Source organism: Erinaceus europaeus, chromosome 17 (genome assembly GCF_950295315.1).
Source record: "Erinaceus europaeus chromosome 17, mEriEur2.1, whole genome shotgun sequence".
In the NCBI taxonomy this organism is placed as follows: Eukaryota; Metazoa; Chordata; class Mammalia; order Eulipotyphla; family Erinaceidae; genus Erinaceus; species Erinaceus europaeus.
Window position 1 is genome coordinate 74433949 of NC_080178.1, and position 71502 is coordinate 74505450.

General features: G+C 43.0%; 2 protein-coding genes and 1 long non-coding RNA gene across 9 annotated transcripts; 1 reads left to right on the plus strand and 2 right to left on the minus strand.

Annotated features, from left to right (window-relative positions):
• Positions 1-1077: 1077 nt before the first annotated feature.
• NCR3LG1 (natural killer cell cytotoxicity receptor 3 ligand 1) lies at positions 1078-11399 on the minus strand. The gene is given in 4 exon segments (XM_060177521.1): positions 1078-1237; positions 1851-2177; positions 6641-6985; positions 11193-11399. Coding segments are annotated over 4 exon segments (837 nt in total). The 5' UTR covers positions 11263-11399; the 3' UTR covers positions 1078-1142.
• Positions 11400-17985: 6586 nt separating this feature from the next.
• On the minus strand, positions 17986-60495 carry NUCB2 (nucleobindin 2). 7 transcript variants are annotated; one of them, XM_060177080.1, is made up of 15 exons: positions 60470-60487; positions 59729-59797; positions 49300-49452; positions 37733-37861; positions 37076-37183; positions 35790-35916; positions 34753-34856; positions 30188-30373; positions 28206-28296; positions 26529-26587; positions 25681-25773; positions 23854-23943; positions 21042-21212; positions 18995-19073; positions 17986-18317 (listed from the first exon to the last, which is right to left on the minus strand). In XM_060177080.1, exons 4-15 carry the CDS (start codon positions 37859-37861, stop codon positions 18310-18312), a joined length of 1245 nt encoding a protein of 414 aa, XP_060033063.1. In that variant the 5' UTR covers positions 49300-49452; positions 59729-59797; positions 60470-60487; the 3' UTR covers positions 17986-18309. The 7 variants fall into 7 exon arrangements, with proteins under 7 accessions (XP_060033063.1, XP_060033062.1, XP_060033064.1 ...); XM_060177079.1 differs by lacking the exon at positions 60470-60487 and adding an exon at positions 60388-60467 and having other exon boundaries at positions 59729-59793; XM_060177081.1 differs by lacking the exon at positions 59729-59797 and having other exon boundaries at positions 60388-60495.
• Positions 60496-63673: 3178 nt separating this feature from the next.
• Positions 63674-69597, plus strand: LOC132533905 (uncharacterized). Its single transcript, XR_009545665.1, has 2 exons — positions 63674-63722; positions 69031-69597. It is a non-coding gene; the product is annotated as an uncharacterized LOC132533905 (long non-coding RNA).
• The last annotated feature ends 1905 nt before the right edge of the window (positions 69598-71502 follow it).

A 71502-nucleotide genomic window follows, 5' to 3' on the forward strand; every position in this document is an offset into this window, starting at 1 on the left:
GCTTCCTCTGAATTTCCTCTTTCATTTTGTTTCTTTCTTCTAGACAGAAAGGAAGAGAGATACTATAGCATAGTTGTGAAGATTTCCTTCTGCAGACACTCCTGTGTGACCCAGAGCTGCAGCCTGGCTCCTCACACCCGGGAACAGGTACACTCTGCCAGGTGAGTCGCCCAGCAGCCCCTCCATCTAGAACCATTCTTATCAACCTTTATACTGGCCCATAACATTTTTACCTGCTATTTCAGCCATAGTCATGGGAGACATATTTGCAAATCCATTTCCCTTTGGAAACATCCAGTACAGGCTAACACTGTTGCTTAACCCAGCAAATTCTGGTTAGTTACCCAACTGAGCTATTAATGACATAAGAACAAGAGAGGAAGGAACTGGCCTCTCTCAGCAACGATTTTCCTTTTCTTTATTTTTTTACTTTATTTTTATTTTTTTTTATATTTTATTTATGTATTCCTTATTTGATAGATCAGAGAGAAATCAGGAGGGAACTGGGGAGAGAGAGATAGACAGTGAGACATCTGCAGCCCTACTTCACCACTTGTGAGGTGCCCCTCCCCCCCGTGTGCAGGTGGGGATCCAGGGGCTTGAACCTGGGTCCTTGTGCATTATAACATGTGCTCCCAATCAGGTGTGCCACCACCTGGACCCCTATTTTTAATAATTTTTAAATTTTTTTCTTATATTTGATAAGACAGAGAGAAATTGAGAGGAAGGGGGAAATATGGAGAGAGAGAGAAAGCTAGACACCTGCAGCACTACTTCACCACTTGTGAAGCTTGCCCCCTCTAGGTGGGAATGGAGCTGGCTTGAGCCAAGGTCCTGGAGCCCTGTAACATGTGCACTCAACCAGGTGTACCACCACCTGGCCAGACAGTGATCTGTTTCTACATGTGAGACAATGCAGCCTATATATGATTCTATGGCTTGGTCTGAACTAAAGGTCGAGTCCATTCACAGTACGCCTGTCATAAAGAGACAGACAGCATCTCCCTACACATCATCAGGAAAAGTGACACCCCACAAAGGCACAGTATACTGAGAACTCCCCAACATCATCCACTGCCTTTGACCCCTGAGCTTCTGAAGTCAACTTCATAGCACAAGGCTGAACTTTGCTGTGAGACCCCTTACCTGTTCCATAAAAAGCAGCATAACAGAAGTAAAAACAGCACAATTACACTGACAGCTCCGACAGTGTAATGTGAAGTTGTCTTCTCATGTTCTGCAGAGAGAAAGAAGAGAATATTCAAAGAGAACTTACTGGCTAGAAGCCAAAGAAAGAATGCCACCACTATTAGGACTCTGTGGTTGTGTGGCACTTTTTCTCTGTCAGAAACAGAACTGGGGGCCAGGTGCTGGTGCAACCTGGTTACGTGTGCACATTACAACGCACAAGATCCCGGATTCAAGGCCCTGGTCCCCACCCGCAGGAGGAAAGTTTCACAAGTGGTGAAGCAGGGCTGCAGGTGACTTTCTGTCTTTCCCTCTCTACCTCCCCATCCCCTCTCAATTTCTCTCTAATTCTATGCAATAATAAATATTTTTTTTTTGAAGAAGCAGAACCACCGACTCTGCCACACTTCTCGGCTTTCTCCTTTACGATCATACAACGGTGTTTTCAGCCTGCCACGAAAATGCTACAATATTAGACAATACATGCCTCACATCCTCTATGTCACTTCAGACTGCCACAATTAAATGTAGGCATCTCCCCCCAAACTTCCTCTATTGAGAAGCTAAGCTCCATCTCTCCTTGCGGCACCCAGAAGCCGTAGTTTTATGTTTCGCCCCGTCAGTCAGCTAAGAACAGAGTAAGAGCCCTGGAGGAAGCTTACCCAGCACAATCAGGGTGAAGTTGAACTTCTGGGAGGAGTGCAAAGAGGTGTGACCAATGACACACTGGTAGACAGTCATGTTGTCTTCCAGTGAAGGCTGCAGCTTCAGGCTGCTGGTGACGTTGAATGTGCCGTCCTTGTTCTCCACAGTGGGGCCAGAGATGACGTGGTCAGAAAACTCTAGGTGCTGGGATCCTTTCTGGGTCCACTTGTTCCATGTTATGTTAATGTCCTCTGGGTAGAAGCAACTCACTGTACACAAAATATATGTGTCCTTACGTTCTGTCACCACAGTTTGCACTGGAAACAGGCTGCTAAGCGGGGAAGCTGGCAGGACAGAGAAGTCACACCTTGAGTGCAGGTGAGAACTAGCTGACTGTTGTCACAAGTCTGACCCATGACAGACCTTCAGGAAAGGCAAATGCGGGTGATGAGGCTGAGCCTTTTGGATGTGCTGCTGTCAGCGCCAGAGGGGAGGGGGATTGTGGGAAGCTGCATATGCTGGGGCTCAGCACTCAGCAAGTTCAGGAAGCTACTTGTGTCATAAAAATATTTATTTTTCATAGAGGCAGAGAGAAGTGGGCAGGGCGGTGGCACACCTAGTTGAGTGCACATAGTATGAAGCACAAGGACCTGTGCAAAGATCCGGGTTCAAGCACCAGGTCCGAGTCCCCAGTCCCCACCTGCAGGGGGAAAGCTTCACGAGTAGTGAAGCAGTGCTACAGGTGTCTCTGTTTCTCTTCCTCTCTGTCCCCCTCATTCCCTTTTGATATCTGGTTGTCTCTATCAAATAAATAAAAACAATTAAAAAATTATTTATTTATGTATTTTAATTTTTTTTGTTTTACCAGAGCACTGCTCAGCTCTGGTTTATGGTGGGACGGGGGACTGAACCTGGGACTTCAGAGCCTCAGGCATGAGCTATTTACCCCCGCCCCCCAAAAATTGTTTTTTAACTATAAGTTCCAGGAGAACTGCATCCCACAATATAGCTGATCATTACTCCTTGGAACTGTCCAGGGTATCAAAAATGAAGAAAGTCTGCGAAGTGGTCCGTCTGGAGGAGCCTAAGGACAGCTGACCACAAAGTAAAGCAGGATGATGTCCCAGGCAAGTTCTTGGGACAGAAAAAGGACATGAGTAACATCTAAGGACTTCTGAATGAACTCTGAACCTTAATAAGAATGTATCAATCCTAGTTCATTAACTGTAACTATTATTCATGCCAGCTTAAGCTTCTACTCACAAGGAGAACAATGGATGGAGGGGCTGGGATAGAGTTCATCTGGTGCATCTTTTATCATCACAGGGAACTGACTGGAACCCCAGGCCACCCCAAGAAAGCATCACAGAAATAGGCGGTTTCATGAGAAGTGGAGTGGTGCTATGGTCTTGAAGTCTCTCTCTCTCTCTCTCTCTCTCTCTCTCCCTCTCTCTCTCTCTCTCTCTCTCTCTCTGAATGGTGAAGCAGGGCTGCAGGTGTCTCTCTCTCCCTTTTGTCTCTAACACTCTATCTTGAATAAGGAAGGAGAATGAGGAAGAGGAGAACAGTCTGCCTAGGGCTGTGCTGTCATACAGACATGACGCCCCAGCAAAAATTAATTATTTTAATTAATCAAGGAAAACATGAGAAGAAGCCAGGCATTGTTTCTCTTATATGAGAGAGAAGTGGAAAAAAGGAAAGACACCCGGATGTAGTGGTATGTATATGGGTATCTTAAAAAGGAAGTGAAGGCAGGACTGTTGAAAAACATGGGCAAGGGTGGAGGTAAACAGCATAATGGTTTTGCAAAGAGACACTTGCTGAGGCTCCAGAGTCCCAAATTCAGTCCCCCATACCACCATAAACCAGAGCTGAACAGTGCTCTGATTAAAGAGAGAGAGAGAGGAATGAGGGGGAAAAAAGTGTGTGTGCGTTGGTAGATAGTTATAGAATCAGCCCATATCTGTGACCTTGGTAGAAACACTGCCATTTCCAGTGGAGGGAATGGGGACACAGAACTCTGGTGGTGGGGACAGTGTGGACTTGTTCCCCTGTTACAATTTTGTAAATCCAAAGATTAAGTTAAATTAAGAAACACAGTGATACATAGTTATACAGAGAGATCGTTATAATCAGAAAGTCAACCCATATCTGTGACCTTGGGAGAACTGCTGCAGTTTCCAGAGGAGGGGGTGGGGACACAGACTCTGGTGGTGGGGACATATGCAATTATACCCTTATTGTCTTATAATTTTGTAAATCAATATTAAATCACTAATAAAAAATAAGTCAGTGCATGGAGATGAGAATAATATGGAAACTCTACTCAATATTTGCGATTTGTCTGTGAATGTATAAATGTTCTTTAAAAAATTAACGTATCAAGGGAGCAGGTGGTGGCTCACCTGGTTGAGTGCACATGTTGCAATGCTCAAGGACCCAGGTTCGAACCCCCAGCCCCCACCTGCAGGGGGAAAACTTTGCGAATGGCAAAGCAGGGCAGCAGGTGTCTCTGTCTCTCTCCCTCTCTATCTCCCCTACCTTCTTGATTCTGGCTGTCTCTATCCAATAAAGATAATAATAATAATAATAAATTTTTGGGAGTCGGGTGGTAGTGCAATAGGTTAAGTGCACGTGGCACAAAGCACAAGGACCGGCAGAAGGATCCCAGTTCGAGCCCCCGGCTCCCCACCTGCAGGGAAGTCACTTCACAGGTGGTGAAGCAGGTCTGCAGGTGTCTATCTTTCTCTCCCCCTCTGTCTTCCCCTCCTCTCTCCATTTCTCTCTGTCCTATCCAAGAACAACAACAATAATAACTATAGCAACAATGAAAAACAAGGGCAACAAAAGGGAAAATAAATAAATAAATAAGTATAAAAAATTAAAAAATAATAATAAATTTTTAATCAACTCATCAATTCTAAAAAAAAACATTTGGGGGGGCTTCCAAACAGCTATAGAAGAAATAAATCCTAACTAATATACGTCCCCACCCCACCTCCAAATCAACACGTGCAGCCTTGTCCATATCCAAAGCCTGAAAGACAGTGCCGAGGGCTCAGGGATGCTGCCCTTGTACATGCTAGGTTAGAGTTCTGCAAATGTGTGTGTTCAAGTCTCTATTCTCAGTCTGTTAGACTAGAGATGTAATCTGGACGCAGATCTTTGTTGAGATAATTAGGTTGGGCCAGGGAGATAGCACAGTGGTTTATACAGCAGATTTCCAGGCTTGAGGTACCAAAGGCCCATGTTTAACCCCTGGCACCAATTTAAGCTAGAACTGAGCCATGCTCTGGCAATAATAAATAATAATAATAACAGTGTTAAAATTACTCATTAGTGGGCCCTGATCAACATCATTGGCATATTTATAAGAGATCAGTACAACACACACACACACACACACACACATGCACGGGGAAGACCAGATGGAGACACATAGGTAAGATCTGTAAGTCACACAAGGTCACACAAAGAAAAAACAGTCCCACTGACACTGTGCTCTCTGACCTGCAGACTCTAGAACTGTGAAAATCAAACATTTGCTGTCACTTAGGCTACCTGGTCAGCGCTAGTCTGTCACGGCAATCCTAGTCTGTAGGGCAGTTCACATCAGCCCTCAGCAACCACTCATGTACTGCCAATGTCCTTTACAATGGAGGAAAGAGGTGTTTGGAGCACACTGCTGCTGTCACAGTGGCAGCACTCAGCCAAGCTTTGCCACACACTATGTGGTGCCGCACTGAGAACACTGAGGCAGGGATGATCTTGTCCCCACCCCCACCCCCATTTTGCTTGTTTTTAACATTTTTATTGCCTTTATTTATTGGATAAAGACAGCCAGAAATTGAGAGGAAGGGGGAGGTAGAGAGGGTGAAAGACAGAGAGACACCTGCAGCCCTGCTTCACCACTTGTGAAGCTTTCCCCCTGCAGGTAGTGACTGAGGGCTTTGTAATATATGCACTCAAGCAGCTGCGCCACCACCAGTCCCACCCCACTCCCATTTTATAAAAGGGAAAATTCAGGTCTAAAGATGGGAGATGAAAGGCCCCTTCACTCCCTTCAGAAGCAGCAAGGCTTCACTGGAATAGGTCAATGATGTCACCATCACTATGTCTAGATTTTACTGAGCCCCTCAGTGAGCAAAAGACTATGCTAAGGATCTCACTGACATTTCTCATAGACTCTCCCACAATTAAGTCTCTTGGGTAGATACTATTTAGAGAAAAGGGAATGGTCCCACCTGCAGGAGGAAAGCTTCAGGAGTGGTGAAGCTGGGCTGCAGAAGTCTGTCTCTCTCCCTCCCTATCTCCTTCTCCCCTCTTAATTTCTCTCTGCCTCTATCCAATAATAAGTAAATAAAAATATTTTTAAAAGGGTTAAGCGCACGTGGCGCAAAGCACAAGGGCCGGCAAAAGGATCCCGGTTCGAGCCCCCGGCTCCCCACCTGCAGGGGAGTCGCTTCACAAGCGGTGAAGCAGGTCTGCAGGTGTCTGTCTTTCTCTCTCCTTCTCTGTCTTCCCCTCCTCTCTGTCCTATCCAACAACGATGACATCAACAACAATAATAATTACAACAACAATAAAACAAGGGCAACAAGAAGGAAATATATATATAAATAAATAAATAAGAGAGGGAGAAAGAGAGAAGGGAATGAGATTCAGCGTGGCTGATAACTTAGTTTTCAGCTGTTCGCAGAAGCCTAAGACACAAACCCATGACTGACCTATGACCGTGCTCTAGACCTTGGCTCCACACTAAGCCCCAGCACCAGGGGAACCACAGGAACTACCCCATGGCACTTACCTATAACCTCTAGCAAGACCCAGCCCTTTGCCTTCTGAGGAGTGACCACCAGCTCACACCAGTATTCTCCTGCTTCCATCAGCTGAACCCTGGGCAGCTGCAGTGACGCATCCCCTCTCTCCAGCCTCCTTGGGGAAACAATGGCTCCAGGTCAGAACGCCTGTTGGTGGTTTCCAAAATACTCAAACAATTTTATCTCTTCTTTATCACTCTTCCGGAACCAGGTTATACCCACAGTAGTGATGTCCAAGTGTGGAGAACCAGGGACTTTGCAGAAAATGGTCACATTGTGATTCAGATAGACCAGCTGAGTTCTCCCTGCCATCTGAAGTTTCAGAAAACAACCTGTGGTATAGGAGAAATCCGTTATGGGAGACTCTTACAAAAAGCAAACCAGGGAGTCGGGCGGTAGCGCAGCGGGTTAAGCGCACGTGGCGCCAAGCACAAGGATCGGAATAAGGGTCCCAGTTGGAACCCCCGGCTCCCCACCTGCAGGGGAGTCGCTTCACAGGTGGTGAAGCAGGTCTGCAGGTGTCTGTCTTTCTCTCCCCCTCTCTGTCTTCCCCTCCCCTCTCCATTTCTCTCTGTCCAACAACAATGACATTAATAATTACAACAGCAAAACAACAAGGGCAACAAAAAGGGAATAAATAAATATTTAAATTTTTTTTTAATTTTTTAATTAAAAAAAAAGCAAACCAGCTGGTGTATTGCACCAAAGTAAAAGACTCTGGGGTTGGGGGGAAGGACTCAGGTCCTGGAACATGATGGCAGAGGACCTAGTGGGGGTGGAATTGTTATGCGGAAAACTGAAAAATGTTACACATGTATCAACTATTGTATTTTATTGTTGATTGTAAACCATTAATTTAAGTAAAAATAAATAAATAAAGCAGACCAGGCCAGGGGCTGGGCTAAGTAGCACTTAAGCAGGTTTTAGCCCCCCGCCACTGCCACCCCCACTCCCCACCTGCAGGGGTTTCACTTCACAAGTGGTGAAGCAGGTCTGAAGGTGCCTGTTTCTCTCCCCCTCTCTAGTCTCCCCTCCTCTCTCAATTTTTCTGTCCTATCCAATAAAAGTGAAAAATGGCCACCAGGAGCAGTGCCGGCACCAAGTCTCAATGATAACCATAGCTGAAGAGACAGCATTATGGTTCTGCAAAAGACTTTTTTATGTCTGAGGCTCTGAGTTCCCAGGTTCAATCCCCAGCACCACCACAAGCCAGAGCTGAGCAATGTAACCCTTTGTGGAAAAGGAAAGAGTCTGGATGACCTCCTTGGTGAACCCAGAGTCTATTTCCTCCCAAAGACATAACTTTACTGTCAAAAACTCTCACTTTAACTTTCAATCTGTCTTGAGATTTTGGTTTCAACTCTCCTTTAAGACACTGTTGAGGCGGCCGGGCGGTAGCAGCGGGTTAAGCGCACATGGCCTGAAGCACAAAGACTGACGCAAGGATCAGGATCCTGGTGGAGCCTCTGGCTCCCCACCTGCAGGGGAGTCGCTTCACAGGCGGTGAAGCAGGTCTGCAGGTGTCTATCTTTCTCTCCCCTCTCTCTCTGTCTTCCCCTCCTCTCTCCATTTCTCTCTGTCCTATCCAACAACGACATCAATGACAATAATAATAACCATAACTACGATTAAGGGGGGGGGCAACAAAAAGGGAAAAATAGCCTCCAGGAGCAGTGGATTCATGGTGCAGGCACTGAGCTCCAGCAATAACCCTGGAGGAAAAAAAAAAAAAAGATATTATTGACAAGTGAGACTTGGTAACAGTTGTCTTTCTATGTTCTCTCGTGTGGTCTGTGTTGTATAGATGATAGTAAGATACTTGTTTTCAGGCCATGAATAATGTGTATCAATATATTGGCCAAGTGTGACTGGCAGACAGCAAAAAGCTACACTGGACCTCATGCTACCAAATGTATTTTCCTTTAAATATTTCTATTATCTTTACTTATTGGATAGAGAGAGCCAGAAACTGAGAGAAAGGGGGAGATAGGGAGAGAGGCAGAGAAACACCTGCAGCATGCTTCACCACTTGTGAAGCTTTCCACTTGCAGGTGGGGACTGAGGGCTTGAACCCAGGACCTTGCAGATTGTAACATGTGCAATCAAATAGGTGTGCAACCACCCAGCCCCTCAAATTTATTTTCTATTACTCTTTCTTTGGAAACATTTGGATTATTTTTTGTTACTTCTAAGTCTAGGTGTAGACAGACACCATAACTTTGTAAAAATTAATTTTAATTATTCCATCCACAATATATATATATATATATATATATATATATATATATATATATATATAAGGAATCTCTTATTTTTATTTGCCCCACTCTGGTTTACGGTGGTGCTGAGAATTGAACCTGGGACCTCAGAACCTCGGGCATGAAAGACTTTATTAAATTTTTTTTAATTTGTTTAATAAGAGACAGAGAAATTGAGAGGGAAGAGCTGAAGACAAGGAGAAAGACACCTCAACACTGCTTTACCACCTGCAAAGCTATTCCCTACAGGCGGGAACTAGGGACTCAAACCTGGCTCCTCTGTATTGTAACATGAGAAAAAGAGGGGGGAGTTAGTATTTTAAAAGTAAATAGGGGGCAATGTAATAGCTCACCGGGTAGAGTGGCTGCCTTGTCATGACCCCAGCCCAGGTTTGAGTTCTGTCAGTACATGGGAGTGTCAAAGTGGGGGGAGTGGGAGTGGGAGCAGGGGTACAGCTCTTGAGCTCTGGTGACATCTCTCCCTTCTATCTCTGAATCAAAACTCTGGAGAGGCCGGCAGGTGGTTCACCTGGCAAGAGGCAGAGTGCATGTTACCCAGCAACCGTAGGTACCAGCCCTGGATCACCACATGGGTACGCCTGCAGGGGGCAGGCTCCACCAGCGGTGGACCCGTGTTTAGGTGTCTAGTCTTTCTCTGTCTATAGGACAAGGAGGAAAAAAATGGCCACAGGGAACAGTAGCCGTGTAGGTAGTGATCCCTACCAATAAACCTAGTGTGTGGGGGGGAGAGGGGTGTGGAGGAGAAACCCATCTGAGAATAGTAGAATTCAGCACTCCTGAGGACCTGGCTGAACAAAAAAATAATACATTAAATACTTAGCGCCCGGTGGCGACACACCTCGTTAAGTGCACGTATTACCACGCACAAGGACTCAGGTTCAAGTCCCCAGTCCCCGCCTGCAGGGGAAAACTTCACAAATGGTGAAGCAGGACTACAGGTCTGTCTCTCTCCCTATCTCCTCCTCCCTCTCAACTTCTTTCTGTTCTATCACATAAAGTTAATAAATCTTATTAAAAAGTAAAGACAAATACTTAAAAATAAAACCCAAGCACACAGTAGGACGTTAAGATCAAAGGCAAACAGCACCAGGGAGTTCTCAGATGTGCCAACCAGCTGATGGATGGACATGGTTTTTCCTCTTGGCACACTAAGCTTTCAAAGATCCTGCCAAAGAAGAATTCCTCCTGTTGTAAATGACGTCCAATTAAAATTACGTATCAAGGCAAAAAATAAGGAGTTGAAGCAAGGCATTTATTCTTTTGCAAAAGGGCCTGCTGCCAACAGTGGCCTTCAGGCAGCAGCGCGCCCCCTTCACCCTCCTTCCATCTTTTATACCTGATGCAAAACTGTCTCCTCCACCCCTGGGCTGGGCTTCGGAGCCCACAATCTCCCCCCTGCCTAAAGAAGTAATGGAGGAAGAGACTCTGAGGGTCTCTGCTGGAAGATTAGCAAGCACTGCAAGGAGCTGACCTAAAGAATACAAAACTACTGCCCACAGGTGGTCATAGATAACAACTGATAAAAAGAATTTTTGTGGGAATCGGGTGGTAGCGCAGTGGGTTAAGAAGGACCAGCATAAGGATCCCGGTTCCAGCCCCCGGCTCCCCACCTGCAGGGGAGTCACATCACAGGCGGTGAAGCAGGTCTGCAGGTGTCTGTCTTTCTCTCCCCCTCTCTGTCTTCCCCTCCTCTCTCCATTTCTCTCTGTCCTATCCCACAATGACGACATCAATAACAACAATAACTACAACAATAGAACAACAAAAGGGAATAACTATTTTTTTAAAAGACATTTAAAAGAAAAAAGAATTTTCATACTAAACAATTGTATTCATGTTCTTTTGAAGAGAAGACCTAACCATCTCTCACACTCCCAACGTGAAAACGAGCACACCAAGGTCCCCACTAGGGCAGAATCATCCCGAAACTCTGCCAGCTGGGCCGGCCCACCACGTGGGGAATCGCCAGGCCCCGGCTCCTCCCCCTGCGCAGGCGTCCTCCCCGGGGAGCGCCCACCTCCGGTGCACACACCTCTCCACGCTGATGCAAGGAGCTTGCAAAAGGCTCTCGCCCTCTAATTTAAAGGAGGACCCCTGTCTCGGACCCCACAAAGGTGCCAGCTCTACAAAAAGTGCATCCGATTGCACACCGGAGAATAAGCAGTCCCTGTGGACTGGGTGCCGCAGGAAGGCCGCGGGCGCGACAGAACCAAACAGGGCGAGGCTGGAGTCCTCTTCTCATCCCCCAACCCGCTCCTACCTTGGTGGGGCAGCCAGATCCAAAGCACCCAGGCCAGGCCTGCAAGTGCCCCCGGCGCGACCCCGGCCATGCGGGTCAGCTCCGCGGTCCAGCTCCACACTCCGGGCGTCTGCAGAGGACGAGCTCCCGGAGGACTGGCAAAGCTTGGGTCATTGCCAACTCATCGGAACTCCGTTCTGCAAAGTGGTTTTACTTTCTCCCTTTCACACTGGACGAGCTCTGATGCCGCTATCAGGACCACCGCAGCAGCTCTCTGCGTCTGCGCCCGCCCCCATACGAAAATGCAGTCCCCGCCCCTGGCCCGCTCTCGTGATCTCTGCACAGCCAGTCTTACTGTTAGAAAAAGAAAGGGAGCCCTCATAGGGCACAGGTTGCCAGGCACCACGCCGGGTTTAAGGGCACAGGCTAGGGTGGGTGGGGTCCAGGAGTAATGCAGCTCTCTCACCGGGTGAGCCCCGGGAATGACTATGTGACTTTTTTTTTTACATTTTTCTGGATAGAACAGAGAAAAATTGAGAGGGGAGGGTAAGATAGGGAGAGAAAAAGAGCTTCAGACCTGCTTCACCGCTTAGGAAGCGCCCCTTGCAAGGTGGGGGGACGGGGGCTGGTACTCGGACCCTTGCGCCGCTTATGAAGGCTTTTTCAATTTTAGGTCTGGAAACGGAACTACAAGGTGCCAAGGGCTAACAAAATAGCTCTCCTGGACAGCTGGCCTGAACTGGACCAGAAGTGCTGCCTGTGCGCAAAGTTTTGAGTCAACTTTGAGTGTCAGGATGCCAAGAAGGCGTTCTGATACTTTTATGGAGGCAAGAAGCAGCCGCCAGGGGGCCAGAGCTGTGATCTGGGGGAGCTCCATGAGGGGTGCTGAATCACTTGGGAGAGAGATCCTGGTGCCCACGGAAAGAGGTGTAGCCCTCCATGACTCCCATGGCTGGCCTCCCCGCCTACCAGCACCTCTTTTCAGAGGACTCCTGGAAAGGGAGAGAGTGATTTACTGCCAACTGGGATGATAAACTGAGAGTGCTCCAAGAGGCACGGTTCTGATTGCTTTTGGAACATGTTAAATCCTAAGAAACAGACTTCACATGTTACAGAGGGAAAATAAAAACACTTTAGAAAAAGGAGAGGGGGGTTGAGACTGGGCTGTGGTGCAGTAGAATGCATACATTGTCATGCTCAAGGATGGGGTTCAAGCCTCACTCACTGCTGCAAAAGCATTCTCTTACTGCAGAGGTTCAAAAGTTAAGTATTATTCCTGAACCTCCCCTGCAGCCAAGGTTTCTGATAATTGGCCCAGTGCTCTTCCTTGAGACTCTTATACAGAAGCAAGTCACATGGGAAGAAAGAACATGAGGTATCTACTTCTTCTAGCGTTTGCCCTTCTTCCATAGCCAGTCAACAGCGTCAGGTTGAGCCTGATGTCAAGTTTCGAGACCTCCTTTGAATCTGGAGAGGTGGCAGTCGTTGACTATGTGGGTCATAGTCTGTCTGGAGCCGCAGGGGCAGTTCGGGTCGTCTCTGGCTCCCCAGCGATGGAACATAGCGGCGCACCAGCCATGGCCTGTTCGATAGCGATTGAGGAGGGCCCAATCATAACGTGCTAGGTCAAAGCCGGGTTGACGCTTGCAGGGGTCTGTGATGAGGTGTTTGTTCTTTACCTCAGCTGACTGCCAACTCTGTTTCCAAGAGTCTGGAACAGAGAAGTTCAGTGTAGGTGTAGGGGACCAGATTGGGTGACGAGACGTCAAGTGTTGGACAGGGTGGGCAAAGATATCCGCGTATATTGGCAGGTCCGATCGAGCGTAGACGTGGGAAATGAACTTAGATGATGCCGCATCCCGACGAATATCTGGCGGGGTGATGTTGCTAAGAACTGGCAGCCATGGAACCGGGGTGGAACGGATGGTTCCAGAAATTATCCTCATGGAGGAATATAATTTGGAATCGACCAAGTGGACATGGGGGCTACGGAACCATACTGGGGCACAGTATTCTGCAGTGGAATAGCATAATGCCAGAGATGATGATCGTAGTGTGGAAGCGCTCGCGCCCCATGAGGAGCTGGCCAGTCTTGCAATGATGTGATTCCTCGCGCCCACCTTTGCTGCAGTTTTTATGAGATGTTCGTGAAATGACAGAGTGCGATCAAGAGTAACGCCAAGATAGACTGGCTGGGCTTCATGCCGGATTCTCGTATCGCCAAGCTGCACATTAAGCTCACGCGAGCTGCCGAGGCATGGTGTAGATGGAGAACAGATGATACCGTTTTTGCAGTGCTAGGGATTAGTCGCCATTTTTTACAGTAATCAGATATCAGAGACATGTCTTTCGTGAGTGTTTCCTCAAGGATGTCAAACTTGGATGCCTGAGTTGCACAGCAGATGTCATCGGCGTAGATGAACTTCCTTGAAGAAGTTTCTGGGAGGTCATTGATGTAAATATTAAATAGCGTAGGAGCCAGAACAGAGCCCTGGGGGAGGCCACTTGAGACAAGTCTCCATCTGCTAGACTTGTCACCCAGATGCACCCGGAATCTTCTGTTTTGGAGAAGAAACGATCTAGTGTTGGCCACCCATGGAGGCAGGCATCTTGAGATCTTGACTAGGAGACCACAGTGCCAGACCGTGTCATAGGCTGCTGTGAGATCAACAAAGACAGCACCCGTCTTTAAATTCTTCTGGAATCCATTTTCAATGTAAGTTGAGAGGACCAGGGCTTGTTCGCAGGTAGATCTTCCTGGGCGGAAACCAGCTTGGGTGGGTGATAGGAATTTCTCTGTAAGAGGAGAAATACGTGGCAGAAGCAGCCTCTCAAGGAGTTTGTAACACACGGAGAGGAGAGGAGAGAAATTGGTCTATAGCTGGCGGCCAGTGTTGGGTTTTTCTTTGGTTTCAAAACTGCTATTATCTTTGCACGACGCCAAATTTTGGGCATAGATTCGGATTCCAAGATGTGGGACAGGAATGTAGTGAGCCACTTCTTTGCAGCGGGGCCCAAGTTAAGAATGAGTTCTGGGGTGATGTTATCATAGCCAGCAGCTGTTCCCAGTTTAACCCTCTTCAAAGCGTCTTCCAGTTCAGACAGTGTAAAGGGAGAGAGTTTTGGAGATGGACAAGATAAACGGAAGTGGGATGACTACTCATGGGAAATTTCTCTTTTCCAGACTGGGTCAATCTTAGCACGTCCAACTTGAGTTAGGTGACTGGCCACTGAGTTTGGAGATACAGGAGGTGCATTGGATCGACCTTCCCGTGGTGCATCCCGTGAGTACCCATTTATTGGGGAAACTGATGATCCTTCCTAGCCGACTGAATCCACATGGATCCCAGTCACTTTCAAAGCCAGCAAGAAGCAGGTATCTACTGGGACCTACACAAAGCAGTGCTAGGTTTCTGCAGCGGCCAGTTTCTTGGCCCCTGATGCTGCAGGCAATTTCTTGACTGTAGGTTCTGTTTCTTCTGCGTGCCCAAAAGCTCTGTAAGCTATCCAGACCCCTTAACTAATCCCATCTTGTTTAGTAACTTTGGAGTATGTTACTATCTACAATCAAGAATATTGACCTATGACCTAGTGGGGGTTGTATTGTTACGTGGAAAACTGAGATATGTTATGTACAAACTATTGTAATTACTGTCAAATGTAAAACATTAAACCCCAATAAAGAAATTTAAAAAAAAAGAATATCAGCAGTCGGGCAGTAGCGCAGCAGGGTAAGCGCAGGTGGTGCAAAGCGCAAGGACGGGTGTAAGGATCCCAGTTTGAGCCCCCGGCTCGCCACTGCAGGGGAATCGCTTCACAAGCCATGAAGCAGGTCTGCAGGTGTCTGTCTTTCCCTCCTCCTCTCTCCATTTCTCTCTGTCCTATCCAACAGTGATGATGACAATAATAATAACTATAACAATAAAAAGGGCAACAAAAGGGAATAAATATTTTTTTTAAAAATTTTTTAAAGAATATCGACCTATACAGATTTTGTTAGCTACAAGTAAAGTGCAGTGAGTAAAAGGTTTTTACATGTGGAGCTGGCCGAGGTGATGAGTTAGGACTTTGGATAAGGAGACTCCAAGAAAAATAAAAAGCTAGCAGAGAAAATGGCAGTAGAACTTCAGAATGTTAGCAGAACATCCTCTGCTTCTTGCCTGTTCCAGCAAAGTCCTATGAGAGATATGACTTTGGAGAAAAGTCAACAAATCTGCAGAGAGGTAGAAGAATATGCAATGCTGAAAATTACTGTCTACAAAATAAATGGACAGGGAGTCGGGCGATGGCGCAGTGGGTTAAGCGCATGTGGCCCAAAGCACAAGGACCAGCATAAAGATCCCGGTTCGAGCCCCCAGCTCCCCACCTGCAGGGGAGTCGCTTCACAGGCGGTGAAGCAGGTCTGCAGGTGTCTATCTTTCTCTCCCCCTCTCTGTCTTCCCCTCCTCTCTCCATTTCTCTCTGTCCTATCCAACAATAATAACTACAACAATAAAACGACTAGGGCAACAACAAGGAATAAATATTTTTTAAAAATAAATAAATAAATAAATAAATAAATGGACAAACGCCTGACAGGAGGCGTATCTGGAACCTTAAAGAACTGAAAAAGTCCACTGCTGCCATAATCCAAACTAAAACATCTGTAAATAAAATTCTTAAGAGGCTGCTAAGCCCTTTTCGAGAACTTTTCCTTTCAACAGTTCTTTGCCAATTAATGGGTCATCGTAAATAAATTTAAAAGATCAAAGTTATCTAATGTCATACTATATAGACTTAAAATTTTTAAATGGCTCTGTGAGAGACGGTTAGGTCTTCAAAAGAACATGAATACAACTGTTTAGTACAAAAATTCTTTTTATAAATTGTTATCTGTGACCCCCTGTGGCCAGGAGTGCTGTGTTCTCTAGGTCAGCTCCTTGCAGTGCTTGCTAATCCTCCAGCAGAGACCCTCAGACTCTCCTCCTCCTTTTCCTTATTTAGGGGAGATTGTGAGCTCTGCAGCCCAGCCCAGGGGTGGAGGCGAGAGTTCTGCGTCAGGTATAAAAGATGGGAGGAGGGTGCCTTGATAAATAATTTTAATTGGACATCATTTACAACAGTTCCAAGTAGGTACCACTCATTTAAGACCCCAGGAAAGATGAGGGTTGTTTGTTTGTTTGTTTTTACCAGAGCACTACTCGGCTCTGGCTTATGGTGGTGCGGGGAGGATTTAACCTGGGATTTTGGAGCCTCAGGCATGAAAGTCTCGTTACATAACCATTTTGCTATCTACTCCTGCACAAAGATGAGGTTCTTTATTTAAAATGTCTTGACAAGATCTCTTACTATGACCACTCATGGTAGTATAGTAGCTGAAGAAAACAGACCAGAAACTTATCAAGTTATTTTAGGAACTGTTTTGCAAAAAGCAGAAATGATCAAAACCCCCAAAGCTGGCCTACAGCAGCCTATAAGCTATCTAAAAACAACTTCCCAACTACCAAAACTGGAAATTAAGGCAGGGAAGCACTAAAACAGTCCATCGTCCAAGAAGGACACACTTTCCTATGCTCTTCTTTTCAGGTGTGTGCTTGAAAATTAATAGCCAAGCAGTCAAAGAAGCCAGAATTCCCACCTTCTGCACCCCAAAATGAATTCTGGTCTATACTCCAGAGGAATAAAGAAAAGGGAAGGTGTCAGGGAGGGAGTGATGGAAACTGTTTTGAATTGTACCCATTATCTTACAATCTTGTAAATCATTATTAAATCACTAATAATAATAATAAAAAACTGAAAATTGACCAAAAAAAAAAAAAAAAAACCTCCTAGAGGGAAAGCCAAAGAAAGGAAATAAAAGAATGTAAGCCCTGTCCTCCCGTTTGAGTCAGCTTCCTTGAGGCAATTAGAATTTGACACGCCGATGGATGTGCCATGAATCACAGGACCATCTAGCAACTAAGAAATCACACCTGTGACTTGCACGTGTGGGGCCCACGGTTCTAACCCCACAGCCATGCTGTGGTTCTTTCCACCCACTACTGCATGTAACTCAAAGACCATGCTATCTGGGTACAGTTCCTTCGGTCAGTTTAGGAGGTGGCTCCTTATATTCTGGTTGCTACAACTAAAAAGCAGGTTGTCCTTTTTTTTTTTTTTTTTTTTTTGTCTCCAGGGTTATTGCTGGGGCTCAGTGTCTGCACCATGAATCCACTGCTCCTGGAGGCCATTCTGTTCCCCTTTTCTATATTTATTTATTTACTCCCTTTTGTTGCCCTTGTTTTATTGTTGTAGTTATTATTGTTATTATTGATGTTGTTGTTGGATAGGACAGAGAGAAATGGAGAGAGGAGGGGAAGACAGAGGGGGAGAGAAAGACAGACAACTGCAGACCTGCTTCACCGCCTGTGAAGCGACTCCCCTGCAGGTGGGGAGCCGGGGGCTTGAACCTGGATCCTTACGCTGGTCCTTGTGCTTTGAACCACATGTATGAATGAAAAATGGCTTGAGGGGCCAGGTGGTGGCGCACCTGGTTCAGTGCACATGTTACAATGCAAAGGGACCCAGGTTCCAGCCCCTGTCCCCACCTGCAGGGGGAAAGCTTTGCAAGTGGTGAAGCAGGGCTGCAGGTGTCTCTCTGTCTCTCTGTCTCTCTCCCTCTGTATCTCTTCTATAGTCAGTAGGAGAATTTCTAGCATGTAAGGTTGCTGAGAGTAGGACAAAGATAGCAGGAAATACTGGGAACTTCAATGAACTTTCTCAGGAGAATTAGCAACATCAAAAAGACTTACATTGAGTGAAGGACTGATAGGTACCCATAATATAACAACTATCCTTATGAGAAAGTGAGGGTGATTTCTTTATTTGTAAGCAATACACAGTGCTTTCTCACTTAAATAGTGCTGAGAGGTTTCATCAGGTACTGGTGTGAGGCAGCTTAAATAACCAAAGGACACAGAGGAAGGCAGGTCCCAAATGTGCTTTCTTCCTGCTTCGTTCTTCAATCCATACAGAAGGAGGTGATTCACTTCAAACGTAGCTTCCTTTATTTATATATGCTTTAAAAGATTTACTGAGCAGAGAAAAAGAGAAGCAAGGTAAGGAAATGAAGTGGATATTCACTTGACTGTTTTCTTCAAGTTCTGGTGGGCTTCAAACTCTATGTTTCTGTTAAAAAAGAAAAAGAAAAAAGTCTCACTTTAAAGGTATCTTTATTCAGATTATTCAGATCTTTATATATATATATGTATATACAGATAGATAAATTGAATTTTTATTTGCTTAATCATAGATTGCAGTTTTAAAATGTGTTCTCTAATAATATCAGTAATCAGAACTATTAATAATGTTGAAATAGAGCGCTTAATCATAAATAATAGCTATTATATACTTCTGAAGTGGACTCACGTAGGAAGATTTGGAGGCCTTTTTACTTTTCTTTAATGTAATTTGCTGTGTTTCACAAGTACAGAGAAAGTAATGTTTATAATGAATACACGTCCCCATTTTCTCATTCATTTCCTTAAAGAATCAAATAAACAGGATTGTGCTGACACCACCACAAGCTAGGGCTCTGCAGTGTTCCAGTCAAATAAAAAATAAATAGGGAGCCGGGTGGTAGCGCAGTGGATTAAGCTCAGGTGGTGAAGCAGGTCTGCAGGTGTCTGTCTTTCTCTCCCCCTCTCTGTCTTCCCCTCCTCTCTCCATTTCTCTCTGTCCTATCCAACAACGACATCAGTAATAACTACAACAATAAAACAAGGGCAACAAAAGAGAATAAATAAATAAATATTTTTTAAAGTAAATAAATAAATAAAAACAAATAGACAAGCACAACTACATACGTGGATGGAACTTTAATTCTCCTCCTGGCCCTGATGGAGGAGCTTCTTGTGATTTTTTCTGTTTCATCTGCTTCATGATCTAGTGGATGAATGGAGAAAGAACATCTTAAGTATTGATATCATGTGATTATCTCTTATATGTGGGCCTTTGGAAAAGTACAACAAACTAACTAAAAGCTATCTTCTTTTTTTTTAATATTTATTTTGTTTATTTATTCCCTTTTGTTGCCCTTGTTGTTTTATTGTTGTAGTTATTATTGTTGTTGTCGTTGTTGGATAGGACAGAGAGAAATAGAGAGAGGAGGGGAAGACAGAGAGGGGGAGAGAAAGATAGACACCTGCAGACCTGCTTCACCGCCTGTGAAGCGACTCCCCTGCAGGTGGGGAGCCGGGGTTCGAACCGGGATCCTTATGCCGGTCCTTGTGCTTTGCGCCACCTGTGCTTAACCCGCTGCGCTACAGCCCGACTCCCAAAAGCTATCTTCTTAAAAGAAGTGGTCAAGCTCTAAAACTTAGGGTATATTTAATAGGGACTGGGGAGATAGCATAGTGGTTACGTAAAAAGCCTTTCATGCCTGAGGCACCAAAGGTCCTAGGTTCAGTCCCAAGCACCACTGTAAGCCAGAGCTGAGCAGCGCTCTGGTAAGATGGAAGAGAGGGAGGGAGGGAGGGAGGGAGGGAGGGAGGGAGGGAGGAGAGAAGAGATCGTATTTAATAAAGCAGTTTCTAAAATACAAAAAAAAATAAAGTACTATAGCTAATAGTACATTGAAATATTATATTACAAAGTTATAGGCTTTTATTAAAGTGTCTAAAATTCTGTTCTTTTTCTTCTTGTCTTTTTTTTTTAAGATTTTTAAAAAGATTTATTTCCTTTTTGTTGCCCTTGTTGTTTTATTGTTGTTGTAATTACTGTTGTTATTGATGTTGTTGGATAGGACAGAGAGAAATGGAGAGAGGAGGGGAAGACGGGGGAGAGAAAGACAGACACCTGCAGACCTGCTTCACCACCTGTGAAGCGACTCCCCAGGTGAGGAGACGGGGCTCGAACCAGGATCCTTACATGGGTCCTTGCACTTTGTGCCACATGCACTTAACCCGCTGCGCTACCACCAGACTCCCTTTCTTCTTGTTTTAAACTGTAATATTATTTAATGAGAGAGAGAGAAGAGAGGACAGACATTACTCTGGCACATATTGTAAGGGATCCACCTCCTGACCTCCGGCTTGAGGATTTAAAGCTTTATCCACTGCCACTTCCCGAGCCTAAAACCTTTTATTTTCCCCCACAACTTCAGGGTTATGCTGGGGCTCGGTGCTGGCACCAGAAATCCATTGCTCCCAGTGGCCAAGTTTTCCTTTTTATTTTTTCCTCTTTTCTATTTTTAGTTCATATGACAGAGAGACATTAAAAAGGGAGAGGGAGATAGAGAGGGAAAGAGAAAGACACCAACAGACCTGCTTCACGGGTGGGGAGCGGGGATTCAAACCCAGGTCCTTTCACACAGTAAGCTGCACACTCAACAGGTGCACCACCACCAGACACCTCCTCGGGTCCTTTTTAAAAGCTGCAGCCTGTAGCCAGCGGGTTAAGTGCATGTGGCGCAAAGCGCAAGGACCCGCATAAGGCTCCCCACCTGCAGGGGAGTCGCTTCACAGGTGGTGAAGCAGGTCTGCAGGTGTCTGTCTTTCTCTCCCCCTCTCTGTCTTCCCCTCCTCTCTCCATTTCTCTCTGTCCTATCCAACGACTGCAACAACAACGATAGTAACCACAACAATGATGGAACAACAAGAGCAACAAAAGGGGGAAAAAATGGTCACTGGGAGCAGTGGTCACACGCTCGGTGCAGGCACAAAGCCCCAGCTGCAGCCTGAGCTGGGGACACAGCACGATAGTAATGCAAAAAGCCTTTCATGCTTGAGTCACCACTGGTCCCAGGTTCAACTCCCAGCACTATCATAATCTAGACTTGAGCAGTACGCAGGTAAAAATAAATAAGTAGAAAAACCACAATCTTTTTTTTTTTTTTTTTACAAAAAATACAACCTGATGATATTCCTTTTTCTGAGCTTCAAGTTGATCCTGCTGACGCTGTAATTCTTCTTTTTGTTTCTGAAGATCCTCTGCCTTTTTCTTTAGTTGTTTTTCTTGTAAGGAGAGAAGAGTTTCATATTCTTGCAGTTCTTCTTCTGTAAAAAACTGCTGGTGATCCAAAGTCTAAACGGAGTAAAATGAGGAAACACTCAGCTTAAAAATACAACAAAAAGTTCTGATAGAGCTTTAAGATTCTATGATTAGCAAAATATGAAAGAGTAACTATAGATGTATACCATTTTAGGCTAAGAAAAAGAAAGAAGGGAGTCGGGCAGTAGCGCAGCGGGTTAAGCACAGGTGGCGCAAAGCGCAAGGACCAGCGTGAAGATCCCAGTTCGAGCCTCCGGCTCCCCACCTGCAGGGGAGTCGCTTCACAAGCGGTGAAGCAGGTCTGCAGGTGTCTGTCTTTCTCTCCCCCTCTCTCCATTTCTCTCAGTCCTATCCAACGACGACATCAATAACAACAACAATTAAAAAAAAAAAAGATTTGGTTTTTGGATACATACCACAATTCTAAACTCTTAAAAATAATTAATATAATATATACAAGGACAATAAACCCAGCTTGAATACAAACAGAAGCAGCTAAGTAATATATGTATATTAATATTAATATATTAATATTTTATTCGCTTAATATATTAATATATATTAAGCGAATAAAATAACTCAGAAAGTTTGGACTGGGAACTAGTCCAAGAAACTTCTGAGTATCAGGAGTCGGGCGGTAGCGCAGTGGGTTAAGCGCACGTGGGGCAAAGCCCAAGTACCAGCGTAAGGATCCCGGTTTGAGCCCCGGGCTCCCCACCTGCAGGGGAGTCGCTTCACAGACAGCGAAGCAGGTCTGTAGGTGTCTAGCTTGCTCTCCTCCTCTGTTTTCCCCTCCTCTCCTCATTTCTCTCTGTCCTATACAATGATGACATCAATAACAACAAAAACTACAACAATGAAAAACAAGGGCAACAAAAGGGAAAATAAATATTAAAAAAATTTAAAAAAAGAAAAAGCAACTTCTGACTATCATATTTGAACTGTATGCCTGTCAGTATAAAACCACAGCAAAAATGTAAAATAACCAACTCTTATTTCACAGAGGCCTGGATTAACAGCCCTGGAACACTCTGGACATACTAGAACTGAGCAGATACGTAGAATTTGACCCTGGTAAATGGGAGCCAATTTTCATACAGAATGTGTTGGGGGGAGGGGATAAAATTGATGGGAATTGAAGGTGTTAGAGACTTAAGGGGTTATCAGTGTACATTTATGTCTTTTAGTACATGAGCATCAAATATTTAAAATGAATATAAACATGCACAGGTGTATCTGTGTGGTCTCTTGTGTGCATATATTACTTTATTCCCCCCCACTCCTGCCCCCTTTTTTTGCCACCAAGTTTTTTGCTAGGGCTTGGCACCTGCACAAAGAGTCCACAGTTCCCAAAGGTTTCCCACCCCCTTTCTTTCCTTTATTTGCTAGGATAGAGAGAAATTGAGAGAGGAGGAGATAGAGAGGGAGAGAAACAGAGAGACACCTGCAGTACTTGCTTCACTGCTCATGAAGCTTCCCCCCTGCGGGCAGGAAGCAGGAGCTCAAACCCGGGTCCTTGAGCATGATAACGTGCACATTTAACTGGGTGCACCACTACCCAGCCCCCGTGTATGTATGTTTAAATTACATGTAATGCTCAGATCCAAGTCTATACTATCAATCTCTATAAAAAGAACTATGGCTTCACTGGCAGGACCGTACTTATTCTGAGTGTAGCCAGAATGCTCATTTTTGCAAATAATGACTAGAGTTACATTTCAGACTGTGATGGGGAGGGTGGCTCTGAGTACCTTTCATGCATGAGGCCCTGGGTTTGATCTCTGGGAGTTTGATCCACAATGAGAATGAAAAATGGATAGTGGAGTGGTATTTGATCTCTCTCTCCCTCTCTCTCTCAGAATAAAGAATAAAAATAAACAATTGGGCCAGGGAGGCAGCATGATTCATTGGTATGGCTCGTGTATGAAACTCTGGGTTTAATCCTCCACACCTCATTACAATAAAAATAAGTCTTTTTTTTTTTTTTTTTTTTTTTTTTTTGTGTGTGTGTGTGTGTGTGTAATCATTATGCTATCTCCCCTACCCTAAGACTTCTAATTTTATGCAATGGTGTTACAAATAGGAGATCAGTTACCAGAAGCTTTCCAAGAAATCAAGTTCATTATCTCAAGATGTTAAGGCTACAGTGGTCCGGGAGGTGGCACACTAGATAAGGTATCGGACTCTCAAGCATGAGGTCCTGAGTTCGATCCCTGGCAGCATATGTACCAGAGTGATGTCTGGTTCTTTCTCTTTCCTCCTATCTTGCTCATTAATAAATAAACAAAATCTTTATAAGAAAAAAATAATAAAAGATGTTAAGGCTACATACATACATAACAGGGAACAGAAATTAAAATCAGAATAGACAAATGTTGCGAGCCGGGCGGTGGCTCAGTGGGTTAAAAGCAGGTGGTGCGAAGCGCAAGGACTGGCCCCCGACTCCCCCACCTGCAGGGGAGTTGCTTCACAGGCAGTGAAACAGGTCTGCAGGTGTCTATCTTTCTCTCCCCCTGTCTTCCCCTCCCCTCTCCATTTCTCTCTGTCCTATCAAACAACAATGACAATATTAACAACAACAACAATAAACAACAAAAGGGAAAAAAATAAAAATTAAATTAAAAAAAGAATAGACAAATGTTAAATTTTCTCTATTTCAAATAGGTTCTTTTACCTCCCAGCTATCTGGCTCCACGAATTCCTTTTTCTCTGTAGCTTTTATAAACTCTTCTAGACTCACCAGTCGGTCTTTGTTAGTATCAACCTGATTAAATGAAAGAAATATGGGAAATGACATAACTTCTTCACAGTATTTAGACACTAAAAACTGTCTCCTAATACATGCAATTACATAAACACACAATAGTTGAGCCTAGGGAGTCAGGCAGTAGCACAGCGGGTTAAGTGCACGTGGCACAAAGCGCAAGGACCAGCTAAGGATCCCGGTTCAAGCCCCTGGCTCCCCACCTACAGGGGCATCGCTTCACAGGCGGTGAAGCAGGTCTGTAGGTGTCTATCTTTCTCTCCCTTACCCTCCTCTCTCCATTTCTCTCTGTCCTATCCAACAATGACGACAACAATAATAACTACAACAATAAAACAACTAGGGCAACAAAAGGGAATAAATAAATAAATATTAAATAAATAAATATTTTTTAAAAATCGTTGAGGCTAGCTTAACATTCATAGAGACAATGCAAAGTACTCTGTTATTATACTAGACCCAGAAAATACTTACCTTCTGTATACTTCAAATTTAAAAATACAGTGAAATATCCACATAAAAGATCATCAAGCTTTAGTCTGCTATCTAGTGTGGCTATCTAGTATTGTCTTTTCACCACATGCAGCAAAGTCTTTGGGCAAGAAAAATATCTTGTCCAAATGAGAGAGAGTCATTTAAGGCCAAGTGTTAAGGAACCTTAAGTTATAAATGTCGTCAACAACTTTTTCTTAAGATTTCTTAACAAAATCAAAACTAAAGTTGACAATCTCTCCAATTTATTTTTAGTAGCTCTTATAGACGGTGACAAATACAATTATAAACTCTATAATAGCCAAAGAAATTCATCTGATACAATGGATTCCAAAGTCAGCAGAGGTCCCAATTCATCATGAATAGTTCAAATGTTAGGTGAAAATCACTAAAGTCAAACTAAAGTTTGACTAAAGTGAACTTCTGTTACTATAATATCTGTATCAGAGTTTTCAGTCTAGTGATGTGAACAAAAAATAAGTACTTGTTATAAGCCTTTAGGTTGTTGGGTTAAGGGACAGGGAAGTGGTGCACCTGGATGAGCACATTACCACACACAGGGTCCTAGGTTCAAGCCCCTGGTCCCCTCCTACAGGAGGGAAGCTTTTATGAGTGATGAAGCAGGGCTGTGGGAGTCTCTTTCTCTCTCCCTATCTCCCCCTTCCCTCTCAATTTCTCTGTCCTATCAAAAATAAATGAATAAATATATTTTTAAATTAGTATTGGGTCATTAAGGTGTTTTTTGTTGTTGTTGGTGGTTTGTTTGTTTGTTTACCAGAGCACTGATCGGCTCTGGTTTATAGTGGTGTAGGAAAATTGAACCTGGGACCTTGGATCCTCAGGATGCGAGTCTCTTTGCATAACTGTTATGCTATCTACCTCTATCCTTAAATTTTTCTTAGCACAAAGCTAGCCTCTCAAAAATGAAGTAATCCATTGCATTACTTTTTACTTCTAATGGAAGTTTGATAGCTGATAATCACTGAAAAATTTAAAGCTTAATCTTTGAAAAATAGTTTATGAATGGTGACATAGTGCTTTTCACTCTCCCACTTTAAAAAAAATTAATGACAAATTGTTTTATTTATACTAAAGGGCTCCATCCACTGAATATCCTACATCAAAAATGCTAACGCCAATTAAATATTTATCTGTATGTTTAATTTTCACCTGATGGCAAGATTTATTACAAGAATGTGACTTATCCACAGAAGTAACAGATAACTGTAAGCGCTTGAAACATACCTCATTCACTACATGTTCCCTCATCCTAAGCCTTTCTTCCTCCATTTCAACCATATCATCTTCTTCATTTCTGGGATCATAAACTTTCTCTAACTAAAAAGAAAAAAAAAAGGAGATTTACTTTAACTATTTTCATAGTTTGGGTAGAGACAGTGAGAAACAGAGAGGAAAAGAGAGACAGAGAAGAGTGAAAGACAGACAGACACCTGCAGCACTGTTTCACCACTCAATGAAGCTCTTCCCCTCTGCAGGTGGGGACCAGGTCCTTGCACATTGTAACATATACACTCTACCAGGTATGCTACTTCCCAGCCTCGAAAGAACAACAAAAAAAAAATTAAACCACATACAGAAGCCAGACCTTCCACCTTCTGCTCCCCACAATGACCCCAGGTCCATACTCCCAGAGGGATAAAGAATAGGAAAGCTATCAAGGGAGGGGATGGGATACGGAGTTCTGGTGGTGGGAATTGTGTGGAGTTGTACCCCTCTTAGCCCATGATTTAATCAATAAAAAAAAAAAAAAAATTAAACCACATAAAAGGAAGTTAGCAGGGGCTGGGTGGTGGCACACCTGGTTGAGTGTACATGTTACCATGTGCAAGGACCTGGGTTCAAGCCCCTGGTCCCCCCCCACCTGCTGGGGGGGGAAGCTTCTCAAGTGGTGAAACAGAGCTGCAGGGGTCTCTCTCCCTCTCCCCTCTCAACTTCTGACTCTGTCCAATAATAAATAAATACATAAAAGATTACAGCAATTCTTTTTTTAAAAAGGAAGGTAACAGAAGTTACAAGAAAAGAAGGAAGCTGGAAAACCAGTCAACATTTCGTGAACTCTTTAGTAAATTTACCTCTTTAGTAAACAGGGCTTCTAATTCTTGTTCATCGAGGTAGCCATCACTATTGAGATCTAAAGTTTAAAAGTTACACATGCAAAATTTGATTTTAATGCCTTAGAAAATAAATAAATAAAGCATTATCTACACATGGCTTGGAAAAGTAATGCTGACATAAAGCATCAACAAGCTACAAAAAAAAAAGGTTTCTTCCTTTTTATGAAGTCTCAGAAGAGTCCAACAGATAACAATGTATACTTACATTTCAGATTACATAAATCTGTTAGAAAAAATATATTTTAGGGGCAGGAGAGATAGCATAATGGTTATGCACAAAGTATTTCCATGCCTTAGGCTCCAATGGCCCAGGTCCAATCCCCAGCACCAGTATAAGCCAAAACTGAGCAATACTCTGGTTAAAATTAAGAAGAAAATGAGTAAAAAAATATACTTGGGGCAGGGGTAGATAGCATAATGGTTACGGAAAGAGATACGGAAAGAGACTCTCATGCCTGAGGCTCCAAAGTCCCAGGTTCAACCCCCCATACCACCATAAGGAAGAGTTAAGCAGTGCTCTGGTAAAAAACAAAAAACAAACAAAAAAAGCCACTGTTTTTCCCAAATATTTTCAAAAACACAAATAAAACTCTAGCTATCTATAGTGTATCAACTATAAAAGTTAAATTTGGGCAGGGTAGATAGCATAATGGTTATGTGAGGAGACTCTCTTCTTCCTTCAAGCTTCAAAGTCCTAGCTTCAATCCCTCACACCACCATAAACCAGAGTTGAGCACTGCTCTGGTAAAAAAAGAAAAAGAGTGGTCCAGGAGGTGGCGCAGTGGATAAAGCCTTGGACTCTTAAGCATAAGCATGAGGTCCTAAGTTCAATCCCCAGCAGCACATGTACCAGAGTGATGTCTGGTTCTTTCTCTCTCCTCCTATCTTCCTTATGAATAAATAAAATATTTAAAAAGAGAGAGAGAGAAGAAAGAAAGAAAGAAAGAAAGAAAGAAAGAAAGAAAGAAAGAAAGAAAGAAAGAACTGTGGTCCAGGAGGTGGGTGACGCAGTGAATATAGCATTAGACTCTCAGGCATGAGGTCACAAATTCAATCCCCAGCAGCACATGTATCAGAGTGATGTCTAGTTCTTTCTCTCCTCCTATCTTTCTCATGAATAAATAATAAAAAAAATCTTAAAAAAAAAAAAAAGTAAAATTTATCAGCCCCGGAGGTGGCACAGTGACTAAAGTGTTGCATTTGGGGGTCTAAGTTCCCACAAATTCGATCTCAGGCACCATTATATGTGCCGGAGTGATGCTGTGGTTCTCTCTCCCACCTCTCTCTCTCACTAGTAAATAAATCTTTAAAAAGGTAAAACTTAATATCACAGCTCAGAGCTTATTAGATATAACTTGGAAATGCCTTCCTTTTCTAGTGAGCACTGCGTCAGTCATAAAGGACTCAGCAGAAAAGGGAGGATACAAAACTAATGAACTAAGATCTTCCTACTACAGATTAGCAATAGTGATCGCTACATTAACCTAGACAAAAACAAAACATTTGCTGTCAATAGGACATCTAATAGATGCTACATAAACAATCTTGACAGAAATCAATTATGACCAAAACTCATGATTTTTTTTTCAAACATCAGAGGTGTGGAAACATTAATATTTGTATTAAATCTATTACCATGTAATATGAAAAATGTCTTGGGGTCAAAGTCATTAGGATCCAATCCATCAGCCTCTTCCCATACCTCTTTAAGTTGATCTTTGCTTCCCTGTGAATCAATTTTTTAAAAATACTTAAAACATATATAACAAACCCACAGCCAACATCACACTCAATGATGAGAAGCTGAAAGCTTTCCCTCTTAGATCAGGAACAAGATAAAGCTGTCCACTGTCACCATTACTATTCAGCACAGCCCTGGGAGTTCTAGCAATTAGGCAAGAAAAAGAAATGGGATCCAAACTGAAAGGGAAGAAATCAAACTGCACTGTTTGCAGATGGCATGAGGGCATACAGGGGAAACCCTCCGGTATTTGGCTGGAAACTCTTAGAAACAATGTGGTCAGACAGTAAGGTGGCAGGCTCCAAAGTCAACATGCAGCTTTCCTCCGCCACGTGCCACCATGCACAGAAATCAATTCAAAAGGGATCTAACTGAGATGCCAGACTTGAAACTACAAAATGCATGGAAGAAAACATTAACAGAAAATTCCATGATGCAGTTCTGGAGACAAGACCAAAAGCAAGTAAAAAACAAGAAAAAAAAAAAAAAACTTCTATACAGTAAAAGTAACTATCACCAAAACAAAGAAGACACTGGCTGGGACAAGATTTTTATATGCCATATATTATATAAACAGGTTCTTCTTCTAGCGTTTGCCATATAAACAGGTAATGACTGGACTATATAAAGAATTCATAAAACTCAGCAGCAGCAGCAATCAATATTCACAATAGTGTGCTGGTTTGTCGTGTGTGTGACCCAGGTTTGAGCCTGGCCCCCACTAAAGGCCCCACTAAAGCTTTGGTGCTGTGGTCTGTTTCCTTCTCTCTCTCCTCTCTCTCTCTCTCTCTCCCCAACCCCACCTTCTCTGTCTCTAGCCATTAAAAAAATTATAAATAGGGTGAAGATCTGAACAGACTCTTCTCCAAAGATATACAGATGACCAATGAGCATATGAAAACTGTTCCAAATTACTATCAGAGAAATGTACTTCAAGACAATAAAGACAGACAACCTCAGATACACTGAAAATGACAGAAGTAAAAAATGCTGGAAGGATGTGAAGAAAAGGAATCCTTACATACTGCCAGTGGTTATGCAAATTGGCCAAGTCCCTGTGGGAAATGGTCTGAAGATTCCCTCAAAAACATCAATAAATGGACCTGCCCTACAGCCAGTAATTCAAAGGACACGAAAGCACTGATAGGAAGAGATCTAGTCAGCACTACTCAGCTTCCAGGAATGGTAACATTTCTCTCTTTTGCTGTGACTGAGATGGATCTTGAAGGAATTATGTTGAGTGAAATCAGAAGGAGAAGATTAAGTAGGAGAGGATTTCACTTCCAGGGGGGTACTAAGAAACGAGGAAAGGGAAGATGCAGGTGCGACTTTAACTAGCTATGGTCTATGGCAGCAGGCCCAAGAAGTCCAGAGAGGAAAGGGGGGAAGTGGGAGGCAGGGGGAGATAGCATAATGGTTATGCAAAGAGACTCTCAAGTCGGAGGCTCCAGAGTCCCAGCTTTAATCCCCTTACCACCAGAAGCCAGAGCTGATTAGTAAACAAAACAAAAAGAGAGGAAAGGTGGCAGGGGGTGAGAGAGGGTGGGGCCCTGGAGCCCAGTGGTGGAAGAAGACAGACAGGAAGAGAAGTGAGGTGTCTGACTCCCATCCTGGGGAGACAGGAAGCTGTGCACCTGTGACAACAGTCTTGGAAAGCAACATTTCCCCAATAAAGTGATAAATACAAATATGTATTTTAAAAAACACTTCAAATATAACCTAGGTATATATACACAAAACCAAGTGTAAATTTGAGGAACTCTGCGGAATCAGTAAATCAGCAATGCTTTCATCTTATTCAATCATAAACATCCATTATCAGCCAGCACACAGAAGTCTCCCCATCTACTTAGGGTTGTAAAGTCATAGTCCTTACTGGATGGTTAACTTTGGGGTGGTTTTCATGCTTTTTCTTCATTTCCTCATATTTTAATTCTTCTGCTTTTCTCTTATCTTCATCCAGTGTTTTCAGGTACTCCCTCCTTTCATGTTCTTTCATCATTTCATATTTTTTAAACTCTTCATGTCTGGTCTTGTCATAGTTCTCCAGATCATTTGTAGCCTGTAATGTGTTGTTTGAGTTAGGTTAATAGATGTGTTTGAAAATTTAAAATAATGACTACTGTTGAGTATAGCAAGCTCCCTAATGGGAGGTAGCATAGAAATAAACCAAAATTCTTTAAATTCTACCATTTTATTTTAGTCATGGTTGGTACTAGAAAAATAGCCATTCAGAGAAACAAAGTTGAAGAAGTTTCTCATAAGCAGTATGTATGTTGAGTTTATAGAAAGAAGAAGGAAATCTGTAAAATATAGAAACTATAGAAGAGGTTTACAAATTCTTTTTAAAATCAGGAGATGGCACAGTGGATTAAGCAGCGAACCCTCAAGCATAAAGTCCTGAGTTCAATTCCCGGCAGCATGTGTACCAGACCAGAGTGACATCTGGTTCTTTCTATCTCCCCCTATCTTTCTCATTAATAAATTAAAAAAAGAAATCTTTTTAAAAAATAAATCAAATCACTAGAACCAGATGAGTTTCATAATTCTTTAATGAATATTTGAAAAGGAGTCAGGAATACTCAGTGGAGAAAAAATAGTATCTTTGGTCAGTAGTGCTGTTCTATGTTTACATGTAAATAATGACGTTGGATCCTTCCAGGAGTCACCAAAATTAACCCAAAATGTACTAAAGTCTTCAGTGTAAATCTTGAAACCATAGAACTACAGACAGGTATTGATGATTATTTTTTGGATGTGATATTTAAAGCACAAGCAACCAAATAGAAAATGAAAAAGCACCATCCAATCTAAAAAGATCCTGTACAATAGAAGACACAATAAACAAAAGGAAAAAGCGATCTGTGAAATAGGAGAAAATGTATACAAATCATATCTCTAATTAGGATTTAATGTCCAAAGTATATAAAGAATTCATACAACTCAGTAGCAAAAACTCAAATAATACAATTTTAACTTTTTTCTTTTCTTTTTTTAACCAGAGCACTGCTCAGCTGTGGCTGATGGTGGCACAGGGGACTGAACCTGGGGTGTCAGAGCCTCAGGCAGGATAGTCTCTTTGCAGAACCATTATGCTACTTACCCCTGCCCATAATGCAGTTTTAAAACAGGCAGGATTTCCCCATGTTGATAGCACCATTATTTATAATGGTCAGGACATGGAGACAACCTAAGAATCCTTTAGTGGATGTGTAGGAACTGATCAAAAAGTAATAAATGTAAGATGGTAAATAACGAGACAAATGAACCTAGTCTCAGGAAACCCAAGGGTTAAGTAGGCAATTATAAGACAGGCCTGTCCCCAAGGAAGAAAGCAATTCTCATGAGTTAAAGCTGTAAACAGAGAATCCAGGGAATCTGGAAGGCAGGAGATAAATCCAAGGACAGACTCTGAGAAAACAGTTTGGGAGCCTAGGGTCCGGAAAAGGAGATAACCTGGAGGTCAAAAAGACCCCCTCCCCTTCCCTGCACCTGGGGACTATAGATAACTACTGTTGTAAAACTGACATGGTGTAGCTGAACCCTGTCACGTAGTCTGTAATCTGAAATGTATATGTATCCTAGTAGAATTGGGTACCGGGTCGATTACCAGAGAGCTGGTGTGGCAGCCCCTCTGTAACTCGACCCTAGCCGGCTAGAACAATAAAGGCCCTTTGCTTTTACATCACCCCAGTCTCTTGGTGCTTCCTTAGATTTATCGTCCAACAGACACATGGATAAAAAATTGTGATGCAGGGCCAGGTGATAGCACAGTCAGCTGAGTGCCCTTGTTACCATGCTCAAGGAACTGAGTTCAAATCCTCAGCCCCCCGGTTGCAGGAGGGAAGCTTCGCAAGCAGTGGAGTGGTGCTGAAACGCCTCTCTGTCTCTCTCCCTCTTTACTTCCCCTTTCCGTCTGTTTCTCTCTGTCTCTCTCCAGTAAATAGATAAATAAATGAATACATATTTGGGGGGGGCCAGGCAGTGGCACACCTGGTTAAGCACACACATTACAGTACACAAGGGCTAGGTTCAAACCCCTGGTCCCCACTTGCAGGGGGAAAGCTTCATAAATGGTGAAGCAGGTCTGCAGGTGTCGCTCTGTCTCTCTCCCTCTCTACCTCCCTATCTCTCTCAATTTCTCTCTGTCTCTATCCAATAGTAAACAAACAGTGAAAATAAATATTTTCAAATATTTTTATTGTGATATAAAGAAATCTTATTCAGTTAATAAAAAGAAGGAACTTGTGACATTTGTAACATAATGGATGAACCTTGAGGGCATTATACTAAATGAAATAAATCAGAGAGAAACAAGAAAACTATCTGATTTCACTTACATGCAAAAATCTAATAAAATAAAATCCATAGAAAGAGAGATGAGGTTGGTTGTGTGTGTCTAGGAGGAAGGGGGGAGATGAAATTGGACAAAGGTAGTCAAAAAGTACAAGAATCATTTAAAAGAAAAGAAAGTATCAGGGAGGTAATACACAGACAAAAAGTACAGTTAGTATATGGTATATGTGCAAGTTATTAAGATTATAAAACCCTAAGAATACTCATCACAAAGATAAAAAAGAATTCCTTTGTTTTTGTACCCATATCATATATGGATATTAACTAAATATTTGTAATAATCTCCTCACAATATCATGTACACATTAAACCTAAGTACAGTTGTTTGTCAACATATTAATAACTGGAAGAAAAATATTTCTAAAGATTTTCTTTACTTATAAGTGAGAAAGATAGGCAGAAAGAAGGAAAGAACCAGACATCACTCAGGTACATGTGCTGCTGGGACCTCATGCTTGAGAATCCGATACTTTATCCACTATGCTACCTCCTTGGCTCACTAAAGAGGGTTTTTCTTGTTTGTTTTTTCCAGAGCACTGATAAGCTCTGGCTTATGGTGTTGCAGGGGATTGAACCTGGGACTTTGAAGCTTCAGATGTGAGAGGCTCTTTGCATAACCATTATGCTATCTACCTCTGCATATAATGTTCTAGACATATGCCATATTTTGGAAGTTCCCTACAGAGTACTATGATCAACATATAGTTGTTTTTTTTTTTTCGTTATTGTTTTGTTTTTTTAGTGGTCTATGAAAATTCACACTAAGCTAAATAAAAACTCTAGATTGGGGGGGGTCAGACAGTGGCGCACTGGGTTAAGTGCACATAGTACTAAGTGCAAGGAATGGAGCAAGGATCTGGGTTCGAGTCCCTGGCTCCCCACATGCAGAGGGGAAGCTTCACAAGTGATGAAGCAGATAGGCAGGTGTCTTTCTCTCTCCCTATCTCCCCCTCCACTCTCTGTGGGACTATGTGAAAGCTTGGTAGAGTTTAGGGGAGCTCTCCCATCCTCGGATGGAGGTCTAGAAAGACACCCCACTTGTCAGCCTCTCTCCTTAGAGATGAGCCAAGAGGGAAAAGTCTCCCAGACTCAGTTTCTCCTTGTTAGTCTCCCAAGCTCACAGAAAGCCTACAGGCCTCTCACACTTAGTTTCTCCCTGCTAGTAGCAGGACACATGGTTGCCTGCTTTAGGGTTCACTCAAAGTTCACACATCCACTTCACCTTTTGATCACAAAGAAGAAGATACTCTATCATACACCCCCAACAGCAGACAGTGAAAAGCCCCCAAATCTTATTTCCTTGTGCCCCTTGATATCTATGATTTACATCAATCTTTGTTTTTCTCTTCTCTACCTCACCTTACTGGTTTAACCCCTATGCTTCTCTCAAATGCCTTTGGATAATTAAGCTGCCTGCATCATGGAGACTAATTGTCTTGAATTTTATGTATCTCATCAATTCTTGTCATACCAGCCCCCTACCATAGGGGCAAGCTGACCTTTAAGAAACCTGTAATTTCTGACATATTTAAAAAATGTTCTTTGTTTAACTTTCTATATAAACCTATACCCATCCCTAAATAAAATGAGTGTTTGTATCAGAATATTCCCCAATGCCTCCTGTCTAAATCTCTGGGCCCCTTAGAGCCAGAGAGGGAGGGTAGGTGACTTACCCCCTGGCTGGATCTCCTCCACGGGAGTGCCAGCAACTTTCAATTTCTCTCTGTCCTATCCAATAAAATAGAAAAAATAGCCTCCAGGAGCAGTGGATTCATAGTGCCCACACAGAGCCCCATCAATAACCCTAGAGGCAAAAAAAAAAAAAAAAAAAAAAACCTCTAAGTAGCCTTACAATAATGCAAACACATTTCAGGTTTTACAGATTTGTGGGACTTTAGAGTTATGAGTTTAGGACTACATACCTGTGTACCATATTATTATCTAGGGTAGTAAGTGTGAAGCTATTTGCCCTTTTTAAGATGTCTAGAGTGCATCAAAGATGTATTACCACTTCAGCAAATTTACTTGCTAAATTACAAAACTTCAAAGGCACAACATAGGCAACATTTTCAGAACTATTCTCACCGATATGATTAGCATATCCAAATCTGTGGATTCAAACTTTTCAGGATTCTTGTGGTTTAGATGATCAAATTGTTTTAGAAGAACCTGATGGTCTACACCCATATCTGAAAGAAAATGACAAAATGGTAAATATCAATCACTAAGAACTAGAAACATTAATAGAAATGATATATAAAAATAAGTACTCTGGAGTTGGGAAGTAGCACAGCGGGTTAAGTGCAGGTGGCGCCAAGCACAAGGACCGGCATAAGGATCCTGGTTTGAACCCCGGCTCCCCACCTGCAGGGTAGTCGCTTCCCAGGCGGTGAAGCAGGTCTGCAGGTGTCTGTCTTTCTCTCCCCCTCTCTGCCTTCCCCTCCTCTCTCCATTTCCATGCATGACGGCCTAGACTGGAGCACCATGCAATGTGCCAGAGAAAGATTCATGAACAATGGGGCAGTCTCTCTTTGCTTTCTCCCTTTGTCTCTATCTGAAGTTAAAAGGGGAAAGAAGCAAAGTTTGCCAGGCGTAGTAGTCTCAAATGAGCCTGAACCCCTGGCACCAAGAAACATTCCCCTCCCCTCTAGAGTTCTCACTGTCTCTATCCAACAAATAAATAAAGATAATTTAAAGAGAGAAAGAGAGGGGGGGAAGGAAAGGAAAAGAGAAAAGTGAAAAAAGAAAAGAAAATGAAAGAGAAGAGAAGAGAAGAGGAGAGGAGAGGAGAGGAGAGGAGAGGAGAGGAGAGGAGAGGAGAGGAGAGGAGAGGAGAGGAGAGAAGGGAAGAGAAGAGAAGAGGAGAGGAAAGGAGAGAAGGTCCGGGAGGTGGCACAGTGGATAAGCATCAGACTCTCAAGCATGAGGTCCTGAGTTCAATCCCCAGCAGCCATGTACCAGAGTGATGTCTGGTTCTTTCTCTCTCTCCTCCTATCTTTCTCATAGATAAATAAATAAATTCTTTAAAAGAAAAAAAAAATTAAAAGAAAAGAAAAGGCCACAGGCAACTGGCTTCAACAAGCCAAATGAGGAAACGCTGCTACCTTTTCTCGGGCACTTACCTTGAAGGGAATCAGATTTAGCTTTAATCAGCATCCTTAACCTTGATATTTCTTGCCTTTTCAGTTCATCAAGTTTTGTCCTCACATGGTGACTTACTAAGTCAAGCTCTTTGCTTAGCTTCCCACTCTGTTAGCAAAATAAGAAAATCTGTTTCAGCTATTACATTGTAGTTCTCAACAGATCTAACAATATATTAAAGACAGGTTTATTGGGGCCAGGTGGTGACACACCCTGTTGAACGCACACACTACCGAGCACAAGCACCTGGATTCAAGCCCTCGGTCCTCACCTGCAGGGGGAAAGCTTCACAAGCAGGGATGCAGGTATCTCTCTATCTCTTTCTCCTTCTCTAACCCCCTTCCCTCTCAATTTCTCTCTTTCTATAAAAAATGAGGGTGGGGGGAGTCAGGTGGTAGCACAGCGGGTAAGCACAGGTAGCACAAAGCACAAGGACTGGTGTTAAGGACCCCGGTTCAAGCCCCCTAGCTCCCCACCTGCAGGGGGTCACTTCACAAGCAGTGAAGCAGGTGTCTATCTTTCTCTCCCCCTCTCTGTCTTCCCCTCCTCTCTCCATTTCTCTCTGTCCTATCCAACAACAACATAAATAATAACTACAACAATAAAACAACAAGGGCAACAAAAGGGAATTAATTAATTAATTAATTTTTTTAAATGAGGGTGGGGAAGTCACCAGGAATGGTGGATTCATCATGTAGGCACCAAGTCAAAATATAGACATAGTGATAAAGACAGGATTATTTAAAAGTCATGTAATACTTGTTTCAAATTTAATCAAATTAGACAGTACAAGAAAAGTCCTTTTTTTAATTTTTTTTTCCAGAAGAGACTCGGCTTAAATTCTAAGATAAAGATATCTGAAAGCCTCATAATTTAGGTAAGCATAACTGAAGCACAAAGTAGAAGCCCAAAAAGTAGCTTGGCTGCCCCCAGAAGTAGCATATTGGATAGAATATTGCACCTACAACTATAAGCATGAAGTTGAATTTAAACCCTGGCACATGCTCTGGTTCTCTCTCCCTCTCTCCTTTCTCTAGGATGAATGAGTGAGTGAGCAAGTGACTGATCTGAACTATAAGATGGTGCAGCCACTAATTTGGGAAATAATTGGTCAGTTCCTCAAAGAGTGAAGCACAGAGTCCCAGCAGGGACTCAGTGATTCCATTTTTGCGAGGGTTGGGACAGATCTCATATTCGTATCCCTGCTACTTAACTCGATATCTGGCATTCTCAAATGCTTGTTAAGTGATTAGCTAACGGCATTTACCTTTATTTCTTCTATGTCTGCTTTCTGGAGCTTTTCTCTGAAATGGTTATCTGTTTCCAGCACATCAATCACTTGCCTGAGATACTCGTTATAATAGAGGCCTGTGTCCTTCAAATTAAGAAACAAACAACAATGCTTCTGTAAGTTTTGTCTTCTCTGCATCTAAAGATCTCAACATTAAAAAAAAAAAAAATCTAGGAAAGTGGCATGTCGATATACCTTATTTGATAAGTTTGGATAAAGCTGAAAATCTGTAGTTCCCATATGAAGCATAACACAGCCAAATGTCATGCCTTACCAGTATATGCAGGTAGATTTCTTATCTGGTTGAGACAATGAGGCTTAACCTACAATGCTAGCTGCTTTTCCCCATTGTCATCTGTCCCTCCTCATTGCCATGTGTCTCTTCTTTGAGTAGAACACCGAGTCTTGGGGGCCTGGGAGGCTCCTCACTGGAAATGTATTATGACTGGTTCTTGCATGCACCATATTCATTAAGCAAGCACAGTATGGCATTAAATACCATGTTTAGCAAATGCTCTTTCACCGTTATTTCAGAAGTGACTATAAAATATCCAGCTTCACATGCAATAATAAGTACTGACAATGCTTTAGTTACGAGGGCAGCCACGGGACTGTTGCTCTCATTCCACTTACTGGTGGGTCTATTTTTGCACTTTCCACAGGCTCAGGGTTTCCCACTTTCGTCTTGTCTATGTCTATAGGCACAGCTTCCAAGGCAACAAGCAGAGACGTAACCTGGAGTAACAGGGTCCTCCACCTCATCTGAAATAAAGGCATGTGCAGTGAGCTCCTGAACAATATACGTGCATAAGCCTGCGGTAATAACACATTCAATCTGGGGCCAGGTGGCGGTGCACCTGGTTGAGTGCACATGCTGCAGTGCACAAGGACCTGTTTTGAGCCCCCAGTTCCCACCTGCAGGCGGAAAGCTTTGTGAGTGGTGAAGCAGGGCTGCAAGTGTCTCTGACTCTCCTTCTCTCTATCATCCCCTTCCCTCTGGATTTCAGGCTGTTTCTATCCAGTAAATAAATAAAAATGATTTAAAATAATTTAAAATACATTCAATCTCAGGAAGTTAAATGCAGCAAAAAAAAAAAAAAAAACAGGAAAAAAGTAAAGATGAGGAAGTCAGGTGGTAGCACAGTGGGTTGGTTAAGCACACATGGCGCGAAGCGCAAGGACGGGTGTAAAGATCCCGGTTCAAGCCCCGGCTCCTGCAGGGGAGTCGCTTCACAGGCGGTAAAGCAGGTCTGCAGGTGTCTATCTTTCTCTCCCCCTCTCTCTCTGTCTTCCCCTCCTCTCTCCATTTCTCTCTGTCCTATCCAACAACGATGACATCAACAACAACAATAATAATAACTACAACAATAAAAACACCAAGGGCAACAAAAAGAGAAAATTTAAAAAAAGATCTAAAAGTAAAGATGAATAACATTAAAAATAACTCTTAGGGGTCAGATGGTGGCACACCTGGTTGAGTGCACATGTTACAATGCACAAGGACCCAGGTTCGCGCCCCCAGGACTAGTTATAATTTTTTTTTTTAATATTCTACTTTCTTTTTTTTTTTTTTTTTTTTTTTCCCTCCTCCAGGGTTATTGCTGGGCTCGGTGCCTGCACCATGAATCCACCGCTCCTGGAGGCCATTTTTTTCCGCCTTTTGTTGCCCTTGTTGTAGCTTCGTTGTGGCTATTATTATTGCCCTTGTTGACGCAATTCATTGTTGGATAGGACAGAGAGAAATGGAGAGAGGAGGGGAAGACAGAGAAGGGGAGAGAAAGATAGACACCTGCAGACCTGCTTCACCGCCTGTGAAGCGACTCCCCTGCAGGTGGGGAGCCGGGGGCTCGAACCGGGATCCTTACGCGGGTCCCTGCGCTTTGCGCCACATGCGCTTAACCCACTGCGCCACCGCCCGACCCCCAATATTCTACTTTCTTTAAATGAAAGCAATACAGAGAGGCCAGAGCATGGCTCAGCTCTGGCTTATGGTAGTGCTGGGGATTAAACATGGGATCAGAGAGCCTCAGGCATGAAAGTCTTTTGCAGGGGCCAGGTGATAGTGCATCAGATTAAGGGCACATGGTGCGAAGCACAAGGATCGGCATAAAGATCCGGGTTTGAGCCCCTGGATCCCCACCAGCAGGGAGATCGCTTCACAAGTGGTGAAGCAGGTCTGCAGGTGTCTACCTTTCTCTCCTATCTTCCTGTCTTCCCCTCCTCTTCTCTCTGTCCTATCCAACAAACAGCAATAGCAATGACAGTAATAACAACAACAATAATAATAAGGGGAACAAAAATGGGGGAAAGTGGCCTCCAGTGCAGTGGATTTGTAGCAGGCACCAAGCCACAGCAATAACCCTGTAGGCAAAAAAAAAAAAAAAGAAAGAAAGAAAGAAAGAAAAAAAGAAAGTCTTTTGCAAAAAAGTCTCCACACACTAATCTTTTTTGTTTTTCTCTTTTGTTGCCCTTGTTGTTTTATTGTTGTTGTAGTTATTATTATTGTTGTTATTGATGTCATTGTTGTTGGATAGGACAGAGAGAAATGGAGAAAGGAGGGGAAGACAGAGAGGGGGAGAGAAAGATAGACACCTGCCTGTGAAGCGACTCCCCGGCAGGTGGGGAGCTGGGGGCTCGAACCAGGATCCTTACGCTGGTCTTTGTGCTTTGCGCCATGTGTGCTTAATCCGCTGTGCTACCACCCAACTCCCTCTTTTTTTTTTTTAATGCAGTGCTGAGACCTCCTATATGAGTAATACCACTGGTCCAGTGACTTTCCCCAGGCCAGTTCTCACATTCTTCTCATTTCAGAGTGGAAAGAGGGAGAGACAGAGAGAGAAGAGAAACACCCAGCACCATTCCACCATCTGTGAACCTCTCCCAGTACTGTCCCTGTGGTGTTAGGGTCTTAACCAAGGACTTCGTTCATGGTAAGGCATGCACTCTTGCAGCTCGCTATCTCCCAGGCCTACAAATATTCCGTTAGTCTTATTTTAGCATAACCAAATTCATTAGCTAAAACTATGTTTTGGCCAATTAGTTTTCAAATAAATAAAACCAATCAATAAAATATCAAACAAGACATAGTAGTGTTCAAAAAATGCCCCATGTTATTTAAGTTTTGCGTATGAAAAGTTTTTTTAATGTTTTATCTATTAATGAAAAAGAGAAAGAGGGAGACCAAAGCATTACTCAGCTCTGGTTTATGGTGGCGCTAGGGATTAAACCTGGGACTTCAGAGACTCAGGCATGAAAGTCTTGTTATATAACCATTATGCTGTCTCCCTAGCCCTAAAAGTTTCCATTCTATAAGGATCTCAGTGGTTCACAGCCTCTACTACAAGAATGTGAATGAGTAGGGCAGGGATAGATAGCATAATGGTTATGCCCGAGGCTCCAAAATCACAGGTTCAATCCACTGTACCACCACAAACCAGAGCAGCTGAGAAGTGAGCTGGGAAAAAAAAACAAAAACAAAACCAAGAATGTGAATGAATAAAAATATCACATGTAATAGACTTTATGTATATAGGATCCTGTTAGGATCCAAGTGCAGAATAATGTTCTGATCATCCAACTGAAATATGTACAATTTAACTCTGAAAGAACTTAGCCCAAACTTAGCTGGGCATGGGTAGACATGGGTTGGATTTACTGTTATTATTGTTGGTTTTGCTTTATTTTTTTAATAATATGTTCTTACCCACAGAACACAGTTTGGAAAATAGTATAATATTAAATCATTTTTACCACAACCCTAACAGTGATTCATTCTGGAGATTAATATATATATATATATATATATATATATATATATATAATCCAAAAAATTCACTCACAGGAGGCATCTTGTGGTGACAAAGTCTCTGGGACTCAGATTTTAGTGTTATTTCTCTCACACATCAATTTTGTTAGCATCTTTACCCAGCTATCATTCACAAGCCATAAAACACACCCATTTAGACTATAGAATTTTATCTGTTTCTTAAAGATGCCTCTCAAAATTTAATTAGTCACTAGGAGCTTGTCTGAAATGCAGGTTCTTACAAGATCCAGAAGGTGGTGCAATGGAGAACATATTGGAGTCTCAAGCTTAAGGTCTTGAGTTTGCATCTCTGGTAATGCTGATGTCTGGTTCTCTTCCTCTCTTTCCTCTTACCTCTCTCATGATTAAATAAAAACTTTTTATAAAATAGAACAAGAAGTGGGGCTGGGCGGTGGCACATCTGGTTGAGTGCACGTTACAGTGCACAAGGGCCCAGGTTCGAGCCCTCAGACCCCATCTGCAGGGTGAAAGCTTCATGATTGGTGAAGCAGGGCTGCAGGTGTCTATCTCTCACCCTCTCTGTCTCCCCCTTACCTCTTGATTTCTGGCTGCCTCTATCCAATAAATAAATAAATATAATAAAATAAATTTTTAAGAAAATGAATAAATAAAATAAAATAGAGCAAGAAAGGAAAGAAGAAAGGGTGGGAAAAAGAAAGGAGACAAAATGAAAATTCCCAAGCTGAACTCAATTAAGTTAAGCGCACATGGCACAAAGTGCAAGGACTGGCATAAGGATCCTAGTTTGGGCCCCCAGCTCCCCACCTTCAGGGGCATCACTTCACACGCGATGAAGCAGGTCTACAAGTGTCTATCTTTCTCTCCCCCTGTCTGTCTTCCCCACCTCTCTGGATTTATTTTTCCTATCCAACAACAACAATAATAACAATAAACAACAAGGGCAACAAAAAGGGGGAAAAATGGCCTCCAAGAGCAGTGGATTCGTAGTGCAGGCACTGAGCCCCAGCAATAAGCCTGGAGGCAAAAAAGAAAAAGAAAAAAATCTTAAGCTATAAAATGATTTCTACAAAAGCGACTGCATATATAAGGGGGTCAGGGATTACTAAAGGAAGTCTGGCTCCATCTGACTTGAATGGGCAGAGGGTTTTCTATGCTGCTAAGTGTCTGGGTTTTGTCCATGGTGCATTTCGAGGCCACCCATCAGAATATTTAAATAGGCCGCCTATAAAGCAGCAAGGCTGAATGTTATTCCTAGTGCCATGTTTTGACAACTGCACCCTCTGTTTCATTCAACAAACCACTGAAAGAGGAATTGAGGAAAGATGAGCTTGAGAGCTTTCCTTTGTACCTTTTGAAAAGCATTAGTGTCAGACCCAGCAAAAGTCAGGATCAGAGACTTGGAAGAAAATTCCAGGCAAAGAGCCTTTGAAGAAAGTCTGAGGGGTACACTGTCCTCACTCTCCTTTTTAGAGGGAACAGGCAATCGCAGACTGAATCTCAGGTCTCGCATACGCAGCCCTCAGCTCTACCATCAAACTATCTCCACAGCCCCCCACAACTTGAGTTTAAAATCTATTACATTATCCTTTTTTATTTTAGCATTTTTTCCTATTTTTTCTCATTTTTATTTACTTATTTATGATACAGAGAAGTCGAGAGGGAAGATGGAGAGAGAGAGATGAGAGAGAGAGTGACAGAGAGAGAGAGGACTAGGGGGTAGGGCAGTGGCAAACCCACTTAAGCGCACATACTACTAAGCACAAAGACTTGCACAAGGATCCCGTTTCAAGCCCCTGGCTTTGCCTGCAAAGGAATTGCTTCCCAAGCAGTGAAGCAGGTCTGCAGGTGTCTGTCTTTCTCTTCCCCTCTGTCTTCCCCTCCTCTCTCCATTTCTCTTTGTCCTAGTCAATAAAATGAAAAGAAGAAAAAAAAAAAAAGGCCACCAGGAGCAGTGGATTCGTAGTGCAGGCACAGAGCCCCAGCAATAACCCTGGAAGAAAAAGAAAAAGAGAGAGAGAGAGGACTACAGCATTGCTTCACTTCTCATGCAGCTCCCCCTACAGGTAGAAAACAGGAGTTTGGGGAGTCAGGCGGTAGCGCAGCAGGTTAAGCGCACATGGCGTAAAGCGCAAGAACCAGCATAAGGATCCCATTTTGAGCCCCCAGCTCCCCACCTGTAGGGGGGGTTGCTTCACAAGCAGTGAAGCAGGTCTGCAGGTGTCTGTCTTTCTCTCCCCCGCTCTGTCTTCCCCTCCTCTCTCCACTTCTCTTTGTCCTAACAACAATGACATCAATAACAATAACTACAACAACAAAAAAACAAGGGCAACAAAAGGGAAAATAAATAAATATTAAAAAGAATGTTAAAAAAAAAAACGAGTTTGAACTGGGACTTAGTGCAGTTTTTTTTTTTTAATATTTTATTTATTTATTCATGAGAAAGATAGGAGAGAAAGAACCAGACATCACTCTGGCACATGTGCTGCCAGGAACTGAACTCAGGACCTCATGCTTGAGAGTCCAACACTTTATCCACTGTGCCACCTCCTGGACCACCTTTGTGCAGTTTTTAACGAGAAAAACAGGCAGGCAGGCACAGAAAGAAAAACCAGAGCACTACTCAGCTCTGGCTTATGGTGGTGCTGGGGGTTGGACCTGGGACCTCAGAGCCTCAGACATGAAAGTCTTTTGCAGAACCATCATGCTGTCTCCCCAGCCCTGAGAAAGAATTTTTAAATATATTATTTCCCCTTAACTAGTTTCTACTCTATTAATGTTTATTCTAGAAATAATAAGGACAATTAGCTTACAGAAGTAAAAAAATCTAAAGCTGATTAAAATATTTATTCTGGGGAGTCAGGCGGTAGCGCAGCAGGTTAAGCGCATGTGGCGCAAAGTGCAGGGACCGGCATAAGGATCCTGGTTCGAGCCCCTGGCTCCCCACCTGCTGGGGAGTCACTTCACAGGTGGTGAAGCAGGTCAGCAGGTGTCTATCTTTCTCTCCCCCTCTCTGTCTTCCCTTCCTCTCTCCATTTCTCTCTGTCCTATCTAACAATGGCTACAACAATAAAACAACTAGGGGCAGCAAAAAGGAATAAATAAATAAATATTTTAAAATTGTCCTATCTAACAATGGCTACAACAATAAAACAACTAGGGGCAGCAAAAAGGAATAAATAAATAAATATTTTAAAATATATATATATATATATATATATATATATATATATATATATATATATTTATTCTGTTCCCTAACGAGTTCTCAATAAATGTTAACTGATATCACAGTGAAGGAAATAGAAAATGTTCTAGTGAATTAGGGAGAAAGGTAATGATACAAACATCTCTTTAAATACAAAAATAATGTCCACTGTGTTAGTGATGGCTTTATAGATACTCGTGAAGCTGCTAAGGTTTCCGAGGAGGAGAAGTGAACAGCAAGGAGAGGAGATGGGAAGCAGGGAGACTAACCTGCGTTTCCTTTATTATCAGGTTATTATACTATAGGTCTTTATACTTACACTTTATACTTATACTTTTACTTATACTGATACTTTATACTATAGGTCTTTATACTTATAGGGTTTCTGATTACTTTATTTGGGGTCAATGACTAATGACAAAATCAGAGTAGTAGTAGCAAAACAATGACTGTACTTTGTGCTTTAAGTAACACAAAGAGAAACTCACAATCTTACAAAAAACACAAATATACTTTCTAGAATGAAAAATAACGAACTCTTAACTTGATCCTGACTTGTCTTCTAAAATACCTATGAGAGTGAATCTCTAGCTTCTTCTCTAACCAAATTTCTATCGGGCAGTGTTGTATGCTTTACATTGGGTTGTTCTAGTTCTCCCCCGCCAAGAGAATTGGATCAGTCCAGTTAGTTTCGCAGGCCGCTTGGCCCCGCCCCAAGGAACCCTGAGAGAAGTGCCAGAGTTCCAGGGTTCCTGAGTTCGAGAGTAAGAGAGAGTGCTTGCGCCGCGGCAAAGAGGCAGCAGAGTTCTGTTTGGTGATTAGTTTGTCTTAGTTTATGAATCGTTGTTCCTGAATAAAGAAATACAGCTTCCCTGCCCAGCCGTTGTCTCTGCGTCTGTTACCCGCCCGTGAAGCTAGCCTGGCCAGCAAGAGCCTCCGAAATTTTAACAACAGGGCAGGGGTAGATAGCATAATGGTTATGCCAAGAGACTCTGATGCCTGAGGCTCCAAAGGCCCAGGTTCAGTCTCCTGCACCACAATAAGCCAGAGCTGAGCAGTGTGCTGGTAAAAAATAAAAAATAGTAATAAAAAGAAAATAGAATGTCAAATTCCTATCTCCTGAACCTCAGTCCTTTTCACTCAACTTGCTCTCTTTACAGGAACAGTAGAACTAAGCCATTTCACATACCATATACAGGGCAAGTTTTCCTTATACTAACAAACAGAAAGGAAGAAAGAGAAAAATTGAAAGGAAATAGAATATTGGTATGTCCACATAAGTTCACCAATGGCTACCAGATAAATAAAAAGGAATTTCAAGACAGGTAACACTAAAATTGTTTCTGAGAAAAGGTTCACCCAGAGGCTGGGGCTATGGCTTTGTGCAGAGCACACTGTCACATGCCAGCTTCTCGTTTTGATCCCCGTAACTAAAACACAAAAACTAACTAACTGAAAATGAAGGCAAAAATGTACTTTTTGGGGCAGGGTGGTGGCACACATGTTACAATGCACAAGGACCCAGGTTTGAGACCCTGGCCCCCACCTGCAGGGGAAGCTTTTACAAGTGGTAAAGCAGAGCTGCAGGTGCCTCTCTGTATCCCTCTCTTTCCACCTCTCCCATCCTCTTGATTTCTGGCTGTCTCTTTCCAGTAAATAAAGATAATTTTAAAAATTAACAAAAAAATAGCTGAGTATAAAGAAAAATCTTTAAAAAAATAAAAGGAAAAAATGTACTTCATGTAACAATACTGAACTTACAAAATTTATCTTGAATAGGATGTATTTTTCTTTATTTCCTTTTCCTTTTTTTCAGTCATTTATTATTTTTTTGTTGTTGTAGTCATTGTTGTCGTTGTTGGATAGGACAGAGAGAAATGGAGAGAGGAGGGGAAGACAGAGAGGGGAAAGAAAGACAGACACCTGCAGACCTGCTTCATCACCTATGAAGCGACTCCCCTGCAGGTGGGGAGCCGGGGGCTCAAACCAGGATCCTTAAGCCGGTCCTTGCACTTTGTGCCATGTGTAATTAACCCGCTGTGCTACCGGCTGACTCCCAGTCATTTATTTTCTTAAGCACAGCACTGCTCAGCTCTGGCTTCTGGTGGTGCTGGGGATTTAACCTAAAACCTCAGAACCTCAGGCAAGAAAGCCTTTTGCATGAAACCATGCTGCTATCTCCCAAGTCCCATAGGATCTATTTTTCAACACAAATTTACTTCAGATGATTTGTTTTTTTGTAACAAGATGCTCTTTGGATAATCTTCCTCTGCCTTTTCAGTACCTTCCATATAGCAAGTGATTCAATAAATGTTGCTCTTTCTGTAACATATACATTAAGTTGTACAACAAACCTGCACTGGATATTTATAGATATTTTTTTTTAAAGGCAAGAACAGTGGCCAGCAGTAGAGCTCCCCCGGGTGGGCACCTGCTTTGACACAGGGGCAACGCAGATTCAAGCCCACAGTACACCCCAGGTAAATTCTATTCCAGCGGGAGAAGCTTCAGTGCTACGGTTTCTCCAGGTCTGTCTGTCTGTCTTGTCTGTCTCAGGAAGTTGACCTGGACCAGTAAAGTTTTGGTGACAGGAAAAAAAAAGGGGGGGGGGGATTACACCAAAGTCAAAGACTCTGGGGTGGGTGGGGGGAGAGTACAGGTCCAAAAAGGATGACAGAGGACCTAGTGGGGGTTGTATTGTTATGTGGAAAACTAAGAATGTTATGCATGTACAATCTATTGTATTTACTGTCGAATGTAAAACATTAATCCCCCAATAAAGAAATTTAAAAGGGGGGGTGGAGGATAGATAGCACAGTGGTTATGCAGACTCTCATGCCTGAAGCTCCAAAATCCCAGGTTCAAGCCCCCATAAGCCAGAGCTGAACAGTGCTCTGGTAAAAAAAAAAAAAAAAAAAGAATTAAAACCATCCCAACTGCAGGGGGGTGGCTTCACAAGTGGTGAAGCAGGTCTGCAGGTGTCTTTCTCTCTCCCTATCTTCCCCTCCCCTCTCAATTTCTCAATTTCTCTCTGTCCTAGCCAACAGTGACAGCAGCAATAACAATGGAAAAAATGGCCACCAAGAGCAGTAGCTTCATAGTGTAGGCACCCAGACCCAGCAATAACCCTGAAGGAAAAAAAGAAAGAAAGAAAGAAAGAAAGAAAGAAAGAAAGAAAGAAAGAAAGAAAGAAAGAAAGAAAGAAAGAAAGAAAAAAAAAAAAAAACACAGACGCTTCTATAATGAACCATAGATAAGAATTAAAAAAAGCGTATTCACTTTGGCAGCACATAACACTAAAGTTCAGATGAGACAAAGACTAGCATGACACACACACATTCATAACATATTCCACATTTTCAATAGTTGGAAAAAGTAAAAATAAAACATGATTTAGAACAAAAGATATTTCATTCTGGAAACACTGGTCAGACTGAAAGTCCTGCCATGGCAAATTACTGAATCGTCTATGAACGGTGATCATAGTTTCACGATCTCTGAAATGTGAAAGCGAAAGAACCATACTTTGGCAGAGATGTCTACTTTTCTGCCAATATCCAGATCTTTCTTCTACAGAAGAAAAGAACACATCCTGACTGGGCCTTTGCCTTACTGTTTGGAAACTGGCTGTAATGGCAGCTGTGTTGGATGGGATGACAAGGACCAGGTCCACCTCTTCCAGAAAACATACCATACCAAAGAAGTGAAAGAAAAGTTAGGTTCTTGATAACTTTCTCAAGTTTCTACAATTGTACTGGACCGCCTACTTGAAGAACTACTTACCTCAGAAAGTACTGAGTGTCTAAGGTACCATCAAGGACTGGCTGAACAGCCCACATGGATAGCATGCTGCTTTGCCATGTGCATGGCCCAGGTTTGAGCCCAAGCCCCACTGCACTGAAGGGAGCTTTGCTGTTGTGGTCTCAGTCTCTCTCCCACCCCCCTCTCTCCCTCTCTCTCTTTCTGCTTCTATCTAAAAAAAAAAAAAAAAAAAAAAAAAGGGGCCAGGTGTGGCTCACCTGGTTGACTGCACATGTTACAGTGCACAAGGACCCAGGTCCGAGCCCCCAGTCCCCACCTGCAGGGGGAAAGCTTTGCAAGTGGTGAAGCAGGGCTGCAGGTATCTCTCTGTCTCTCTGCCTCTCTATCTCCCCTTCCCTCTCGATTTCTGGCTGTCTCTATCCAATAAATAAATAAAGATAATAAAAAATAACAATAATAATAAAAAAAATTAAAAGAAAAAGAAAAGAAAGGGCTGGCAAAATAGCTCACTTGATAGTGTGCTGCTTTGCCATGAAGATGGCCTGGGTTTGAGGCCAGCCCCCATCACCTTAAAGGACACTTCAGTGCTGTGGTACCTACCTTTCATATCTCTCTCTCTCTTTCTCTGCCCCTCTGCCCCTCTGCCTTCTCTGTCTCTATTTAAAAAAAATAATAAAGTAACAGCAGCAAATGCTGGAGAGGCTGTGGGGTCAAAGGAACCCTCCTACACTGCTGGTGGGAATGTCACTTGGTCCAACCTCTGTGGAGAACAGTCTGGAGAACTCTCAGAAGGCTACAAGTGGACCTACCCTATCACCCTGCAATTCCTCTCCTGGGGATATATCCTAAGGAACCCAACACACCCATCCAAAATGATCTGTGTACACATATGTTCTTGGAAGCACAATTCGTAATAGCCAAAACCTGGAAGCAACCCAGGTGTCCAACAACAGATGAGTGGCTGAGCAAGTTGTGGTATATATACTCAGCTATAAAAAATGGTGACTTCACCGTTTTCAGCTGATCTTGGATGGACTGTGAAAAACTCATGTTAAGTGAAATAAGTCAGAAACAGAAGGATGAGTATGGGATGATCTCACTCTCAGGCAGAAGTTGAAAACCAAGATCAGAAAAGAAAACACAAGTAGAACCTGAACTGGAATTGGCGTATTGCACCAAAGTAAAAGACTCTGGGGTGGGTGGGTGGGGAGAATACAGGTCCAAGAAAGATGACAGAGGACCTAGTGGGGGTTGTATTGTTATATGGAAAACTGGGAAATGTTATGTATGTACAAACTATTGTATTTACTGTTGAATGTAAAACATTAATTCCCCAATACAGAAATTCAAAAAAATTAAATAAATGTTATAGAGACACAAATCTGTTTTGACATTTTTCCCTTGTTTAAATGTGGCATCCCAGTGCAATCTTAGCTGGTCACTTACCTTCAAATAGACAGAGTCCTTAGCTCCTTTTTATAGATGTGTCAACTAAGGTCCAGGTGGATCAGACGTATTGAGCAAAACCAGGTAAGTAAAGAGGTAGGTCCGGGCTCCAGATCAATGATTTTTTTACTAAAAACCGATGCTTAACAGGTTCTAAGTGAAATAAAAGAAAAAAGAAAGAGAAAAAGCACATTAAATCTAATCATGAATCCAGCCTGACTACAGTGACAGCGACACATGATAAAGCGTGCAATGATCACATGTCTGTGACATGGGAAGAGACTAAACTATACCACCTTCCATTGTGGAAGAGAAATAAAGAACAGAATAAACACAGAGATGAGGATTTATTTTTTTTATTTTTTTTATCTTTATTTATTCATTTATTGGATAGAAACAGCCAGAAATTGGGAGGGAGGGGGCGTGATAGAGAGGGAAAGAGACAGAGAGACACCTGCAGCCCTGCCTTACCACTTGTGAAGCTTTCCCCCTAAAGGTGGGGACTAGGGGCTCGAACCTGGGTCCTTGCGCACTGTAACATGTGCGCTCAACCAGGTGCGCCACCACCCGGCCCCAGATGTGGATTTCTGTACCCATCTTTTACCACATTTTTTTCTCCCTCTGAATAATGAAGAAATGTTCAGATTAAAAGCTTACTTTCAGGGCCTACTGGCAACACAGCCATACAGTGCTTGTATCAGTTATCGTGCTCAAGGACCTGGGTTCAAGCCCCCAGTCGCTAATTACACGGGAGAAGTTTCACAAGTGGTGAAGTAGTGCTGCAGTTATCTCTTTTTCTCTCTCTCCTACTCAATTTATCTTTATAAATAAGTAAATAAGGCAGGGGGAGGTAACAGCCATAGATTCATAGTGTAGGTGCAAAGCTCCAGCCATGGTGGAATTGGCGTATTACACCAAAGTAAAAGACTCTGGGGTTTGGGGGGGGGGGAAAATACAGGTCCAAAAAGGATGACAGGACCTAGTGGGGGTTGTATTTTACCACCATGGCTGGAGCTTTACACCTACACTATGAATCTATGGCTGCTACCTTCCCCTGCCTTATTTACTTGTTATATGGAAAACTGGGAAATGTTATGCATGTACAAACTATTGTATTTACTGTTGAATTTAAAACATTAATTCCCCAATAAAGAAATTAAAAAATATATATCCACATAGGGTAAAAAAAAAAAAAAGTACTGTATTTACTGTCAAATATAAACATTAATTCCTTAATAAAGAAATTTTAAAATAAATAAATACATATCGCACCAAAGTAAAAGACTGTGGGTGGGTGGGGAGAATACAGGTCCAAGAAGGATGACAGAGGACCTGGTGGGGGTTGTATTGTTATATAGGAAACTGGGAAATGTTATGCATGTACAAACTATTGTATTTACTATTGAATGTAAAACATTAATTCCCCAATAAAGAAATTAAAAATAAATAAATAAATAATTGTAAAATGTTATTCTCTTGGTAAAGAGGCTTCCAGTGCAAGGTGTTATTTCCTGTTAAATATTTAACTGAATTGCTTCTTAAAAGCTTTAATAGCAACATTTATTTATTTGCTACCTCTTTTAATTTCATGACATACAGAGCTAGGGATTGAGCCCAGAGTTTCCCATGTAGGTATATATTCCATGGCAGACTCACCTCCCCAACCCTTACCAGCACGTTTTTTTTTTAATTTTTATTTATTTTCCCTTTGTTGCCCTTGTTGTTTAACATTGTTGTGGTTATTCATGTCATTGTTGTTGGATAGGACAGAGAGAAATGGAGAGAGGAGGGGAAGACAGAGAGGGGAGAGAAAGACAGACACCTGCAGACCTGCTTCACCGCTTGTGAAGCGACTCCCCTGCAGGTGGGGAGCCGGGGATTTGAACCGGGATCCTTACGCTGGTCCTTGCGCTTTGCACCACATGTGCTTAACCTGCTGCGCCACCACCCGACTCCCACCAGCACTTTTATAATTAACTGTGACAGGGCCAGGTGGTGGCGTACCTGGTTAAGCACACACATCACAGTGTACAAGGACCCAGGTTCAAGCCCCTGGTCCCCACCTGCAGGGGGAAAACTTCACAGGTGGTGAAGTGGATCTGCAAGTGTCTCTCTGTATCTTTCCCCTTTCTATTTCTCCCTCCCCTCTCAATGTCTCTCTCTATATATATTCAACAATAAATAAAGTTTTTAAAAAATCAACTGTGATTCCAGTCTTAGAGACCAGTTATAAGGATTAAAATATCAAATTATTTTATCCCCCCCCCCCAGTTGAGGTACAAGTTCACAAGGCTAGACATCTTAAGGGCATCCTTTCACACGTGTTCATGTCTGCATGTCTGCCCCCACACCACAGTCACCAATGTACCAATACCCCTTCACCAACGTCTATCTGGTCTCTTCCACCCCATAACCTGATCCCTGGCCCCCTTTGGTAACCTCAGATTTGCAATGAGAGTCTGGGGGTTTGTTTTCAGTCAGTGTCACATCTTCGCCGAGTTTCTTTATATTCCACAGATAGGTGAGGTCATCCAGTGTCTGCCTTTTTACTTCTGAGGTCATTTGTTTAGCATGGCTCCTTCAAGGTCGATCCATGTTGTAGAAAAGACAGCACATTGTCATTTCTCATCACTGGCTATGGTCAGATTATCTTTGCAACCCCACGACCTGACAATTGTGGTGACCTCAGCAGGAGTTTGGGACTATTAGCACACAAACGACCTCACCCTGGGGAGGTGTTTCTGAGAAGGGACTGTATAAAAGCACGGGACTTTGAGCACATGACTCTCTTTGCCTGCGGCTTCTTCTCCTGGTCAGCAGCATCTCCTTGGTGGTGCTCCAGGCATCCATCTGCCATGGCTACTTCTCCTGGGAACTGAACACGTGTGACTCTGCTAGCCGGTAAACTTTTAGACCCCTCTACAGCCGTGAGCTTATTCAGACTTTATAGACCTAGCTAGACCTAGCTACACTTAACCCTTGATGATAAGTGCTTATTTTGCCTTTTACCTGTTTCACCCTAATAAACCGTTATTCACACAAGCAGCCCCAACCCCCAAACCTCTTTTTAAGTTAATTTACAAGAGACTATAAAATGCAAAGCAGTGAGCTTATGAGCAAGCTCACATTTAAATACAATTACATCAGATCAATAACAATAGTAACTGCAAACATCAATAACAACAATAGTAACTGCAACAATAAAAAACAAGAGCAACAAAAGGGAATAAATAAATAAATAAATATTTTAAAAAGGGGGGGAGTCGGGCGGTAGCGCAGCAGGTTAAGCGCACATGGCGCTAAGCACAAGGGCCGGCATAAAGATCCTGGTTCGAGCCCCCAGCTCCCCACCTGCAGGGAAGTCGCTTCACAGGTGGTGAAGCAGGTCTGCAGGTGTCTGTCTTTCTCTCCCCTCTCTGCCTTCCCCTCCTCTTTCCATTTCTCTCTGTTCTATCCAACAACAATGACATCAATAACAATAATAACTGCAACAATAAAAAAACAAGAGTATCAAAAGGGAATCAATAAATAATTATTTTAAATACAATTATATCTAAGTAGACTGCAAAAAATATAAGAAACAAAATATCTTCAAATTTTAAGAACATATTTTTCTTATTATTTTTTAATCACAGCATCTGTTTTTTGTTTCAACTATCTTTTCTTTTCAACTATCTTAATATTCATATCTAACTTTTTTACTTTAACAGTAACACATAAAGCCCAGAAACAATTCTACCGGAACAGTTTACTAGTGGGCCAGAAGGTAGATAAAGTGTTGGGCTATCAAGCACAGGGTCCAGAGTTCAATCCCGCAGCACATGGACCAGAGTGATGTCTCTCTCCTCCTGTATTTCTCATTCATAAATAAAATAAAAAAGTTTACTATTGATTTAAAATTAGCTTTAAAGTATATGTACTTTTTTGCCTACTTGAACTTATTGTATACTAAATGTAAATATTTAAGATGAATAATCATATGTAATGTTATACATTAGAAAAATACATTTTTAAAATCAGTTTTACAACTTCAGGCTGATTTTTTTTCCCCAGAGAGAGAGAGACCAATTCAGTGGGGGGAACCTGAGTTATGTATGACAGACCAGGTGTACTGTCCAGGTGAGCTAGTATGCTGGTCCAAGACATACAGCTTTTATTAGCGCAGAAAGCTAAAAATAAATAGATCACTGACTCCTCCTAACTGCTCCCATTTAATGGCAAGCTACTTGCTTCCTTGTGTCTTGATTTTTCTACCTTTAAAACTGACCTGATACTCCTTCGTAGGTTTTGATTTTTAAATTGTTTATTATCTTTATTTACTGGATAGAGACAGCCAGAACTATATAGAGAAGGAAGGGGGTGATAAAGAGGGAGAGAGGGCAGGAGTAGATAGCTTAATGGTTATGCAAACAGACTTTTATGCCTGAGGCTCCAAAGTCCCAGATTCAATCCCCTGTACCACCATAAGCCAGAGCTGAGCAATGCTCTGGTTAAAAAAAAAAGAGAGAGAGAAACTGGGGAATGTTATGCATGTACAAACTATTGTATTTACTGTTGAATGTAAAACATCAATAAAAAAAAAAGAAAAAGAAAAAGGGGGTAAAATGAATGGCCTCCAGGAGTGGTGGAGTGGTTGCACAGGCACCAAACCCCTGTGATGACCCAATGGTAAAATATGTATGTATGTAAATCAATAAATAATGTTTGGATGCTATTGAAAAAAAAAGAGAGAGAGAGAGGGATGGAGGGAGGGAGAGACAGACACCTGCGGCACTGCTTCACCACTAGCAAATATTTCCCCCTACAGGTGGGGACTGGGGGCTCGAACCCGGGTCCTTACGCATTGTAACTTGTGCGTTCAACCAGGTGCGCCACCACCCAGCACCCCCACCCAGCACCCCCACCCAGCACCCCCATAGGTTTTTGATTATATGAAAATTAATGCACTACAGCTAGCACAGTACATGGCAATAGTTGGGATGCATTGGATCGACCTTCTCGTGGTGCATCCCGTAAGTACCCATTCATTGGGGAAACTGACGATCCTTCCTAGCCGACTGAATCCACATGGATCCCAGTCACTTTCAAAGCCAGCAACAAGCAGCTCCTGACAGCTTTCAACCTGACGCTGTTGACTGGCTACGGAAGAAGGGCAAATGCTAGAAGAAGAATGGCAATAGTCAATGCTCAATAAATTGCAATGCCTTCCTGTTTTGAAAGTTAAGTCCCTATGTATTGAAATTATAAAAATATATTCTGTAAATATCCAAAGATACAGAATGTAACAAGCAAGAAAGTGGTTTGACATTCAACCTTTAAATGTCATTTTTTAAAGCCTTCATTAGTGTTCTCCTCGGAGTACTGCTACAAGCCAAAGTCCTGATGCAGTTATAAAGTCAATGAAAAGAAAACATCTAGCAAAACAGAAACAATCTCTTCCTCCTTGGCATGAAAACAGAGCTTTTGTCAGACGTACAAGTTTTTCTCTCCAAGATATTATCCTGAGCCAAGAAACTTGGGATGCTTTTTCTAACCTGCAATGTCGTAATTCTAACAGTAAAATGGAATGGGGAAATGGACGTTTTAGTTTTTCTGTGGCAACAGTGACAAGGGCAGCAGGATATCTAGTGTTCCAACTTTACTTTTCAGTCTGAAAATGAGTCAATGGGGGGCCAGGTGGTGGCTGCATCTTGTTGAGCCCACATGTTGCAGTGCACAAGGATCCAGGTTTGAGGCTCCAGTCTCCACCTGCTGGGGCAAAGCTTTCCAAGTGGTGAAGCAGTGCTGCAGGTGTCTCTCTGTCTCTCCTTCTCTATCTCCCATTTCCCTCTTGATTTCTGGCTGTCTCCATCCAATAAATAAGTAAATAAATAAAGTGGTCCAGGAGGTGGCACAGTGGATAAAGCATTGAACTCTCAAGCATGAGTTTCTGAGTTCAATCCCTGGCAGCACACGGACCAGAGTGATGTCTGGCTCTTTCCCTCTCCTCCTGTCTTTCTCATTAATAAATAAATAAAATCCTTAAAAAATAAATTAATATAATAAAATTAAATAAATTTTAAAAAGAGTCAATAGGAAAGTCAAATTGAGAATAAAAATATCAGATGTTAAGAAGCTGATCTGGACTCTTATTCTTCCTCTATCATGTCATGTATCTAGCTCTCTGGAGTCTCTGATGTCCTTATCTGTAGAAAAGGACACCAGCCACAAAAACCATCATCTTATCTTTTCTTCCAGTATTAACGACAGTTACAGTATCCTTAAGAGCAAGTTTATACAAAGGAGATACTGTTATTTGTCATTCAATAAATGCATTAAAATTAAATTATATTTTTATTATTTATACATTCTATGTTTCAGATAACTAACACTTCAAATGTTTAAGGTGGAGAATTCTGGAATCAGAAAGCATGTTAGGTGTGTTTTGGTTCAGATCCTATGTGTATAGAAGGTTCCAAAGCAGGGGGTCGGGCGGTGGCGCAGTGGGTTAAGCGCACGTGGCGCAAAGCGCAGGGATCGGCGTAAGAATCCCGGTTCGAGTCCCTGGCTCCCCACCTGCAGGGGAGTCGCTTCACGGGTGGTGAAGCAGGTCTGCAGGTGTCTATCTTTCTCTCCCCTCTCTCTCTGTCTTCCCCTCCTCTCTCCATTTCTCTCTGTCCTATCCAACACGAACAACATCAACAATGGCAATAATAATAACCGCAACGAGGCTACAACAACAAGGGCAACAAAAGAGGGAAAAAATGGCCTCCAGGAGCGGTGGATTCATGGTGCAGGCACCGAGCCCCGAGCCCAGCAATAACCCTGGAGGAAAAAAAAAAAAAGAAGAAGGTTCCAAAGCAAAGAGAAGTTAATTGACTAGCCCAAGATAATCTTGCAGAACCAGGGCTGGGATCTGGTCATCCAGTGCTAATTAAATACACTTCTCATCATATGATGTTTTGCTTTTCTAACTTTAAATTGTAAATCACTAAACTAATTGAATTTTTTTCTTAAGTAAATCACTTGACATTGTTAGAAGCCTATTTTTAAAGTCTAAAACTAATTGCATGCATTAAACATAAATATAAGTTTTCCCTCTCTAAACTTTAATTTAGAATGTTAACCATTACCATACCAAATATAATTAACTCAATTACTGATAATACTTTAAGATAGACAGGGTGGGGGAAAGACAGACAGACAGAAAGACCCCACAGCACCAAAGATTCCCTCAGTGTAGTGGGGGTGAGGCTCAAACCTGGGTCGCAAACATAGCAGGCAGCACACTATCCAAGTGAGCTACAGTCCTCCCGATAATATTTCTTTAATTATTTTTTATTTGATAGAACAGAAAGAAACTGAGGGAGAAAAGGGAGAGGGAGAGAGAGAGAGAGAGAGAGAAAGAGAGACACCTGTAGCACTGTTTCACTGCTCCTAAAGCCTCCCCTCACCACCTGCAGGTGGGGACCAGGGGCTTGAACCCAGGTCCTTGTGCATTGTAATGGATGAGCTCAACCAGGCGTGCTGCCACCTGGCCCCCTTCACTGATTATACTTAAGAGCTTATCTACTTTAAGATAATTTACAATGCATTTTAAATCCAATACTCGATTTCCCTGGCAACCTAATACTAGAAGGAAATTTTGTACAACTTGGTCATTAAAACAGTATTTAGAAAGTGAAAAGCAACAAGATATTCTTTAAATAACACAGAACAGGGACTGGGTGGTGATGCACCTGGTTGAGCGCACATACTACAATGTGCAAGGACCCGGGTTCAAGCCCCCAGTCCCCACCTGCATAGGGAAAGCTTCACAAGTGGTGAAGCAAGGCTGCAGGTGTCTGTCTCTCACCCTCTCTATCTCCCCATTCCCTCTCGATTTCTGGCTGTCTCAATCCAATAAATAAATAAACATAATGAATTTAAAAAAATAACACAGAACAGGTTGGGAATGTCTATACAGATATACAACATATTCCAAAACAAAACAAACAAAAAAACAAAACTACTGATTACACTACAGATACTTGAATCAGTACCTGGAGGGTACCCTCATGGCCTTAATTGTGTGTTTCATTTTAACTAATAGTTATGGAGCACAAACCTACTTGGCAAAAAGCCTGTTGGAAGGGTATATACACTAAATATATGTAATTATCTGCTGATCAGAGAAAGGTAAGCACAACTGGACTCTCCAGAGATGGGTAAATACAACATGAGTAAGATAGAAATGATTTTGTTTCACTCATACTAGAAAGCAGGAGCAGCATCACGGGGAGTTTAAAGACCAAGACAAGATATAGAAATGTCTGTCCGGGGCCAGGCGGTGGCGCACCTGGTTGAGCACACAAGTTACATTGCGCAAGCACCTGGGTTCAAGCCCCTGGTCCTCACCTGGAGGGGGAAAGCTTTGCGAGTGATGAAGCAGTGTTTGCAGGTGTCTGTCTCTCCCTCTCTGTCACTCCCTTCCCTCTCGATTTCTGGCTGTCTCTATTCAATAAATAAAATAAAGATAATTTTAAGCGCACGTGGCGTAAAGTGCTAGGACCAGTGTAAGGATCCCAGTTCGAGCCCCGGCTCCCCACCTGGGGGGGGGGGGTTGCTTCACAGGCGGTGAAGCAGGTCTGCAGGTGTCTTTTCTCCTTTCTATCTTCCCCTCCTCTCTCCATTTCTCTCTGTCCTATCCAACAATGACGACATCAATAACAACAACAATAAAACAACAAGGGCAACAAAAGGGAAAATAAATATTTTTTAAATAACTTAAAAAATAAAAATAATTTTTAAAAAATAAAAAAAAAAAAAAGAAATGTCTGTCCATCGTAAAAACAATAGCAAGGGCTAGGGAGACAGCAGAATGGTTCTGCAAAAGACTTTCATGCCTGAGTCTCCTAGATCCCAGGTTCAGTCCCCAGCACCACCATAAGCCAGAGCTGAGTAGCGCTCTGGTCTTTCTCTGTCTCTCTCTCTCATGAAAATAAAACTATAAATAAAATATTACAAAAATAGCAATATTATCTGATATTTCATTTCTTTTTTTATTTTTTTATATATTTATTTATTTTCCCTTTTTGTTGCCCTTGTTTTTCATTGTTGTAGTTATTATTGTTGTTCATGTCGTCGTCGTTGTTAGACAGAACAGAGAGAAATGGAGAGAGAAGGGGAAGACAGAGAGGGGAAGAGAAAGACAGACACCTGCAGACTTGCTTCACCGCCTGTGAAGAGACTCCCCTGCAGGTGGGGAGCCGGGGGCTCGAACCGAGAGATCCTTATGCCGGTCCTTGCGCTTTGCGCCGCATGTGCGCTTAACCCGCTGCGCTACCGCCCGACTCCCTGATATTTCATTTCTACTCCTTCATTTCCATTTCTTCAATTCTCAGTTCTGCTTAGGAACATCTGTTTACCCAACATTTGTTGAACTGGCTATAAATGTACCTGTTAAACTTGTATAAAACAAGATCTCAGACTCAGCTTAAATCACGATGAACCCTCAGACAAGATGCACAAATCTGGATACTGCCCAACAGTTCGACAGAATTTACCAGAAGTCTTAAAAAATAATGGCTCGTTTAAATAGGTTAAAAGATGCTATAGGCTGCCTGATCTAAATCTAATAACCACTGGTCAAATTACTTTCAGCCGGTTTCTTAAAGCAGCTATCTCATCAAATATATAAACATATATATATATATTTTTTTTTTTTTTTTTTTAATTCTTACAGGTAAGGTGGACAAATCTCCTTTAAACAAAAGCGGCTATCAGAAATATGTGCGCTAGCTCCTTGTCTCCTTTTTTAAACAATGTACATTTGGGTGTTCATACTCATCCATGGACTTCCAAGTCTTAAGAAAAGGCTTAGAGTGGCCGGGTGGTGGCGCGCCTGGTTGAGTGCACATGTTGCAGTGCTCAAGAACCCCGGTTCCAGCCCCCAGACCCCATCTGCAGGAGGAAAGCTTTGCAGGCAGTGAAGCAGGGCTAGAGGTGTCTCTTTGCCTCTCCTTTCCTATCACCCCTTCCCTCTCTATTTCTGGCTGTCTCTATCCAATAAATAAATAAATATTGGGGAAAAAAAAAAAAACATTCTCAGCTATCGGGCAGTGGCGCAGCCAGTTAAGCACACGTGGCGCAAAGCACAAGGGCCGGCTTAAGGATCCGGGTTCGAGCCCCCGGCTCCCCACCTGCAGGGGAGTCGCTTCACAAGCGGTGAAGCAGTTCTGCAGGTGTCTTATATTTCTCTCCCCTCTCTCTCTCTGTCTTCCCTTCCTTTCTCCATTTCTCTCTGTCCTACCCAACAACAACGACATCAATAACCACAACAATGTTAAACAACAAGGGCAACAAAAGGGAAAATAAATAAATGAAATGTTTAAAAAAATTTAAAAAAACATTCTAGAAAAAAAAAAGAAAGAAAGAAAGAAAAGAAAAAGGCTTAGATGGTAGTACTTACTCAGTTGTGTAAAATGTTCCTTTTTTCAGCTTAGGAGTTTAGCAGACATGAGAATTTCAAGAGGTCTACCTCAAAAAAAAAAAGAAAGAAAGAAGCCAGAATAATGATTCGATAATCCGTGGTCATTGTTCATTCTCTAGTTCTTTTTTTTCTCTCGAAGTAACTGTCAATCATTACTACTACTAGCATCAACCACAACAATAACCACATTTGGTCAATGAATTATCATCTAGCAGGTGCAACCAGAAACTACCATCTTTCTCAAATCCTGAAACTGAAAGAGCTCATCTCAGACCTAATGACTGTCACTGAAAGGAAAGCAATACTACGACTGGCACCAACTTTCTCCTCTTTTAAGTATCAGGGGGAAGGTGGGTTTAACAGAAGCCGAATGAGAGACTCACTGGCCTGGTCCCAAATTTCTGGCCGACCCCTCTTCCCATCAAGCTGCCAAGGCCCGGTAGAGTCCTGCCAGAGTCTCGGTCCTGCACCAACCCCTCCCATAGCCCCTGCCAAAAAAAAAAAAAAAAAAATCTGCCATCCCCACCGATGCTGGAAAAATAAATTAATAAATAAACCTGGATGCCCTGCAAGAGCGGAGGAAGGACCACCACACCTCAAGATCCGGCTGGAAGCCCCCTCCCACCCACGGCCCCCACCTTCCCAGCCTCCTGAGCAGGGTCAGGCAGGCGAGGACCTGAGCCTTCCATCCGTACGCGCGCCGTCGGGAACCGCACCCACCTGGAAGCCAGCAGCCCTCCGAACCCGTACGGCGCAGGGACCCGCCTGCCCACCTCTGCTGGGGTTTAGTAGCACGCTCTCCCGCCTTCTGCTGCCATGGCGACAGCCCCGCCCCCGGGTGGGTGGAGGACATCTGTGATTGGCTATCCACTTCCCGGAGGGGCGGGGCGAGAGCTGACGCGTAGGCTCCTGGGCGCTACTGCGCCAAGAGGGACGTGGCGCTCTGCTACCAGGACCGGAGGCCGCGCCTCTTCCTGGCTTTCTCGCTGCCGCGGAAAAGCCGGTGGAGCAAGACGGGTTGGTGAGGTGTTGTCCCCAACCGGGACGAGATCACCTTCACCCTAGAGGTTGGCAGCCAGACCGGCTGTCAGTCGCATTCCTTCCTACAGGCCTCTTGCATCTACCCTCACCTCCTCCACTTCCCTGGGGGAAATCTTTATTTTTTTTAGTTTTATTTATTTTGCTTGATAGAACAGAGAGGTATTGAGAAAGAGACAGAGAGAGACGCCTGCAGCCCTGCTTTACCACTAGCAAAGCTTACCCCCTACAGGTAGGGGCTGGGGGCTTGAACCTGGGCCCTTGTGCATGGTACTACGTGCGCTCAAGTAGGTGCGCCACCACCTGCCCTCCTCCCCCCCCAGCCTGTGGTAGAAATGTTAATGCGACTTAACTCACCCACCATTCCCGGTTTTGCTAGGCTTGGGGCCACCTAAACTGGGCAATTGTTTTTTGTTTTGTCCTCCCTTCTCTCAACCCCATCTGACGACATGGCTCTGTTGTCTACCTACATTCACCCTTCATCTCGTTCTTAAAATGGAGAAACAGAGGCTCCAAGAAATACATGATTCAAAGGTTAGAGAAGTTTGAGGATCCTCAAGAACAACTTCAAAACTTGTGTCTGCCCAAACTGCACCCCTTTAACAAGTTATTAGGTAAGTGATTGCCACCCAGCAAGTACCAAGTAAATATTAGCTATGAGCTAAGCTCACTTTAGTGGCCGAACTAAGGTTCAGGAGATGACAGTTTGTTTCTTTTAAGACAAGTTCTCAAGCTATTGCTATTATCATCAGAGTCCCAGAAAGTGGCTCTGCTTTCCTTGAAGATTTAATAGCAAAGTCAATAAAGGCAAAAAGGAAACAAAAACAGACATTCAAGACCAGATGGTGGTGCACCTGGTTAAGTGTCCACATTACCAAGTGCAGGGGCTTGGGTTCAGTCCCCTAGGTGCCCACTTGTAGGAGGGAAGTTTCACAAGTTGTGAAGCAGTGCTGCAGGGGTCTCTCTGTTTCTCTTTCTCTCTGTAATCTCCCTTATCTATCAATTCCCCTCTGTCCTATCAAGTAAAAGTAAACAAGTATAAATAGAAACAGATCATTTGTTCTGATGGGTAGGTTCAGCAGTGAAAATACTGGCGAAAAGATACTCAAGAGGAAGGGGGTCGGGTGGTGGCGCAGCGGGTTAAGTGCATGTGGCGCAAAGCGCAGGGACCCGCATAAGAATCCTGGTTCGAGCCTCCGGCTCCCCACCTGCAGGGGAGTCGCTTCACAAGCGGTGAAGCAGGTTTGCAGGTGTCTGCCTTTCTCTCCCCCTCTCTGTCTTCCCCTCCACTCTCCATTTCTTTCTGTCCTATCCAACAATGAACAACATCAACAATGGCAATAATAATAACCATAACGAGGCTACAACAACAAGGGCAACAAAAGGGGGGAAAAATGGCCTCCAGGAGCCGTGGATTCATGGTGCAGGCACCGAGCCCAGCCCTGGAGGGGGAAAAAAAAAAAAAAGATATTCAAGAGGTTATGGTATAAGACCACTAACTTCCTATTTGAAAAATATGAGGACTGTTTACTATTTGGGTACCAGTCATGTATCATTAGCAATGCTGGTGTTATATCAGGAGACTATATCATATCCCAACACTGTGGAAAATACTAAACCCAATAAGGGCAAGAACTATCTACTACCCATTATCTAGCTTAGGAGCAAACACGTAACACCTAACTGAGGCCCTGAAGTGTATGGCAGACCCTTTCAGAAGAGACCCTGAGAGAGCTGGCAATAATATATCAATCACTGTATTATTTACAGTATTGTGGTGAAAATGAAAAATGGAAAGCAAGAATCTTAGATCAGTCTTTAACAATATAAGGAAAAGATAGCGAATGCTAGCATAGTGACTGAGATGCCGGCATTGTTCCCAGCAGTACTCCATAGTGAAGGGAAACAGAAGACAAGATTAAACAGCAAGGTGCAGGAATAGGAGAAAGAGCTGAAGGAAGCATTTCAACCCCCCCCCCCGTACATATAAAGCAGACAGCATTTCATGTGCTAAGAACAAGTGTTTTGTGTGCCACCCCCAGCCCCCAATTTCTGGCTGTCTCTACCCAACAAGCAAATAAAAATAATAAAATAAACTTTCGTGCTTGAGGCTCTGAGGTCCCAGGTTTAATCCCCAGCACCACCATAAACCAGAGTTGAGCAGTGCTCTGGTCTTTAGTATGTCTTCCTCTCTCTCTCTTTCATTTACAATAATAATAATAATAGTATTTTTTTTTTCTTTTTACCAGACCACTGCTCAGCTCTGGTATATGGTGGTGTGGGGAATTGAACCTGGGACTTTGGAGCCTCAGGCATGAGTCTGTTTGGATAACCATTATGCTATTTACCCTGCCCATAATAAAATATTTTTTATTTATTTTTATTTTATTTATTTTAGTTTTGAGAGAGATGCAGAGAGAGAAAGACGCAGAGAGAAACACCAGAGCCCTGTGCAGCTCTGGCTTATGGTGGTGCGGGGGATTGAACCCGGGACTCTGGAGCCTCAGAACATTAAAAGGAAACAAGTACAGGGAATAAGCTGATGTGAAGGCTGTCCCCTTACTACATTTCGGGGGGGGGGGGGGAGATGGTATTAAGCATATTCAGACTTCTTAATACTTTTGTTCTCCCCTTTTGCTTTTCTGTAGGAACCTACAAAATGCAACCAGGCCAACTTTGTTTTATACAGAAACAAAAAGTGCTAGTGAGTACAGAGTGGAAAAGGAAGACTTCTACAATGCTTGTGGAAACATATACTGGTCTGACCATGGTGGAAAAGAGTCTAGAGATTTCTCAGAACATTGGAGGTGTTCTTATGACCATCTTCTTCTGGCCTCCATATGACCTGGCACTTGGCCTACAGCTTTATCCAAAGAACACAAAAACCTTGGCCTACGGCTTTATCCAAAGAACACAAAAACCTGTATCTGAAGAGGTTAAGTGCACACCTGCGTTTATTGCGACACGATTTGTATTAGACAAATAGTGGAAACAGTCTGAATGCCCAAGGACAAGTGGATGGTCAAGAAAGCTGCGGCGCACACATACAGTGGGATACTATTCAGCTAAAAAATGACGAAATCTATTTGGCTACAACTTGGATGGAACTTAAAGGAATCAAGTTATATGAGTTGTGTCAGAAAAAGGACAAATACAAGATAACCACACTTACAGGTAGGATTTAAAAAACAAAACAAAACAAGGAGGGATATGCAAGGTAGACAGTAGACTAACTATGACGTCTTGCAGCAGAGCCAAGGACTCAAAAAAGGGGTTGGAAACCCAGTGCAAGATGGTGAAAGATGTCAGTTGGTGGTGGGTATGGTGTGCAGATACCCATCGTGGAGAGATAAGGAACTACATATATGGCAAGAATTGTCTTTTAATTCTTTATCCCCCAACCCCAGTAAAGTGATTTGAAATAGGGAGGGAAAGGGATAGCTAGTAGGCATATTTAAGTTATATCCCAAAGGGCCTGTGGCTATACTAGTGTTGTTTTATTTTGTTTTGTTGTGTTGTGTTTTTTTCCCCTGAGCCTGAAATCTGATATGGGGAGATGATGTCATGGCTGGGAAAAGGAACAGAAAGCTGGATCAGGGAAGAGAGTAGCTCCCTAATATGGGAAAGGGGTATAAATATTGTTGACTGTAAACCCCATCGATTTGATGTGATCTGGGGCCCATATTCAGCTTAGGAGCCTATGTGACCTCTGCATCTCTCTAGATCTGAGCTCACATTCTGTGCTCATGAGTAGGAACATTCCAAGCTGCTCCAATATCGACCCATCTTCCTCAGGTGTAGCATAGAGTATGTTGTCCATCCTCCATTCAGAGGATGGAACATTCTCTACCATTGTTGATCCAAGTTGAGGGCAAGGTCCTATAGGGGGGCCGAAAAAAGGGGTCTATTTTGTTGTTCCTGATAGAGATGACCAGTAACAATGGAGAGAGGGATTTATTTGAGGTCTAGGTCTATGATATCTGTTTGGGAGTCTCAGGACTCCCCAATTAGGGCCCCAGCTGGTGGAATGGCCTGATAGTGACTAAGAGTCATCATTAAAGTATGCCAGTCTCTTGCCCTTATTCAGCTTTTGCAGTCCTTGCTTTGCTAAGGTGAGCTTTGGAGTGAGTGAGAGAACTGTAATAGGAAGTAGGTGAGGAGGGAATATCATCTTTTTCATTAGAGTAGTGCTCCATAGAATGTACGTTCCCACAACTTCTTTAGCCAGTCATCTACTGACAGGCGTTTAGGCTGCTCCTACTCATTGGCTACTGTGAGTAATAAACAGCTATGAACACAGGGTGTATATGTCCATTCAGCCTCGTGTGTGAGTGTCTACTGGGCACTTGCCTCAGAGTGGTATCACTGGATCATAGGGCAATTCCATTTTTATTTGTTCAGGGCCTCTCTATACAGTCTTTAAGAAGACTGAATCAGTTTATACTCCCACCAGCAGTTATATTTTACTATTTATATTTTAGCTTTTTTTTCTTCCTTTTTTTAAAAAAAACACTGCTCAGCTCTGGCTTGCCGTGGTGCAGCAGATTGAACCTGAGACTTTGGAGCCTCAGGCATGAAAGCCTGTTTGTATAACCATTATGCTACCTACCCCTGCCCACAAAGTCCCTTTTTCTTCACAACCTCTCCAATACCTGTTATTTCCTGTTTTGGTGCTGCCAACCATTCTCACAGGTGTGAGAGATGGTATCTCACTGTAGATTTAATAATTTTTTTTTAAAGAGGGCATGGGTACATAGCATAATGGTTATGAAAAGAGATTGTCATGTCTGAGGTTGTAAAGTCCTGGGTTCAATCCCCCACAGCACCATAAACCAGAGCTGAGCAGAACTATGATAATTTTAAAAAATTAAATAAGGGAGTAGGGCAGTAGCATAGCAGGTTCAGTGCACTTGGCTCAGAGCACAAGGACCAGAGTAAAGATCCTGGTTCGAGCCCCGGGCTCCCCACCTGCAGGGGAGTCGCTTCACTGGCAGTGAAGCAGGTCTGCAAGTGTCTATCTTTCTGGGAGCCGGGCAGTGGTGCAGAGGGTTAAGGGTACATGGCGCAAAACTCAAGGACCAGCTAAGGATCCCAGTTCAAGTCCCTGGCTCCCCACCTGCAGGGGGTTCATTTCACAGGCAGTGAAGCAGATCTGCAGGTGTCTTTCTCTCCCCTCTCTGTCTTCCCCTCCTCTCTCCATTTTTCTCTGTCCTATCCAACAACTATGACAGCAATAACAACAACAATGACGATAAACAACAAGGGCAACAAAAGGGAAATTTAAAAAAAAAAAACATTAAAAAATTATACATATAATTTTTTTAATTGGCTAGGGAGATAGCATAATGATTCCACAAAATACTTTCATGCCTGAAGCTCTAAGGTCCCAGGTTCAATCCATAGTACTACCATAAACCAGAGCTGAGCAGTGTTCTAATTCTTCTTCTAGCGTTTGCCCTTCTTCCGTAGCCAGTCAACAGCGTCAGGTTGAGCCTGATGTCAAGTTTCGAGACCTCCTTTGAATCTGGAGAGGTGGCAGTCGTTGACGATGTGGGTCATAGTCTGTCTGGAGCCGCAGGGGCAGTTCGGGTCGTCTCTGGCTCCCCCGCGATGGAACATAGCGGCGCACCGGCCATGGCCTGTTCGATAGCGATTGAGGAGGGCCCGATCATAACGTGCTAGGTCAAAGCCGGGTTGACGCTTGCAGGTGTCTGTGATGAGGTGTTTGTTCTTGACCTCAGCTGACTGCCAGCTCTGTTTCCAAGAGTCTGGAACAGAGAAGTTCAGTGTAGGCGTAGGAGACCAGATTAAGCTAATAGGGGCTGAGCTGTGGTACACCTGGTTAAGCACACACATTACAATGTGTAAGGACCCAGTTTCAAGCCCCTAGTCCCCACTTGCAAAGGGGACTCTTCAGAGCAATGAAAAGGTGCAGGTGTCTCATTTTCTCCCTATCTTCCCTTTCCTCTCAACTTCTCTCTGTCTCTATCAAAAGTAAATAAGTAAATAAACTAACTAAAAAAGTTTCTCCATTAGGCCTGCATGGAATCTTGACCTGGGACCTCTGGCCCTTCAGGCATGCAAGTCAGGAGCTTTCACAGGCTGAGCTATTCCCCTGACCCAACTACAGTAGGTTTTCAAGTTAATATTCTTTGTCAGAATTAAATATTTTTAATTACTCAGAGCAGTATTTTGATGTCTCCAGGGCCTGGGAATCTAAAGACACTTCATAAACACCTGTTGAGGGAGCCGGGCAGTGGCGCAGTGGGTTAAGTGCACATGGCAAAAAGCATGTGCATCAGAAACCTGGTTCTAGCCCTGGCTCCCCACCTGCAGGGAGTTCGCTTCACAGGCCATAAAGCAGGTCTGCAGGTGTCTTTCTCTCCCCCTCTCTGTCTTCCCCTCCTCTCTCAATTTCTCTCTATCTTATCCAACAACAACGACAATAAACAACAAGGGCAACAAAAGGGAAAAAATAAAGTTAAAAAAAAACACGTGATGAATGAATGGGCAGAAACATATATAGAAATGCACTCACTCAAAGGACAAAAATTATGGTGATGTTGTGTATGATACAGCAAATCCTAACAAAGGGATTTTTCAAAGTTAACCCAATTGCCAAATAATGTGATTATAGCAATAACTATCTATTGTCTTCTTAAACCCTAAGACAGCAGGAACCTCCTGCTTCCTCTGTAGAGTCTATACTTTCCCCAGTCCTGGAACCTCTAGGGTGGGGCTCACTTTCCTGCATGCTTTTCTCAATTCATACCAAATGATATTGCATCCATTGATCTCAACCTAATCAACGCAACAAGTGCTACCTCAGCATGCTTCACCTCAGACTGTGTCCAGAGACATCAGGCGTGGAATGTCAAACCTTCACCCTCATTACTCGGGTGAGACCTCTCCTTTCATAGGATTCTCTAATTCCATTCCAGGTGGTTCACTTCCTAACAAAGTCCCAAAACCTAGATATAGACCAGATCCCATGAGATAGAGTATATGTTCACATGTATCCATAAATTAGGGCAAAGTATATACCTGAAAGCAGAAGTACACAATAGACTGCAGTGAGTCAATATAAAGTTCATAAAGAAATAGTATCTACTTAGACTTAGGTACCCTCCTCACCTACTTCCCATTACACTTCCCTTACTCCAAAGCTCACCTTATCAAAGCAAGGACTGCAAAAGCTGAATAAGGGCAAGAGACTGGCATACTTTAATGATGACTCTTTTTTTTTTTAAGATTGTGTTGAAGTAGGGTTTTATTTATTTATTTATTTTTATTTATTTTATTTATTCCCTTTTGTTGCCCTTGTTTTATTGTTGTAGTTACTATTGTTGTTGTTGGATAGGAGAGAGAAATGGAGAGAGGAGGGGAAGACAGAGAGGAGGAGAGAAAGATAGACACCTGAAGACCTGCTTCACCGCCTGTGAAGCGACTCCCCTGCAGGTGGGGAGCCGGGGTTTGAACCGGGATCCTTATGCCGGTCCTTGTGCTTTGCGCCACCTTCGCTTAACCCGCTGTGCTACAGCCCGACTCCCAGTGATGACTCTTTAGTTACTATCAGGCCACCCCATCAGCTGGGGTCCTATTCAGGGAGTCCTGAGATTCCCAAACAGACATCATGGGCCTAGACCTCAAATAAATCCCTCTCTCCATTGTAACCAGTCATCTCTATCAGGAACAACAAAATAGACCCCTTTGTGCCCCCCCCCATAGGACTTTGCCCACAACTTGGATCTACAATGGTAGAGAATATTCCATCCTCTGAAGATGTATCCTGATATTGGGGCAGCTTGGAATGTTCCTACTCATGACCACAGAATGTGAGCTCAGATCTAGAGGGATGCAGGGGTCACATAGGCTCCTAAGCTGATTATGGGTCCCAGATCACATCAAGTTGATGGGGTTTATAGTCAACACTATTTATACCCCTTTCCCATATTAGGGAGCTATTCTCTTACCTGATCCAGCTTTCTGGTCCTTTTCCCAGCCATGACATCATCTCCCCAGACAATAACTTGGATCCACTTGCATATCAGATTTAAGGCTCCGGGGGAAAAAAAAAAAAAAACTAGTATAGCCACAGGCCCTTTGGAATATAACTAAAATATGCCTACTAGCTATCTACAGAACAGAGACCCCCTCCTAACTCTTCATCTGCACTATTCTAGCCTTTAGGTTCATGATTAGTCAACGATTTATTTGACTTTATATGTTAACTCTCTTTTCAGCCACGAGGTTCCAGATGCTAGCATGATGCCAAGCAGACTTCCCTGGACAGACAACCCACCAATGTGTCCTGGAGCTCCGATACCCCAGAACGCCGCCCCACTAGGGAAAGAGAGAGACAGACTGGGAGTATGGATGGACCTGTCAACACCCATGTTCAGCGGGGAAGCAATTACAGAAGCCAGAGTTTCAACCTTTTGCCTCCCACAATGACCTTGGGTCCATACTCCCAGAGGGTTAGAGAATAGGAAAGCTATCAAGGGAGGGGATGGGATACAGAGTTCTGTTGGTGGGAATGGTGTGGAGTTGCACCTCTCTTATCCTATAGTTCTGTCAGTGTTTCCGTTTTATAAATAAAATAAAATAAAATAAAAAAGAAATGTACTCGGTCAAGCAGCCCCGGAGGTAGTGCAACAGCTAGAATGTCAGATTTGTACTCTCTCTGGTTGGATCCCTGGGCATCATATGAACCGAAGTAACGTTCTGGTTCTCTGCCTCTTTCTCAATGCAGTTGTTAAATAATCTTTTTAAAATATGTGTTATAATAAAAATACATTTACTCAGTTAAAGGATGTCATGATAGCATAATGATTATGCAAAGAGACTCTCAAACCCGGGGCTCCAAAACCCCAAATTCAATCCCCTGCACCACCATAAACCAGAGCCGAGCAGTGCTCTGGTAAAAAAAAAAAAAAAAAAGTCGCGGTAGGGGGCCGAGTGGTGGCGCACCTGGCTGAGTACACACATTCCAGTGTTCAAGGATTGGCGCACCTGGCTGAGTACACACATTCCAGTGTTCAAGGATTGGTGTGCAGAACCTGGCAATCAGCCTCCAACACTTAACTCTTACAGCCCTCAACTCTCCCTGTTGTGGTTTCCCTGGAAGGCTGCATGCATGGCCTGCTTTGTCTCCTGACAGTAACCTCCTCTCAGTTCCCTTCCTATGCTCAAGTCCCCTCTTAGCCGCAGCAGATGGGGCAGGCCTTGCCTCTGCCCTCAGGTCAGCTCACAGGCCTAGAGGATCAGTACTGTGTCATCTTGAAACCGGCCATTTCCACTGCAGATGCAGATCTGATCTGCTTTCATTGTGGTTTCCTAGTAGAATGTATACCCACACAGTGGACCATCATTAGTCAGTTAAGATTTGCATTCTGTCACCCAGAAAAATAACTGTTTCCTGTCAAATTATGTCAGGCCCGTGTCTTCTGTGATTTGTTTGGCTGTATTTTCCTAGAGACGACAACAAAACACATCTCTTGAAAGAACAGTAAAATTCATGACACAGTGGAAAGTGTCCCTGACTAAAAGTGAGCACCTGGGAGTTAATCTGAGCTCTTCCCCTAAAATACCGAGGGCGGGAAGTTGCTGCATTCCTCTGGCCCATACTTACCAAGCGTTTCAGCAGAGTGAGAAATGACAAGCACTTTTTGATGCCCTCACAATCAACAGTAGGTTTCTTCTGAGCCAGTGGAACTAGTTCTCAACTAGTCTCCTCTTTTTTGCAGAGGAGAAGATGATGCTACCTTACCAAATTGAGGTCAGAGCAAAGTCAAGTTTCTGTGATGGAAAAATTGCATTCTGGGACTGGGGAGACAGCATAATGGTTCTGCAAAACCCTTTCAAGCCTGAGACCCTGAGGTCTCAGGTTCAGTCCCCAGCATTACCATAAGCCAGAACTGAGCAGTGTTCTGGTCTCTCTACCTTTCTCAGTATCTTTCCCTCTGTATCTACTCTTTCACATTAAAATAAAGAGAAAAAAAGAAAAGAAAAATTTCATTCTGGGGGGTTGGTTGGTGGCTCACCTGGTTGAGTGCATGTCTTACAATGCACATGGACCCAGGTTCGAGCACCTGGTCCTCACCTGCAGGGAGAAAGCTTTGTGGGTGGTAAAACAAGGCTGCAGGTGTCTCTCTGTCTCTCTCGGCTTGTATACTCTCTTTTTAAAAGATATTATTTAGTTTATTTTAATGAGGAAGAGTATATACAGAGGAAAAGATACCAAGAGAGAGAAAGAAACCAGGACACTACTTAGTTCTGGTTTATGGTGGGGCTGGGGATTGAACCTGCAACCTCAGAGCCTCAAGTTTAAAAGGCTTTTGCATATCCATTATGCTATATCCCCAGCTCTCTCTCTTTTCTTCTCTATCTCCCCTTACCCTCTCAATTTCTCTCTGTGTCTATCCAATAAGTAAATAAAGATGATAAAAAATTAAAAGTATATTAAAAAAAAAAAAAATTGCACTCTGTTGTTTGTGGGACCCTCCAACTCATTGAGGGCCTACTGGTTGGCATCCAGCAGCAAAAAAAATAGGATCTTAGTCTGGTACACAGCTCTTCCTTTATGTAGATAATTCCTGTTGAAGAAAATAAAGTCCTTGTGCTTGTTTAATTTGCTTTGAGGGATTATGAGCTTTTATGTTGTTGATTGTACCTGATGCTGTTGACTGGCTACGGAAGAAGGGCAAACGCTAGAA

What these genes read in the sequence shown, in the direction of transcription:
- NUCB2 (XM_060177081.1), bottom strand. Translation starts at nt 37,861, where the DNA reads ATGAGGTGGAGGACCCTGTTACTCCAGGTTACGTCTCTGCTTGTTGCC. An exon ending in TAAATCTGATTCCCTTCAAG is followed by an intron (nt 34,857 to 35,789) that starts GTAAGTGCCCGA and finishes ATTTTCTTTCAG; the next exon opens with ATATGGGTGTAGACCATCAG. An exon ending in TGGAGCCAGATAGCTGGGAG is followed by an intron (nt 21,213 to 23,853) that starts GTAAAAGAACCT and finishes TACTCCGTTTAG; the next exon opens with ACTTTGGATCACCAGCAGTT.